This window comes from Phacochoerus africanus, chromosome 10, assembly GCF_016906955.1.
Source record: "Phacochoerus africanus isolate WHEZ1 chromosome 10, ROS_Pafr_v1, whole genome shotgun sequence".
In the NCBI taxonomy this organism is placed as follows: Eukaryota; Metazoa; Chordata; class Mammalia; order Artiodactyla; family Suidae; genus Phacochoerus; species Phacochoerus africanus.
In genome coordinates this window covers 448662-511891 of record NC_062553.1, presented here as the reverse complement: position 1 = coordinate 511891, position 63230 = coordinate 448662, and the positions used below count along the sequence as shown (strand labels likewise).

At 64.3% G+C, this 63230-nt stretch overlaps 2 protein-coding genes across 16 annotated transcripts in view; both read left to right on the top strand.

Moving 5' to 3' along the window:
• The first annotated feature begins 17722 nt into the window (after positions 1–17722).
• CTBP1 (C-terminal binding protein 1) lies at positions 17723–38508 on the top strand. Of its 15 annotated transcripts, none has more exons than XM_047799653.1 (12): positions 18233–18355; positions 23997–24075; positions 24435–24649; positions 24864–25054; positions 26783–26937; positions 33044–33188; positions 33747–33953; positions 35292–35506; positions 36167–36297; positions 36670–36797; positions 37225–37342; positions 37602–38508. In XM_047799653.1, exons 4-12 carry the CDS (start codon positions 25048–25050, stop codon positions 37786–37788), a joined length of 1293 nt encoding a protein of 430 aa, XP_047655609.1. In that variant the 5' UTR covers positions 18233–18355; positions 23997–24075; positions 24435–24649; positions 24864–25047; the 3' UTR covers positions 37789–38508. The 15 variants fall into 15 exon arrangements, with proteins under 15 accessions (XP_047655613.1, XP_047655602.1, XP_047655601.1 ...); XM_047799651.1 differs by lacking the exon at positions 18233–18355 and adding an exon at positions 23472–23896 and having other exon boundaries at positions 23997–24060; XM_047799654.1 differs by lacking the exon at positions 18233–18355 and adding an exon at positions 23472–23896 and having other exon boundaries at positions 24435–24569.
• Positions 38509–61602: 23094 nt separating this feature from the next.
• The window catches only part of LOC125137989 (spondin-2-like), a 3898-nt gene continuing 2270 nt past the window's right edge, over positions 61603–63230 (top strand). Inside the window, exons 1-3 of the mRNA XM_047799184.1 lie at positions 61603–62151; positions 62472–62697; positions 63059–63230. The exon at positions 63059–63230 is cut by the window's right edge and continues 52 nt beyond it. Of these exons, the coding sequence (XP_047655140.1) occupies positions 61825–62151; positions 62472–62697; positions 63059–63230 (725 nt within the window). The 5' untranslated portion in view covers positions 61603–61824. The remainder of the gene's footprint in view (positions 62152–62471; positions 62698–63058) is intronic.

Genomic DNA, 63230 nt, shown 5'->3' with positions numbered 1-63230 from the left:
CCCTGTGGCCTGGCAGTTCCACAAATAAGGCTTTGTCCTTCTGCTTCCGGGTCTGTGCCCAGCCTCGGAGCTGTCCCAGCACACAGAAGATGCCTAATAAGTATGTTTAAATGAATGAATGAAGGCTACACATTCCATCAAAAAATCCACTCGAGGAGTTCCCTGGTGGCCCAGCGGTTAAGGATCCTTCCTCATCACCGCAGCGGCTCGGGTCGCTGCTGTGGCTCAGGTTTGGTTCCTGTCCTAGAACTTCCGAATGCCACAGGCGTCCCCCCTCCCCCCAAAGCCAAAAGAGATAAAAGGTGCGCTGCTCACCAATGAATCTCGTTGGACAGGAATCTCATTGTCAGCAGCCTTCTCCTTTGCAACACTGAGCATGGCCAGAGCCGTGCCTCCAAATGCTGAGGCGAAGAGGACGCAGCCACACGGTCCCTCGGGAGCCAGGAGGTCCCTTGAGAGTGACTGGGAGATGGCTTAGTTCCTGGCAAACAAGCATCCCAGAAGTTTCTGCCCACGCTTTCCGCAAGAACTGCTAAAGCAAGAAGAGACCCAAATCTGGGCTCCGAGGAGCAATGGTGGCAAAGAAACTCCTGAGGTTACTCTCGGGTGGAAGGTACCCTCGTGAGCCTGGCGATTTTTCAAATAGCGTTTTTAAAGAGTCTTCTCCACTGTTAATAACCATGATTTTGATATGTGATGATCACAATGCCGTCACCACAGAAGGGCCACGTGAGCAGAGGTCGTGGGGGAACCTCTCGTTCCCCTAGAAAGCGCATAAGAGCCGTGGGCCCCGTGCGTGCACGCTGCCGCTGGGAGACGGACCCCGCTGAGCCCCGGTCAGTGCGCCTGCCGGCTCTCCAGCCCCGCGCTGCTGCCGAGCCCCCGGCAGCCCACAAGCCCTGCTGGGATCTCTGGAGGAAGAGTGTGAGCTGAGGAAGCCCAAAGGGTGTCTGACCAATCCGATCCCCGCCGGGCATCGAGGGTAGAATTGGGCTCCGCCGTAAGTGATGCTGGAGCCTAGACCCCCGAGCTTCCAGGATCTCGGAAAGTGACCCCAATTAGAGTGAGGGTCATGGCAGATACACGCAGTTAAGACGCAGTCACACTGGAACAGGGTGGGTGGTCATCCAGTGCGACCACCGTGCTGGCAGGAAGCGGGGAGAGGGCACCCTCTGAGGATGGAGCCCGGGGCGCAGCCTGCACCCCCAGCAAGGGAAGCCTGCGGGGGCCTCGTCTCAGGCTTCCGGCCTCCTAACCACAAGACAGCACACTTCTGTTGTCTCAGGCCACCTGGTCTGCGGGGACTTTGTTATGCAGCCCTAGAGTGTGGGAAGCAAACGTGAGTCCCCTCACCCCGCCCAGCCATGCCCGTCCACTGACACGGGTCATGGTGGAGGAGAGGGCAGCATTTATGGCCAGCCAAGCAGGAGAGCAGGCAGCTCGTGCTCAGAGCCCGGACTCCCCTGCCTGCTGATTTCAGGGCCGGGGTTTCGAGGGCAGGGCTGGGGGCGGGGGGTGTGCAGGGCCCGGTCAGCCCTCCGGGGCGCTGGTCGGGCGATGGGCCCGGAATCTCGGTTATGCGTTTTCAGGTTCCCGCCCGTCTGGGGTCTGGCGCTTGTGCTCGGCCCTCAGTGACCTTCCTCCCCCCGGTGGGGGTGGTGTTTCCGTGTCTGCAAAAGAGCTCGAGGCCGAGGCCGGGGCTCAGCGTGTTGTCCACAGCCCTCGAGGAGGAGCTTGAGGCCTTGTTTACTGGCCAACCCATGACCGTGTGGTCTGGCTTGACGGTTTTCCTTTATTTTTGCATTTTCTCACTACTCTGATTAAATTTGCTCTTTGGAATGGGGGGAGGCCTAGGTGGCTAAAGGTTTTCTACACATGGGGGTGTGGGGGGTGGGGTGGGGCCCCCCAGGAGTCCCTGTAGGATCCTGCTGCACTGGGACAGCAATACCCCGGTAAGTGTGGTTTTCTCTCGAGGTTCTGTTCCCTTTTTTGCTTCTTAGGGCCACACCCGCTGCCTATGGAGGTTCCCAGGCTAGGGGTCCAATCGGAGCCACAGCTGCCGGTCTACACCACAGCCACAACCACGCGCGGGGATCCTTAACCCACTGAGCGAGGTCAGGGATGGAACCCGCAATCTCTTGGTTCCCGGTCGGATTCCTTTCTGCTGCGCCAAGACGGCAACTCCTCCCAAGGTTCCTGAATCAAAGAAATGTCCCAAAATATTACGCAGGAGAGAAAGAGGGGCTTCCCTTCGTGGGTGTCCCTGCCCAGCACGGAGGCTCATGCTTGGAGCACCCGAGTCCTTTAAACCTGCTTAAATAGGATTGTTTTAAATAAAAATGAGGCAACCGTAGGATGGCGAGAAGCAGGGCAAAGTACAAAAACCGTAAAGAACACGCAGTCCACTCCCTGCCCCCTGTGTCTCATGGGCCGTCTGGTGGCGGTGCTTCCGGATGTCACTCTGAGCACACACCCAGGGAGAGGGGTGTCGGGGGAATAGGGGAATGAGGAGGGGACAGAAAACAGAGGCGATGCCTCCCAGCGCCGTCTAAGCACATGCTGTTTGGCCGAGTTCGTTTTCGTGTCCGCCAGTTTAACGGGAGCGAGAGAGAGGCCAGCGACACAGAAGGGACGGGTGGAAGCGGAAGGCAGATTCGGATTTTTGCTGTAAGAGATATTTGTTTCTAAAAAGTCCCCGTAAATGAAGAAGGAAGGTTTGAAAGCCAATCAGAGGCTGATGCCTCTCCGGCCTCCGCGTCCCTCAGTGGGGCTTGTTCTCTCGGTCTGGAGGCGAGGTCAGAGGTCAAAGGGAAGCCGGGGGAACTTCCCTGCCTCCTCCAGCTCCTGGTGTGGCCGGCAGTGGTGGCAGTCCTGGGCCTGCGGCCACATCACCCCCAGCCCCGCCTCCGTCGCCAGCGGCCCTCTCTGTGTGTCTGGGCGCACACTCGTGTCTTGTGTTGGACCGACACTCACCTGATGACCCCGTTTTAGCTCAGGGACACCTGCAGAGACCTTTCCGCGCCTGCAGGCGGGGGGCTGGGATGCTGACATGTCTGGGGACACGGTCCTTCTGGGTCTTTCTTTGAGAGGACGCTCGTGGGTGCACGCGTGTGGTGTGTGGGCGAGGCCCGGTGCTGCGCGAGCCCACGCCCTCCCTGTCTCCGTCCCCGCCACTACCCTGGGTTTGCTCTTTGCATTGTGCCGGCTTTGGGGGCCACGGCCAGAGCTGCAGCCATGACTGTGCCACACTTGGCCTTCGGGTCCGGGTTTGACGGTGTGGTTGTACCGTGCCTCCTGGGCTGAGACCCTGGACCAGCCCTGGCCTCGTATCCAAGCCTGGGCCCGTGCACCCTGAGCAGGAGAGGAGCAGCTTCCTGCCTGCTGCCTGGGCTGGGGTCCTGGGGCGCCCGTCGGGGGAAGGAGTGGGGGCGCGTGCTCTGTCGGGCCAGGCCCTGTGCTGTCATGTCACCGACCAGCCAGGCCCCACGGAGGGAGTCCACGACCCCGGCTTCGACCACCACGGAGCCCGCGATGCAGCCCCTCTTCCCGGACTCCCTGCTGAGCTGTGTGGCCGCGTCCCCTGGAGGAGGCGGTGGACTGCTGCCGAGGAGCTGGTTCTTGTTCCTGTTCCGGGGTGACCTGCACCCCGCGGGCTGGACTGTCTGGAGTCCGCTGACTGTGTTCAGAGCCGCTGTCCTGGGGCTGTCGTGGGGGCGGGGGCGGGAGGAGGGGGTGAGAGGTGACGGCGTATTTAAGGTGATATTTTTAAAAAGTCAGAATGAAGCCACTGTGATTCTGGCCTCCCAGATGGAGCCGTTGAGAACCCAAGTTTTCTCGGAACAGCACGGGCCTCGGGGACGAAACCGCCCTTCTCAGAGCGACACCTGCGAGCAGCTGCCGCCCGCAGCCTGGCCGATACGCAGATTCCTTGCAGACACCGACCCATCCTCGTGTACGAGCGCCTTGACCGCTTCAGCTCCAGCCCAGGTCTTGAGAAGCAGTTTGCAGAACGAGGCCGCTGTCTGCCTTTCCAGCCTCCCTGTCTCGCGGCCACTGGAACACAAGGCCAGAGCCTGGATTCAGTTCTAACAACCCCGGAATGAGCGCCTCTTTATTGCAAGCAGAGGAGGGGACAAGCGGCCACGGGGCTTTTGTCCCTGGACCTGGGGCTCCGGCTCTGCCCGTCTTCTCAGCACTGGGCTGCTTTGCCCTGGATGCGGCCCCATCCTGGGGTCCAGATTCGGTGTCCGATGACTAAGGAGGTACTCAGGCAGCTCCCCCTTCTCCCCGCGCCCCGCACTGGGACGGCTTTTGGGACCGGGCCCTCCCTGCTGGGTCCTGCTGGGTCACCTCAGGCCGCTTGTGCCCCCGACCCAGGGCCACAGCCCCTGGCAGGAGGGGCTTTCCAGGCAGCGCTCCCTCCAGCCTCGGCCGCCCTCCAGGTGCCCCACCACCAGCCGGCACTTTGTTCGGGCGTCAAATGTCGCTGTCGCTGAGGCCGAGGAGGCTGAGCCGGGCCACGTAGCAGGCTATATACTAACCAAAGCTCGGGGCACCCACGGACTAAAACGAGAAGGCTTCCTTCTGAGCGAGCTTCTGAGCCCCTGCTGTGTCCAGGGCAGCCGCCTGCACCCGTGGGCCAGCGCCTGTGTGGCACCAGGATCTGTGTCCCCGTTCGTCACGGCTTTTGTAACAGCATCTCCGCAGACTCAGGGAGCAGGAGCAGCGCGCGCGTCAGTGGGGCTCTGACAGTGTCTGCGGGCCGGGGGTCCTCTGGCTGAGGGTGGCCCAGGGGCGGAGTGAGGTCTCAGTCCGGCCGCCTCTCCTGGGAGGCTGGACCAGGAAGCTCCCCCCCCCAACTTCTCAGGGCCCCTGGCGGCGCCCTGGTCCTCGTGGGCGGCTGCTCTGACCTCGCTTCTACCTGGCTGGCAGCGGGCAGCCACACTTGGCACCTTCCCAAAACCAGCAAGGGAGAGAGTCGCTTGGCAAACTAGGCGCTAACATCTCAGGTGTCACAGTCGGGGACGTGACCTTCCGTGACACTGGCCCCGTTCCACGGGTTAGGCGTGAAGAGAGGACGCCTCAGGGCGTGGCCGTCAGGGGCGGGGTGGGAGTGGGGGGCAGGGGGTGTTGAGGGTCTGTGGGCCACAGTGCAGGACCACCACGTTCAACGGCCCTGGGACGCCTCGGGCAGCAGAGGGAGCTCATCCGGGTTGTGCACCAGCCGCCAGGGAGCCCAGACAGGGCTCAGGGCTCGCTGAGCAGGCCTGCCTCGTGGCTCTGCCCCAGCGCAAGGGTCCGAGGAAGCACCGCGCCCGTGGGGACGGGGGACCCAGAGCCACTTAGATGGTGGTAAAAGGCCTGGCTTCTGCCTGGCGTCTTCAAATATTATCTTTTCTAATTGTTTCGGCTTTTGATTTTAAAGATGCCTCGTCAGTCCTAATGTTAGTCTGGAAACTTTCAGTTTTCTGATAACCTCGAATTCAGTAGTTTTGCTACTTTCTTGCAATCTTCCGGACTCCACTGCTCTGGCTGGGACTCCGGGGAAAGGAAGGCACCAGTGATGACAAGCATGTTTTTGCCGTTCCTGACATTAAGCGTTTATAAAGCTTCACCTTCTTTTGTGGTTACTGGATTCAGATTTTGTGTGTGTTGAAATATACACAACATAAAATTTCCCCGTACTTTTTTTTTGGGTCTTTTTAGGGCCGCACATGCGGCATATGGAGGTTCCCAGACTAGGGGTCCCATTGGAGCTGCTACAGCTGCCGGCCTCCACTACAGCCGCAGCCACACGGGATCCGAGTCTCATCTGGGACCTTCACCACAGCTCACGGCCATGCCGGATCCTTTTTTTTTTTTTGTCTTTTTGCCTTTTCTAGGGCTGCTCCTGCGGCATATGGAGGTTCCCGGGCCAGGGGTCCAATCCACAGCCACAGCCACGCGGGATCCGAGCCTCATCTGGGACCTTCGCCACAGCTCAGGGCCACGCCGGATCCTTAACCCACTGAGCAAGGCCAGGGGTCAAACCCACAACCTCATGGTTCCCAGTCGGGCTTGTTACTGCCAAGCCATGACAGGAGCTCCCACGTGCACACTCTCAAGTGCACGGTTCCGTGGCACCAAGAACACTCACAGTTGTGTAACCGCCACACCATTGGCTGACGATGCTGACGAGGCTGAGGTGTGGTGAGAACCCTACCAAGTTGAGGGCTTTCCCTCCACTCACGGGTCTCTCTCAGGGTTTCATCAACGACCTTCGCTAAGGAGTGACGTCATTGGCGATGGAGCAAGGGTCGGTCAAAACCGATCAGAAATAACTTTATCGGCAGCATATGGAGGTTCCCAGGCTAGGAGTCGAATTGGAGCTGTAGCCGCCGGTCTACGCCGGAGCCACAGCAACGCAGGATCCGAGCCGCGTCTGCAACCCACACCACAGCTCATGGCAACGCCAGATCCTTAACCCACTGAGCAAGGCCAGGGATCGAACCCGCAACCTCATGGTTCCTAGTCGGATTTGTTAACCACTGCGCCACGATGGAAACTCCCTCAAATATTTTTCTTGTATTGATTGAACACCTAATGTGGTGCAATTATTTTTCATACATAGTGATGAACTTTGCTCGTATTTTATTTGGTAATTTTGTATTTCTGGGTCTAAACATGCTCAGTGTATATTTTAAAATTTTTCCTGTAACCTCATCTGGGTTGAGATCGAGATTGTCTGGGTGGTCTTCCTACTTAAGTATCTGGAAGACTTTTATAAGAGCTGGATCTCCTGCTCTTTAAACATTTGATATAGCTTTTCTTTAAACCATCCGCAGTTCTGGATGGGGTTAGATCTTCAAACTGGTGACTCATTTTCTTTGTGGTTGTTGGGCTATTTGGGGATCCGGGTTTTCTCTTGAGTTTTGATAGGTTTAATTTTTAACAGAACATTGTTTGTTTTATTTAAGCTTTAAATTTGTCGGCAAGACTGGTCATCCTATCTTCTTTTGATTTTAAAATCTCTGTTCTATCTGTGGTTTGCCTCACTCTTCATTTCTGACACTGTTTAGCAAATCCTGTTGCCCCATTTCTTCTTCAGTCTTGCGACATCATGCCCTCTGTGGTTTAGGTACCGGTTGTGTGGCGGACGACATCAGAACTTAGAGACTGAAAACAGCAAGTATGAATCCCCCCCGGTTCTGAGTGTGGGGAACAAGGGCGCTTCGCTTGGGGCTTCTCTCTCAGAGCCTCATGACTGCCAGCACAGGGGCGGCTGAGGCTGAGCTTTTCCGAGGGCTCCAGTGGGGTCAGGTCCGCTTGCAGGCTCACTCACGGGGATTGGCGTCTCTGCAGGCTGGCTCACCCTCAGGTAGAGAGATGGAGAGGTGGAGAGATGGAGGGATGGAGGGACGGAGGGATGGAGGGACGGAGGGATGGAGGGACGGAGAGATGGAGGGACGGAGAGATAGAGAGATGGAGAGACGGAGGGATGGAGGGACGGAGGGATGGAGGGACGGAGGGATGGAGGGACGGAGAGATGGAGGGACGGAGAGATAGAGAGATGGAGAGACGGAGGGATGGAGGGATGGAGGGACGGAGGGATGGAGGGATGGAGAGATGGAGGGATGGAGGAACGGAGAGATGGAGAGATGGAGGGACGGAGAGATGGAGAGATGGAGGGACGGAGGGACGGAGAGATGGAGGGACGGAGGGATGGAGGGACGGAGGGATGGAGGGACGGAGAGATGGAGAGACGGAGGGACGGAGAGATAGAGAGATGGAGAGACGGAGGGATGGAGGGATGGAGGGATGGAGGGACGGAGGGATGGAGGGACGGAGAGATGGAGGGACGGAGAGATGGAGAGATGGAGGGATGGAGGGACGGAGAGATGGAGGGACGGAGGGATGGAGGGACGGAGGGATGGAGGGATGGAGAGATGGAGGGACGGAGAGATGGAGAGATGGAGGGACGGAGAGATAGAGAGATGGAGAGACGGAGGGATGGAGGGATGGAGGGACGGAGGGATGGAGGGACGGAGAGATGGAGAGACGGAGGGACGGAGAGATAGAGAGATGGAGAGACGGAGGGATGGAGGGATGGAGGGATGGAGGGATGGAGGGACGGAGGAATGGAGGGACGGAGAGATGGAGGGACAGAGAGATGGAGGGACGGAGGGACGGAGAGACGGAGGGATGGAGAGATAGAGAGATGGAGAGACGGAGGGATGGAGGGACGGAGAGATGGAGGGACGGAGGGATGGGGGGACGGAGAGATGGGGGGACGGAGAGATGGAGGGACGGAGGGACGGAAAGATGGAGGGACGAGGGATGGAGGGACGGAGGGATGGAGGGACGGAGAGATGGAGGGACGGAGAGACGGAGGGACGGAGGGACGGAGAGATGGAGGGACGGAGGGATGGAGGGACGGAGGGACGGAGAGATAGAGAGATGGAGAGACGGAGGGATGGAGGGACGGAGGGATGGAGGGACGGAGGGATGGAGAGATGGAGGGATGGAGAGATGGAGGGACGAGGGATGGAGGGACGGAGGGATGGAGGGACGGAGAGATGGAGGGACGGAGAGATAGAGAGATGGAGAGACGGAGGGATGGAGGGACGGAGGGATGGAGGGACGGAGGGATGGAGGGACGGAGGGATGGAGGGAGGGAGAGATGGAGAGATGGAGGGACGGAGAGATAGAGAGATGGAGAGACGGAGGGATGGAGGGACGGAGGGATGGAGTGACGGAGGGACGGAGGGATGGAGAGATGGAGAGATGGAGGGACGGAGAGATAGAGAGACGGAGAGACGGAGGGATGGAGGGACGGAGGGATGGAGGGACGGAGGGATGGAGGGACGGAGAGATGGAGAGATGGAGGGACGGAGAGATAGAGAGATGGAGAGACGGAGGGATGGAGGGACGGAGGGATGGAGGGATGGAGGGATGGAGGGATGGAGGGATGGAGGGACGGAGGGATGGAGGGATGGAGAGATGGAGGGACGGAGGGATGGAGGGACGGAGAGATGGAGGGATGGAGGAACGGAGAGATGGAGAGATGGAGGGATGGAGGGACGGAGAGACGGAGGGACGGAGGGATGGAGGGACGAAGGGATGGAGGGATGGAGGGATGGAGAGATGGAGGGATGGAGAGATGGAGGGACGGAGGGATGGAGAGATAGAGAGATGGAGGGATGGAGGAACGGAGAGATGGAGAGATGGAGGGATGGAGAGATAGAGAGATGGAGAGATGGAGGGATGGAGGGACGGAGGGATGGAGGGACGGAGGGATGGAGGGACGGAGAGATGGAGAGATGGAGGAACAGAGAGATAGAGAGATGGAGAGACGGAGGGATGGAGGGACGGAGGGATGGAGGGACGGAGGGATGGAGGGACGGAGAGATGGAGAGATGGAGGGATGGAGAGATGGAGGGACGGAGGGATGGAGAGATGGAGAGACGGAGAGATGGAGGGACGGAGGGATGGAGGGACGGAGAGACGGAGGGACGGAGGGACGGAGAGATGGAGGGACGGAGGGACGGAGAGATGGAGGGACGGAGGGATGGAGAGATGGAGAGACGGAGAGATGGAGGGAGGGCTGCAGACGGAGCAGGAGGGAGAGGGGGGCGGGAGCAGCCACCCTCCTGGAAACCCACCCTGGAGGCAAAGGCCCATCCCTTCCGGGCTTCTGGTCTTGGGAAGGGCGGGGAGGTCCAGCTGGGTTTGGCTTTGTTACTCTTGCCTGATGTCTGCTTTCTTCTGGTCATTGTCTCACGATCATTCCTCGAATCCTGACCAGGCTGCCCTCCTGCTCCCAGGCCAACTTCTGAGTTAGGCGGCGTGGTCCTGCTCCTGTCCCCACAGGTGCAGTTTCAGAGTAGAAACTCCCTTCCAAGCACAGGTCCAGCTGCCCCAACCCCCTTTACCAACATGTTTCTTTACTGCCACGTTCCACACGTGGGAGCCCCCGTTCTGATTCACGCTTTGAACCGTTAGGGTCTGGTTTACGATTTTTCCTATTTCCATTTCCATTTGGTGCCTGTTTCTCAGCTCTACTGTCACTGAGCAGAACATGGGCAACGCAATACGGAATCGTTGGTATTTGGTGGGGATTTGGTTGTGTGGCCTCATCACGCGTCCCTCGTTGGTAAACATTCCACGCGTGCCTGAAGATAACACGTTCTTTAATTTGGGGGTGCAGGGTTTGCATATCGGGTCACGCTTGTTAACCGTGCTCTTCAATTTTTGAATCATTAATGTCGAGGTGGTCCTATCAGTCTAAGAGACACACACGATAATTTCCCTCAGGGACCATGGATCTGATGATTTGTTCTTGTCGTTCTGTCACATGTTGCTTCATGTAGCTTCAAACCGTGTTCTTGGCATATACAAAGTCTGGGTTATTAAACCTTCCTGGCAAACTTGTTATTGACCAGCGTTCTTGGTCTCCCAAATCAACAGAAATTGGTAAGAGGCCAGAGAAGAAATTCAGGCAAAGCCTTCCTGGGGCTCCTGCTGCCCCTTCCCCCTCCCCTCCCCCTCCCCCTCAGGGGGTGGGCAGGGGCGGGGGTGAAGACACACAGCAGGGGCCCTTGCTCGCCCCTCCCCGAGGGGGGCCCATGAGCTGATCCCTTAGATGTGGTAAGGGTAGGGGCGGGTCCAGGGGTCCGGCTGGAGGGGTGGCTTAGGTGGCTCAGGACGTTCCCGGGCTAGGCTTTGAACTGGAGCTGCAGCTGCCAGCCTACAGCACAGCCACAGGAATGCAGGATCTGGGCAACACCTGCGACCTACACCACAGGTTGTGGCAGAGACAGACCCTCTACCCACCGAGCGAGGCCAGGGCTCGAACCCGCATCCTCATGGATACTAGTCGGATTCTCACCCCACTGAGCCACAACGGGAACCCCTCTTCATCCACTTTGATAAATGATTTCTTAAAAAGCCGGCTGGTTGGCCCCACTTAATTTCACTGTGATCGTCGTTACGTTTCCACCTCGTTCTTTCTCTTTACTTCATCTTTGCATCTTTGTCCCGTTTCCTGACTCCAATTAGACCCGAGCATCTGTTCCCTCATGCCTCCGCCACAGATTGGAAGCTGTCGGTATTGTTTAAGTGGTTACCGTTCACCTTGAATCACCTGTATTTGAGGCGAGAGCACAGGATTAACCCACGCGTCCCTCCGCCTGCTGAGGGGCACCCGGTCTGACCCAGCTCGCTCTGATCAGCCCCACTCGCCCCAGCTCGGCAATGTCTCCGCTGAGGATTTGGCTTCTGCAGCATCTCAGCGTCTCTCCGCCTTTCCTCCTCGAGGTGTCACTGTCATGACTACCTTTGCAAGGGGCGCCCACAGGGGCTCCTGGCCTCACCCCCCTCCTTCTCAGGCCCGCTCAGTTCTCCCAAAGGACTTCCTCGAGCTGTGCCTTCAGCAAGGGTCTGCCACAGAGGAACTCCTTAGGCACGTGTGTTTGAAACGGTTCTGTTGAAGCTTTGTTAGTGCTGAGCCACGCCGGGAGCTCCTAGGCCCTCCCTCCCGAGGGATGACCTGACCAGGGACTGGCGCAGACTCCTGCGGAGGCCCCCCTGGTCCCTGGGCCTGCGGGAGAGGCTTCCCCATCCTTGCCTAGTGCCTGCCCGGTAACCTAGACAACACGGCAGGCAGGGCTCGCTCCACGAGCAGGCGCAGGTGCTTGTGGCTTCTGTCGTGCCGGAAGAGTCCCTGGCGCCAGGCTGGCTTGTGTGCTTTGGCGACCCAAGCGGCCGTGTGGAAGAAGCCCACGAGGCACGGACGGGGGGGTCCCCAGTCCAAGAGCCACAAGGAACCAGCCCCGAGCGAGCCTGGAAACAGACCCTTTCCCGGTTACACCTTCAACTGAGACACCGACCCAGGCCAACGCCGCGACTGCAGCCTGCGTGATCATCCGGCTGAGGCCCCCTCTCAGCTCGGCGGATTCCTGACCCGCAGAAACCGTGGGATACTACATGTGTTTAAGCGGTTGAGTTGCGGGGTAATTTCTTACCGCATAACAGGTAACAATGCTGCGTGTAAAAATCCCCAGTCGATAGAATTTTCTCTTGAGGCTTCGAAAAAGTAGATAATACGATTGCTTGTTTTTATCCTCATGATTGACAAGTCGGCTGTCACCATGGCTACTTTTGCGTACCGGACTGGTTTTCTTTCTTTTAGATGCATCACCCTTTGGACTCCGCGGCTTCCCTCTCGAGCGCACGCGTGCAGCTCCGTTTCTTTCTTCCCAGCTTCAGACTCGGCGGTGTTCCCGAGTCTGAAGTTTCACTTCTTTCATCCCACGGGTCGGATTTCTCCGTGCTTGTCTCTCGGAAGCTGCTTCTTTGCAGTTTGCCGGGCGGACGTCCTCCAGATGCTCCGGGCCTTGCTGCCTGTGCTCCCGCCACACGTGGTGCGGGGCCTGCGGACGCGGGCTCGCCCGGCCACGTCAGAGCTCAGCCGGGCCAGTGCCTTCCCGTGGGTGTTGTTTCCCTTCGGATGTTGCACTCGGTTCCCCTTCCAACACGCTGCTCTCCCCTGGGGGTCTGTCCCGACGTGCTCGCCCGCCCTCCGACTCCGCCAGCCCTTCCCTGTCTCTCGTGTCCTGACGCGCTGTCTGGAGAGCTGCTCGCAGCCGGGGCTCCCGGCGGTGGCCCTCTCCCGGCGTGTCCTGACCTTCGCAAACATGAGCTCGTCTCTGCTGGCAGGAATCAGCCGGGGCAGGATGGAGAGGTTCCCCCCAGCGTGGCTACCCATGTGCTTCCGTCCCAGGCCCCTGGGCAAGGCTGGCCCAGGCCCACGTTCTATGCGGCTGGTCTGCTGCAAGGGTGACGGGCCCCGGACTGGGGAACCCGAGAAAGCTCCGCACCTCTGAGCCCGCGTCGGAGCAGCCCCGGCACAGGGCCTCCTCGTCTGTGCTCCTCCCGAAGGGGCCACTCTCCTGGCCCCCGTCTCACGAGGGCCACCGTGGCCGTCAGACTCGCAGCCCGGGACCCGGGGACCAGCGCTCCCAGGGGGCAGCCACTCCACTCGTCTCCATCTTCCGGAACATCCTGACCTGCTCGCGAACTCAGGGGCTCGCCGAAAGCCTGCTGCTTCCGCCTTGTCTTCGCACGTTCCGCAGCAGGAGTTTCGAGGGCTCTGCCATCCTGGGTGATGCCAGAGGCCCCCCTTGGCTTTGTGTCTAAGATCATCGTCTGGTCCTGTCTTCGGAACAGTTGCCGTCCCCCCCTCCCCCTAACGGTTTTCTGGGGCCGCCATATCAAAGGACCACAACCTGGGCAGCTTACGTAGGCACAGAGGCTCGTTGCCGCCCAGTTCTGGAGGCCAGACGTTCAAGATCAAGGCTGCAGCACCGTGGCTGCTGGGCGTAAGGACCCCAACATAAGAACAGGCACGATTCAATCCGTTACACTCTTGCCTGAAACCCAGCGAGTTCCCTGGTTTTACTAAACTCACCATCAACACCTGTCTCAAGAGGAACTCTGGGCTGGCAGGGCATTTCCTCCCTGAATAGCCAAGGTCACGACCCTGCGCTAACTAGGAGAGCCTTCTGAGGTCAGAGGGCTGGGCACAGGGGGCCTGGCTGCCTGGGGGGGCGGGTAGGGGGCTCTGGTTCGGGGAATAAGCCGCCTTCGGGTGGCAGGCCTTGTCTCAGTCCTAGTGGGCCTGCCAAACAGGTGACTTTTTATTTCCCCTTTTCTAGGAACCCGGGACCTGGAGGGGGAAGAACAAGGAGGGGGGGCTCCGTGCGCCCCCCACCCTCCAGCCCCCGCAGCCCTCCGCCGCCCTGGGCTTCGGCACTTGGTTGCAAGCACCCTGAAGGTCCCTGCCGTCATTCTCATCTGACGGCTGGAACACCGAGTCCGACAGAGGCTCAGGGCAGCCTCAGTCTCTGGATGACAAATATTGTCGATATTTGTCCATTTCGGTTTCAAACACCCCACTGGGTCTGTCCACCTGGGGGTGGGGGTGCAGTGTGGTGGGAGGAGGGGCAGCGGGGAGGCCGCGCAGAGGAGAGCAGGGCTCAGGGGGACGGCTGGGGCTGAGTGGCCCCTATGCAATTCCTTGGCGCTGACTCTGCCACTACGAAGGGAAATTGTGAGGGACAGGGAGCCTGGAAAGGAACTTTCCTTCTGCCTGGGATGGCCCAATCCTGGGCGGCCCCCCTTGTTGGAGCCCAAAGCCTGCCTTGGAGCGTGGGCACACTCAGCACCCGGCCGCCCTCTTCCTTCCTACGCAGGGAGAAGCCGGGCAGCGACTGCTCCCTGGTAGACCTGCCGCCCTCGTCTCCCCGCGGAGGAGACGCAGCCTGACCCTCAGGTTCCACCCCAAGGCCTCCAGGCCCCACCGCCTGCAGCCACGGCCGGTCTCTCCCAGGCAGCCAAGTGCAGCACCCCATCCAGCGCTGGGAATAGAACCCAAGCCTTGGCATTGCGAGCTCCTCGTCCCTCCCCCCCGCCCCCGGGCTCGGCCCTGCATTCCTGACCTGTGCCAGGCTGCCCCTTCCCCTGGCACGACACCATCCGCATCCATCACCCTGGGCCCTCCCCTCTGCTCAGCCCACGCGGGCATAAGAGAGCACAGAGCCTCAGGCCCGCGGCTGGGTGGCCTCGAGACCGGGAAGCGTGCCCGGGGGAGGCTGGAGCCTAAGGCCGCCACTCAGCAGGTAGGAGACCACTGATCACAGGGAGCGGGCGCCTCCCGCCGCCCATGGGAGCGCCCCGAGGCCCACCCTGGCCTTGGTGTAAAATCATGCAACTTTTCGGAATGACCGAAAGACAAAGGGTCTCTTCTCGTCTGTGGAGAGGAAAGTCAAATGTTAACTTCCTGCATTAGAAAAGTTCTCTCCATCCTTCAGAAGCCCGGCTGCAGCCCTGTGACCCGCGGGGAGGCCTGGGAGCCGCCCCCTGCATCGGCAAGTCAGGGAGGCAGAGCCCAGGGGCCAGGACGGCCTGGGTCCAAACGCGGTCCTGCCAAGGGCCAAGGGCTGGGCTTCCTTCCCCCGCACTCTGGGCAGCGAGTTCCCTGGGCGAGGCCTCAGCAGGAGTGGCGGCCGAGCTGGCAGGAGGGTGCCTGCTCCGTCCCGGGGCCATCCCCCCACCCTGGGGGCTGTGCTGGGGCCAGGACTGAGCTTCTCTGGACCTCCTGCTCTGCCGCCCAGCCCCGTCTGCCGACTCGGCGTCTTTGGGGCCACGCGCAGAGGGGTGAGGAGGGAGGGGGCCCGGAGAGCATCCGTGGCCTTGGTGCCTCTGACTGGTCCTGAGGACTGAGGAGCAAGGAGGCCAGGCCTGTGGGAATGCCGCGTCAGGCCCTCCTGCCCGGTGCCCGGGGAGCAGGCTCCCGCTCAGGGCCTGAGGGGCGGAGCAGGCCTGCCCTCAGGGGGCCGGCGGCACAGTGGAACCCAGACAGGAAGGCAAGCCCTACGCCAGGTAGGGCAGAGGAGAACGCGGGCGGAAGATAGGGGAAGGCCTGCAGACAGCAGGTGCCAAGGCCTGTGGGGGTGGGAGGGAGGGAGGGGCTCCTGGAAGCAAGGGTAGCAGGGTAGCAGGAGGAGGCCTGGGGAAAAGCTGCCACACCCCTTGCAGCGCAATGACAAGCCCTACAAGGGTTTATTTTTGTTTTGTTTTCGGGTCCACACCCTCGGCATGTGGAGGTTCCTAGGCTGGGGGTCGAATCGGAGCTGCATCTGCAACCTACAACCACAGCTCACGGCAATGCTGGCTCCTTAACCTACTGAGAAGGGCCAGGGATCAAAGCCACGTCCTCTTGGATTCTAGTCAGGTTCGTTACCACTGAGCCACAACAGGAACTCCCCTACAGGGTTTAGCGTAGGGGATGATGGAATCCGCTTTATGTTACCACTCACTGTGCCTCTCATAGGGACTGAGGGACACAGGTGACCTTGGGCAGGGGCTGCGAGGTGGACGGAGTGAGCAGGCCAGGACCTGGGACCCGGGACCCGGGACCCTTTGCTGCAGAGGCTGCAAGGCTTGCACCTGGGCAGACATCTCCTCCGGCAACAAATACAAAGAAACCACAAGGGACTAAAAATACCTGTGGGCAGGCAGGTGGGGCGGATTAGGGGCAGGAAGATACAAAAAAACTAAAAGCCCCATCGCCACTTCTGACGAGAGGAGACGGAGAGCAGAGCACCGTGCGGGCCTCCTGCGCACACAGCGCCACCCAAGACGTGGGCAGGCCACTTAAACCGCCCCTCTGGCCTGAACCCTGCACCCACCCCTACCCACACCCCATGTAAGGAGTCAGCTCGCCCTCCCCCCCCGCCCCCTGGCCCCGTGGGCGAACAAGCAAGGGAACTGTGGTCTGCTGCCCACCCCGGCCTGTACCGCAGCCGGGGCGCCAGGAAAGCCTTGCCGGAGTTGGGCCACTTTCCAATTTCTATGGGTTAAGAAGGCCAAGGGCCCTGGACGGTACCAGAACAGGTATCAAGGGACACCTTGGGTCTCAGGCCGGGAGGTGCCAAGACAGGACAGGAAGAGCTGGCGGAGGCGGGCCAGACCACGTCAGGGACCCTGCCCTGGACCACGCGGAGTGAGACAACGGGCGGGGTGCGTGCCCAAGACAGGCGCCAGGTCTGGAATTCTGATCTTCCCTCCGAGACGCGTTTGGTGTCTGCGATTAGGAAAGTTCTCGAAGAGATCTGCTGAATGATCAACCACATCCTATTTTCTCATTTCCCCACATGTCCTAGTTAATCCAGTTTAGGAGGTGTCTTCATAGAGGCATAACATATCTTCAGAGAGGTTACAAGCATCTGTTTTACAGACAGACACCCAGTTCTCGTCACGCTTTCTTGCGTCCACTCACACTTCTCTGATTTATGGACTTTAAAGATGTATAGACAACAGGGTTGGTTTCAGGATGGCCCACCATGTTGCATCAACTGTACCAACACTTGAGTGCTGGTCACGGCTGTTGCCTTTTAAGGAAGTGCTTTTTGGAGTTCCCATCGTGGCTCAGTAGGTTAAGAACCCGACTAATAGCCATGAAGATGCAGGTTTGATCCCTGGCCTCGCTCCGTGGATTAAGGATCTGGCTTCCGATCAAGCTGCGGTGTAGGTCACAGATGCCGCTAGGATCCTGCGTTGCTGTGGCTATGGTGCAGGCTGGCAGCTGCAGCTCTGATTTGACTCCTAGCCTGGGAACTGCCATGTGCTTCAGGTGTGGCCCTAAAAAAAAAAAACAAAAAAAAACCAAAACTTTTTACCTGGGAGGAGAGTTATACCGCCCATCCTCATGGCCACCTGGTAGCAACGCAACTCCCAGGACAGTCTGGGTCTGGGGAGAAAGGTCTCCAGAGTCTCCTGGGCCCTGCCCCCGTAACCTCACCCGGGAGACCTGGTTAGCTCCCACCCCGAAAGCCCCCATGACCCTTGGGTGGCAGGTCCACTGTGGACTCTGGAACTAAGCCCAGGTGCTCTTTCTGGGGCTGAGGCGGTGGTCACCCTGACACCTGCTTCAGCCACATCTGGCCGCTTCCCAGGGACCCCTCCCCACCCCCACCCCAGACCTAGGCAAGAACCTGCCCCTGGCTTCGAGCAGCTGTCCTGGGGACTCCTGTCCAGGCTGCTCCGCCCAGACACGCCAAGGCCAGGGTTTCCCAGAGAAACCCTCCCGCGTTTGTGCCGCTGCCTCCCACGACCTTGCAGCCGCCAGGAGTCCAAAGGACATTCAAACCACCGGTACCCAGAAGCGCATTCGCTCGCCCAGCCGCCAGCGGGAAGGTGCGGGACCGGTGCGGCCCCGAGGGTGCGGATGAGAGCAAGTTCAGCCCATCAGTCAAGGCCCAGTGGATTACAAGCAGGTGGGGCCTGGCAGCTTCAGGGCTGGTGAACGTGGGGGCAGGTGGGATCTGGAGGGTTCGGGGCAGGTGCGTGTGCGGGCAGGCGGGGCCTTGGGGCTTCTCAGCAATTGAGTCTGCATGTGCTGGGCAGGTGCATGTGCGGGTGCGGGGCGGCGCGGCCGGCGGGGGCGGGGGAACCCGCAGGCCGGGCGCAGCGGGCGAGGCGGGCGCGGCGGGCGCGGCAGGCGGGGCGGGCGGGCGCGGCCTGCAGCCGTCCGCGTGGTCCTGCGCGGCGCCCGCGCCTGGAAACAGGAGGCCGCCGCGCCGGAAGCCCCGCCCGCGCGCGCGCCCTGTCCCCGCCCGGTGGAGCGGCTGCTGGCGCGGCGCGGCGGCTCGGCACGGCGGCGCCCGGCGCAGGCGAGCGGGTGGAGCAGCGGACGGCGCCCAGGCCGCCCCACGCGCCGGGCTCGCGGCGGAGCGCGCCGGACTCGTCGGAGCCCGCGGCCGCCCGCGCCTTTCAATGGGCAGCTCGCACTTGCTCAACAAGGGCCTGCCGCTCGGTAAGGCCGCGCGCGCGCATTTCCGGCCGCGGGGGCGGGGCGGGGCGGGGCCGCGGGGGCGGGCGGGGCGGGCGCGGGCCCGGCTTTGTGTGCGAGTGCGCGTGCGCGCCGGCGCGCCTCCGGCCGGGGGCGGGGTCCGGGAGCGCCGCGCGCGTGCGCGTGCTGCTGCGTGCGAGTGCGCGTGCGCCGCCGCCCGACCCGCCTGCGCAGGTGACACAAAGGGGCGCGGGGGCCCTGGGACCCCCGCACCCAGGGTGCAGGCCCCGCCAGGCTGGCGCAGCCCTTGCTGGTGGGGCCCTGCGGAGCGGCCTGGAGCGCCGATCGGGGACCCGGCGTCGCTCGTGGCCGGACTGCGGAGCCGAAGCGGCCCTCCGCGAATCCGCGGCGCGGGGTCTTCCCTCACGCTTTGCTCGCCCTTTCGATCTCCACCGGCTTATGAAACGTCCGAAGTGCTGCGTCTGCCGAGGCGGCGCCCTTCCCGCTCACCAGGCGGAGGTGGCAGCAGGGCGCCCGCCTCCTTCTCTGAGCCTGTCTGTTTCCACCTGAGTACCTAGACTGGTGTGACCCGCTTCTGTTTGTCCCCAGGCACCTTATGCCGCTCTTGTTTTGAGAAGTGTCAGGAGCAGGCACCATCCGTGCCCCCGGCAGCGCTGGGGCCCTGAGCCTGGGTCTGGCCGGGGAAGGCCGCGTGGGGGGCCCCCCCCCCGGGGTGGTGTTGGTTTGCTGGCCGCTGTCTACATCCCTATCCGGCCACTTCCGCCGCGTCGTGCCCACCTGTCCTGCCACCTTGCACAGTCCCTGCTCCTCCTGGCTTCCAGCAGCTGGCCTAGGGCCTCCTTGTGATTGGGGTGGCGGGAGAGGCGCCACCCTCAGCTTCTTCCATCCTCTCCTGCCGCCCAGCCACTGGAGCCTATAGATCAGGGATCACGGACCAGGTTGGGGGGGGGACTAGCATGGCCCCTGAGCTTTGGGCGGAGCTTTCTCTGGCTGGTGCCAACCTGCAGGCTAGGGAAGGCGCGCCCCTGCGCTTGCAGAGGGAGGGCCTTAAGCAGGCAGCCGGAACTTGGCTGGGGCAGCCCCCTTTCTGGTGATGCTCTTCTCTGTGATTGGTTAGGAGCCATCACCCTCGAGAAGCGGGATGGGATGGGTTCGCTTCCGGGTGCTCTGAGTTGAGGAGACAGAGGTGAGCCCCTCATCCAGCTCCTGCTTCTCTCTTCTCGGGGTGGCTGGAGAGTCGGGTTGCAGATGGGGCCCCAGAGCCTGGACCACCGTCACATCCATGGAGGCGTCCCCCCCCAGCTCCCTCCTTCTCCCTCTGCACAGGTCGCAGTTTCATTTGCCTGAAAACATATGCAGGCAAACACTAAGGAGGAAGCCGCTTCTCAGCAGCGTGAACGTTTGGGGGCGCCCTGTGGGTCAGTGCAGCCTGTCCACTCTTGTGAGCCTCTGGAGGAGTGACCACAGCAGGCAGGAGCACAGACCTGCCTCCGGGGGCCCTGGCTGAGCCCTGGTGACCGGGGCATAATCTTGGGTCCTTTATGGGACCGTCTGTACGTATCTGTAAAGTGGGCCGGCAGTGTGAGACGTGGGGTCACATGAGTGAGCCCATGCCAGGGGCAGGGCCCGTGCCAGGGGCAGGGCCGGTTCTGGGGACTGGGGGGCAGGGAGGGACAGGGCTGGGGGAAGGGCCAGGGGCCAAGGACAGGGCTGGGACCAGGCCCATGGAGCAGAGGACAGGGCAGGGCCGGGGGCAGCGCCTCTGCTGTAGCTGCGTGGGCTCGGCGTCGTTGTCCTTCCTGTCCCAGAATGTCAGCTGTGTGGGTCCTGCTGGCCCTCGTCGCGGTGGCGTCTCTGGCTGGGGCCGCCTTGGTCTGGGGCTGCCCTTCCTGCAGGCGGTCTGTCTGTCCACAGGCTGGGTTTTACCGTGGTCTCTGGGCGTGCACGTGTTTTGGTTGGGGCGTCACTGCTTGGGAAGGCTGGGCTGTGTCTGTCCCCGGGCAGGCACATGCACCCTTCATTCTCCTGCTCCAGGGAGCAGGGGCGGCTGGGCCGCGGTGTCTGGGCAGCTGGACCTTCCTCCCTCCCAGCTGCGTGCGGGGTTCCCCTCCCCGCCTCTTCAGCCTCAGGACACTCAGGAGGGGGTGCCTGGTTCTGTGGGCAGCCCCCACCCAGCCCCTGGTCCGAGAGGCTGGAGCCACCCCTGTGCCCGCAGCGGGGAGGGTGATTTTCTGGTGAGCGGCTGCATGGAGGCCCCGGCCGAGCTGAGCTCCTCTCCGCCCCAGCAGGGCCCTTGGGGTCGGCCAGCAGCAGCTGTCGCTTGGCGGGGGCATCTTTGGGCAGCTGGCCGCGTGAAGGCACTGGGGCCACGATGGGGCTTTTCTCTCTGATGGTTTGCCCCCTCCCCTGGCCATCCTGTGTCAGCGCCCTGGGGCCTTGCCTGCTGTGGGACTGAGAGATTTGCCCCCAGAGCCCCTTCCCAGGAGAGCCTAGTGCTGGTCCCTGGCTCCAGGCAGAGGCAGCTGTGCCTGAGGCTTTTTGTCCTGTGGCAACGCTCCTTCTAGAGGACTCCTAATTTCCCCCGCTGGTGGCGTGGACGCAGGGCTCAGAACCCGGGGGGCACGTCCACCGGGTGGGGGGCGATCCACACTGTGCTTCCCTCTGCCCCCGGGGGGGCCCAACGCCGCAGACTGTGTCCTCCCGAGGCTCAGCCGCAGGCCGCTCGCTGGCATGGCCCTCGTGCCCGCTGCTTGGTTTCCACCCGTGCTGCCCTGGCAGGTGGTCTCTCCTGCCCCCCGACAGCCCCGGAGCCTGGGGTGGCTCAGAAGAAATCCCACCGGGGCCAGCTGGGGGGTGAGGTGGGGCCCGGCACTGCCACCCTGAAGGGGGCCCTGTGGGCCCTCCTCGGGCTCCGGCGGGCTGGCCGTGGCTGCCCAGGTCTTTCTGAGCCTGCGACTTCTGAGCTGAGCAGCGCCCCTGGGCCCTGGAGGGGGTGCCCCCCGTGAGTCTCGCTGCAGCTGCTGTGAAACGTGACTCGTGGAAGGCAGGAAGGTGACGGTCCCTAAGTCCCAGGTCAAGCCGTGATAAGTGTGCGTCCTCTCCACAAGGACGAAGTTCTCATTTCCGGGCTGCTGGGCATCCCAGCAGGACCCCGCCGCACACATGTGCACGGGTGAGAACGGGGCCAGGGGTGAACAGGCCTGGGGAAGAGCCTTGGTGACACGTCCACACCTTTTTCACAGGTTTTATCCCCCACGGGTCAGGGCACCCTTGGTTTCTGACGCGTGCAGGACCCTGGCAGGTGCGAGGCCAAGTGGGGGGCGGTCCTGCCGCAGGTTCTTCCCTGTGCTCCGCCCAGGGGCCCCCGCAACGCCCACCAGAGCTCCCTGGCTTTTGCCGCAGGGGCTCAGCACCCGCCCAGCCAGAGCCTGCCCTGTGCTGGGGGTCGAGCTGGGGAGGTGTGGTTGCTGTTGGTTCTTTAGGCAGGTGACAGGTTCAGAGCCAGCTGGGGTGCGGGTCCCCAGGGACACGGGGCAGGTGGATGGGGCGCCCCCAGGTTGTCGGAGCCCTGCCTTGGGGGTGGCTTTCGGGAGGGCTTGACTGGCGGTCAGGTGAAGGACTCATCCCTGCCAAGGGGCCTGCCCCGCGTAGAAGGAGGGACAGGCCGCAGGGGCAGAGGGTGCCGAGGGCTGTGTGTGCGCTGGGCTTCCGCTACAGGGACCAGGGCTGCAGGGTGCGGGCCGAGGCTGGTGGAGTGAGGGGCACGTGGGTCCAGGGAGATGGGCTGTTGAACTGGACGGAGGGTGAGAGACCCTCTCGGTGGCTGTCCCGTCGGGGTGTGGGTTGGGGGCAGTAACTGGGGCTGGAGGGAAGCGGGTTGTGCGCGAGCCGGGTGCCTTGAGTTTGAGATGCTCATCGGTAGCGCTGCAAGTGGAGGCGTGAGCCGGTCGGGGACGCTCAGGGCGCGGCGTGGCCCAGGGCCGGGGTCTCGGGACCCCTGGGCCTCCTGCAGACCTGGGTGCCAGGAACCTCCCGGGACTGGTCTAAGGCCTCAGCGACTCAGGGGACCCCAGAGTGTGCCAGCTGCAGCCCCTGGGCCCTCCAAGAGCAGCCACATGCTGGGGTGCTGTGGGTGGGGCCGCCAGGCAGGGGGACCGCGGGGCTCGGAGGGGAGTGGGTGTGCTCCGGCTCTGGGCACCCAGGGGAGGCTGTCCTCTGGGGCCGCGGTCCCTCCCCACCCCCCTTCTGTGAAGGAAGGGATTATTTCAGGCCGGGTCCGGACTCTCGGAAGATCATGCAGATGGCGCGAGAGTGTCCGCGCCCAGACCCAGCTCGCCTTGCTGGCATCTTCCCTCGGTGTGATGTCCCGTCACAGCTCAAGTCCTCCCCTTTGGTCCCCTCCTGCTCCTCTGTCCTCTTAGCACCTCCTATCTCCTCTGTCCCTTGTCTCCTTTGTCCCCTTCCGTCCCTCCCATCCCCCTCTGTCCCTCTATCTCTCCTTCCCCACCCCGTCTTGTCCCTTCCTGTCTCCTCTGCCCCCGTTCCCTCCTGTCCCCTTCTGTCCCCGCTTGTCTCCTCTGTTCCCCCCCCCATTCCCGCTGCTCTTTGCTGTGCTTGAGGGCACCAGCACCCGTCCTGGAGTTCTGGGCAGGGCCCTGGGGCGGCTGCCTGCTGGATGTGCCTTGAGCGCCCACCTTACGGTGCCGCTGGGACACGGAGCCTGGGCCCTGGGGGTGCAGGGACGTGTTGTGGACGTCAGGTGTGTTGCGGGTGTGCAGGTGCTCCGCTGATGGGCGGGAGCACAGGTGACCGTGGAAGGCCCAGCTGGGAACACCTCCCTAGTTCTCGGCCGCACCCCACCCTGGTTGCTCCAGGATTTAGGGAGAAAACTGAAGAAAGCCTCGTCGCCAGACACCTGGTTATGACACCCCCTGAGTGTCTGGCACCTGCACACACTGACCCCTCCCCACCCCGGGTGTCCAGCACCTGCACACACTGCCCACCCCCCCGAGTGTCTGGCACCTGCACACACTGACCCCTCCCCACCCCGGGTGTCCGGCACCTGCACACACTGCCCACCCCCCCGAGTGTTCGACACCTGCACACACCGACCCCCCCCCGCCCCGAGTGTCCCGCACCTGCACACACTGCCCCTCCCCCCAAGCGTCTGGCACCTGCACACACTGAATCCTCGTGCAGGAAGCTGGACTCACTGTCCAACTTGGAATAAGTTTGTGACTGACTTTGAAAGCAGGGCTGAGACAGCGGGGTTGTCTGTTTTTGGGGCCCTGTCCGCGGCGCTCTCCTGCCTCTGTCCAGTCTGCCATGGGTCGGAGCCCACTTGCAGCGCCCCCACCCACCTGGCTGTACTGCGATCCGTGACCAAGGCCTGGGAAGCAGGAGAGGCTGGCCCCAGGGGAGCCGTGCCCAGCCAGCCGAGGCCCTGGGCAAGGCCAGTGTGCTGGCAGCTGGCATGCTCTCTGGCCCGGGGACCCCCCCCACGCACCGCTGTGCCCACACCCTCTGGTGAAGAGCAGGGCAGAGGTGAGGCGGGCTGCCAGGACAGCCCCCAAGGCTCCCTGGAGGGTCTGGGGGGTGCAGGGTGGCACCCGCTGTTCTGTGACTCGGGGCGTTCTTTCTTCAGGGACTGCTTGACCCCCAGGAGCACCTGCTGTCTGCGGTGTGGGCCCGTCGTGACTTCCCGCGTTGTGCGTTTCCTGAGGGTGCGGCCGCCCTTGGGACGAGGAGCCCCCAGCGAGGGTTGTGTGGGTTCGGGGGGCCTGCGCCATGGGGGTTGTGAGGCCGCCCTGTGAGGACGAAGGCAGCAACGCAGCCCTGGGGAGCGGGGGCTGGAAACCCAGGCCGGGCTGTCAGGAGGCGGCGTAGGCCCTGGGCTCGCGGTGGTGCGGGGCCGGTCCGTGGGGCCCCCAGGGTTGGGGTCGGGCTCGGCCCGTGGGGGGCTCAGGCTGAGACGGCGCAGGGGCCTTCGGAGGCCAGGACGCGCTCCCTGTGCGCACTCCGGCCCCGAGCCCCTCATCCCGTGTCCCTGCCGGCCGTGTGACCTACGCATGTGCCCTGTCAGGCCGCAGGCCACGCTGGTGGGAGGACTGTGCGCACGTCGGGCCTGCGGGGGATGCAGGAGGCAGTGTCCGCATCAGCCCTCGTGGGAAGCCCGCTCCCCAGACCCCATCTCAGGGCCCAGGAAGCGACCGGCCGCGTGAGATAGAAGCCTCTGGAACTGGCCACAGACCCGCTCCCTGCGCCCACCTCTCCGCACGCCTCCTAGCACAGCAGCTCGTGCGCACTGGGGCTTCGGGGTGGGGGCCTGGGCGCAGGGAGGTGACCCTCAGGGTGAGCCTCTGGCGTCCGCATCGCTCCCACGCTGGCCGGCCCCGTTCCAGGTGGGATCGAGGGTGCAGGGCAGGCTCCCCGCCCCGAGGACCTCCTGCAGCTCGTGCGTGCCAGCCGACGCTCCGTGGAGTTTAACGTGTCTCTTGTGTTTAATTTGTAGTCAGACTTTGACCCGGCGCAGGCTCGGTGGCCGCTGTGGACAGGAGCCTAGGAGCTTTGGTTCGAGACAATTAAAGACGCGGGATGAGCATCCAGTGACAGGACGCGGTTCTGCAGGGGATTCTGAAGATAGACGCTTTGAAAAGCGGAATTCATGGTCGAGGAAGCCGAGCCTGTATTAAGAGATGTCAGGTTGGTGGGGGCTCTGGAGCGCCAAGCCGCCCGCGGCCGGCCGGTGCCCCGCGCGGGTCAGGACAGGGTCGCCCCGCCGTGGGGCCCGCTGCTGCGTTTCTGGAGGCGCCTGGGGGCAGGCAGCTGGGGTTTGTTTCTGTGGAGCATCCCCCGGGGGGGCCGCAGCTCGGCCAGGCCGCAGGCACGGGCTTTCTTCTGGACGGTCCTGCGGCCTCACTGTGGGTCAGGCTGTCGTTGCTGAGACCCAAGAGCTGGCCCGGCCCCAGCCGTGGGGTCCCAAGGCCTGACACCACGTCAGGGGCGGCCCCGTCGGTCACGGGGTCCTCCCTCGGGGGTTCCCGTCTGCCCGCACCCGGCCCCCCTCCGCGGTGGTTTCGGCACACGGCTCTGCAACCACGTCACGGCTGAGAACCCGTCGTGGATGCTCAGGGCTTGGTTCTCGTGATCGCGGATCCCTGTGCTAAGAGGAAAGCTGAGCGAGGCTGGGAGCAGGTGTTTACCACACCTCAAGATAAGTAGCATTTTAAGGGAAAGGTGGGGAGTTCCCTGGTGGCTCAGGGGGCTGAGGATCCACTATCGTCACAGCTATGGTAAGAGTTGGATCCCTGGCCCGGGAACTTCTGTACTCTTGTGGGCATAGCCAAAAAAAAAACAATAAAATGTGGAGCTCCCACGGTGGCTCAGCAGGTTAAGAACCTGCCACAACGTCCTTGAGAATGAAAGTTCAGCCCCTGGCCTGGAAACTTCCATATGCTGCAGGTGTGGCCCCAAAACGAAAAAACTAAGGTAAAATAAATTTTTTTTAAAAGCTAAATAAAAACAATTAAAAAGATAAAAAAAAAAATAAGTAAAAAGCCGTTGTTGTTCAAGTGAGGCTGGAGAGAGAGGCGCCGTCGCATGACTCCTGGCTGTGAGCGCGTGTCGCACAGTGGAGAGGGCCTGGGCGCGGCTCGCCGTGGCAGGGAGGCGCCGAGAGCCTGCCGGGGGGGGGGGGGAGCGGGGAAGGCCCTGGCACCTTCGCCCTCTGCGGGCAGGGTGAGCAGCCCCCCTTGGGGGCAGCGGCTGCTGCAGGCGGCTGGGGGCCGTGCAGCGTCGCGGCGACCGCTCCCGCTTCTCATCCTGCACCCCGTGTGCCGCCGTGATGGTCGCGGTCAGCCCCCTGGGTGCGCCCCGCGGGGTCGTGGTCTGGCCGACGTGGCCGCTGCTGTCCTGTGTGTCACCTGTGGAGTCTCGGGTCTCGACCCGGGCCCCGGCCGGGGCTCGCGTGGAAGGAGTGGGTGTTAATACGTCTTGCCCATCTCGCCCGGGGGCGCCGAGGGCTGCTGGCCGCTCCCCAGTGTGTGAACCTCTTCTGCCTTTGTGCTGCTGTCTCTTGCCCTCAAATCTCCAATGGGAGACGGTGCTGGCCCGGGGTCCCTACCCGCGCCCGGGCTGCCCCTCTGCAGCACCGCGTCCCCCAAGCCCCTCACGTCCCAGTCTGCCTGCTGCGGTGCCGGGACGCTGGCTGGAGCGTGGGGCTGCCTGGGGCTCTGTCCCTGAGGCCTGCCTGTGGGGGCACGGTCACCACTGCCCCCTCCACGCAGGCAGCAGGGAGCTGTAGTGGACGCAAGCTCGTTTGTCCCCTTGGCTTTTAACTTACTTGGACGAAGCGCGGGGTGGCTGGGCACGTGGACTTGGAGGCCCTCGGCGCTGCCGCGGGAGGCTGAGCGTCTGGCCCTGTCGTTGCAGGCGTCCGACCTCCGATCATGAACGGGCCCATGCACCCCCGGCCCCTGGTGGCGCTGCTGGACGGCCGGGACTGCACGGTGGAGATGCCCATCCTCAAGGACGTGGCCACGGTGGCCTTCTGTGACGCCCAGTCCACGCAGGAGATCCATGAGAAGGTACGGGGCGGGGGGGGCGGGGGGCAGCGCCCGCGCCAGCAGGAGGCAGGCGGCCCCGGGCTCCCGTCTGAGCGGACAGGCGCGGCTGCGTCCTCGCACCTGCCCTGGCGGGAGGCGGGGCAGGGCCACCTCCACTGTAACCAGTTCTCTCCCAGAAAGGGGCCCCGGGGGACGTGGCGGCGGGGACGGTGCTGGCGGTGTGCAGCAGCCCCCCCCCGGCCCACCGTGGGCACAGGACGCCCTGCGCCTGTGCCACGCAGCTCTCAGGACGCGTGTCCTCAGACCTCAGGAGCCCCCCGACGGGAAGCGCGTGGAGCTGGTTCCTCTTCGAGGTCACGCCGACTGAGCCCTTCGGGACCGCCTCTGCCCCGAGTCTCTGAGGACACAGAGGGGACCGGCCTTGCCCGTCGGGGCCGGAGGGGGGTCTGCCGGGCTGGAAGAGGCGGCTTCAGGGCCGAGGTTGGAGCCCCGCTGGACCCTGGGCGGGGTCCCTGGAGAAAGGAGAGCCTGGGGCCAGACGCTCCCTCACGTGTGTCCCATCCAGCCAGTGACGTCTGCGGGAAGCCTTGCTCTTGGGCTGCAGGCCACCTGTCGCCCTGCTTCCGGGCGGCTGGCAGAAACCAGGAGGCCTTGTCGACAGGAAGAGGCCCCAGGCTGGGCCTCCGGTTGTTTTGTGGAAACGGTCTCCTAGTATAGCGTCCGTCACTCGCCGAAGACAGCCAGGCGGTGGGGCTGAGGACTGAGCGAAAACCGGCAGAGACAGTGCTGCTGGGGACCCACGGGAGCTGGTGGGGTGCCTGCTGGCACAACCGTGGCCTGAAAAAGCACGTGAGAACCTCACGAAGAACGGGCAGCAGGAAGGGGCAGCAGACTCGGGGAGGATTTGAGAAGATCTGAAACAGCACCGCTGAGAGCGACAGCAGCCCGGCCCGCGCACCAGCCCGTCGGGAGTCTGTGGGCGGGAGGGGCATCCAGAGCCGGGACCCAGGACAGAGGCAGGGCTGAGGACTGGGGCTGCGGCGGGGAGCCAGGCCCTGGCGGAAAGCTCGGGGGGGCCGGGGGTGTGGGATGGGCTGGGGGCAAAGCCTGTGAGCTGAAGGCTGACGTGGGCCGAAGCCAGTGGAAGAGATGGTTGGTAGGTAAGAAGACTGTGGCAGCGTGCGTGCTGGGAACGCTGGCCCGGCGCATGCAGAGCCCTGGCCACACGCGGCCAGCTCTTCCTCGTGGACGGCCTCCCGGGGACACTGAAGAGTCCTGCTCGGGTGAAGCTGGTGAGGGCAGCGCATCTCAGGGGCACCCATATGGCATCATCCTGTCCCGCCTCCAGGGCGGGGCGGGGAGGGGCAGGGACAGCCCGTCTCGCGGTAGCTGGGTTGGGGACGCCGGGACCCTCTCTGTGGGCAACTTCTCACGAATCTTAAACTGGTTCAAACTAGAAAGATACTTAAAAAATCAGTATGTGGAACGAAAAAGACAGAAATTTTTAAAAATCACAAGCAACATGAAAACAAGTTTTGCCAGTAAATTTGACAACTAAGACGGCAACACGTTTTCTTCTGAAAGCGTAACTGACTAAAACTCCTGCGACAAGTTAATGTAAAACCCAGATAAGCCAGTAAGGAGACGCCTGGGGGAGGAGCAGCATGGGGCCCTCGGCGATGGCATCTTCGCCCTGCCGGGCAGGTGGGTGGCACCCCCAGCCCTTGCCCCCCCATCTCCCCGGAAGCCACAGCTGAGGCCTCACCCGCCAGGTAGGAAAAGCGTCCTGGGGATGGAATTCTCCCCTTCAGACAGAAGAAGGGGGTGGGAGCTGTGAAACTAGCGTCCTTAGTCCTGAAGTGCCACCTGGTCACGTGCTCAGCAGGACGCAGCAAGAAAGAAACCACGCGAGAGCTACAAAGAGCTTTCAGGCATTAAGAATGGGAGAGAAAACGGCAATTTGAGTAGGCTGCGTGGAGGGTGCGGTCAAGAGAAAGAAGTGCCGCGGAAAGCGGAGCGACGCAGACCCCTGCCCAGGGTGTGTGCCCAGCGGGCCAGGGCAGCCACGGCCCTCGGGACCTCCATCCTGCACAAGCACTTCCTTCTGTGCTTCCGGCTGTGGCCACGTGACTTAGGTCCACCCAGGGAGAGGGAAGTGGGCTTCGTACACAGAGCCGCCTTCCCTCTTTCTTCTGGCCGGAAACCAGGTGTGATGGCTGGAGCCTGGGCAGCCGCCTGGACCATGAGAGGAAGATGCCATCTGTTGGAAGTGACAGGACAGCAAGACAGGAACCCAGGACCCTGTGGCTGTGGAGCTGACGCGGGGACCCTGGACCACCTGGCTACGGGCTTTGTCGCACGGGTCACACGTGACCAGGGAAGTCTGCCTCCTCACAGCTTGTTGGATGTCACACGTTCTCTAAGTACTGAGGAGGAGAGACTCACTTTATCAACACGACGTGAAAGAGACTTCCTGAGCTGAGCGGAAGCTCCTGCTCTCCTGCCCAGAACCCAGGACAGGTGCTGGGGGCCACGAGATGGTCTGCGTCCAGGTTCTGGATTTCACCAACAACGGGGCTGGAGAACAGCAAGCAGACCAGCCCGTGCTGGGCGCTCCGAAGCTTCTGGGGAAAGGGGTTTCCGAGCGGGACTGCCCACCTGCCACCCGTGGCCTGTGGAGGGCCTTCTGCCCTCAGCGGTGAAGCTGCTTAGAGAAAGTCCGCTGCCCAGGGGGTGGACGCAGCCGCGGAAAGGGACCTGGGATCCAGAAACGCTGGTTCTGAGAGAAGCCGGCCCAGTTGGGGGGCGCTGCGGGGGGAGACAGCCCTCCGCCCTGGTCCCGGGGGAGGGGCGCCGTGGGACGGGAAGGCCGCGAGGGGACGCGAAACGGGGCCTGGGCGGAGGGAAGCGCCCGGTCCAGGAGGGAGGGGCTGAGTTCAGGGAAGAAATAAAAGGAAAAATTAGAAATGAAAGCAGATCCCAGGAAAGCGCAGAACAGGCGCTGCCGCGAGCGGTGGGTGGGGTGGCCGCCAGCCCGCTCCAGGGGCCCTGAGGACACAGGAAGCGGCCGAGGGCCGGGAGCCACGCGGCCTGGGGACGCTGGACCCGCTGTCGCACACAGGGCCCTCAGCGAGCCCTGGAGCCTCCGCAGGGAACCCGCCGTGAGCAGTTCTGCAGGGAGCACGTGGCGAGGGGGTCGCCGGATTACAGAGCATCGGAAGCAGCCTCACAGCAGAAGCATTAATGCAGGGAAAACTGCTGAGCGCGGGCAGATCGGAGGCAAACTTGACTCCTCCACCGTGTCCCGGCTGGAGTGGGCGAGGCACGGCAGCGCCACGCCACCGGCAGTCGCAGGGGACACGGTCCCCGCCCCCAGGCCTCACAGACAGCAGGGTGCAGCGGGCCTTGGGGAACCCCTGGGGCCGTGGTGGGCTGTCCCGGCAGCAGGGCCTCTGGTGGTTTTCTGGGAACACGCCCACCTGGAAAGATAGGAAGCCGAGAGCCTGTGAGCACCCATGGGACCTGTTTGACGCAGGTGACGGGGAGGGGAGCCTCGGGCCAGGAGGGCCCCCCAGCAGCAACTCCCTGGCCTGCCCGCCCAGTGCTGCCAGGGGCGTGCCCCTTGGGCCGCTGCTCTGAGCGCCCAGTTGGGCAGGCCTGGTTACCCCTGTGCACTTGAGGCCACCCAGTCAGTCACTAGCTGGCCATGCAGCTGGTGGGGGGTGATGGGAGTGGCCTCTGGGAGGCTGATGCCACGCCTGGGGACATCGCAGCCACTTTGCAACCAGGGAGGGAACGGGAGGAACCAGCACGGCCCGGGGCCCTGGAGGCCGGCCCGCAGCAGTGGCGGCCTGTGGCTGTTCCAGGGTGGCCGCTGGTCTCTGGGAGGCTCGCGTTCCTGGGAGGAGAGACGCTCAGTAGAACAGGGACCAGGCATGAGCAGTCACTGACCCAGGAAAGCTCGCTGGCAGGTCACGCCGAGAAGTGCAAGCAGAAGCCAAGGTGGCACAGGCGTGTGAGGTCAGGGTCGCCTGGTGCCGGGGGGTCAGTGCCACTGGGCGGACCGCGCTGGGCAAGCGGCAGCAGGACCGGAGCCTGAGGGCTCACCTCCCACCCAGAGGAAGTGAATATAAGTGCTCTGCGGGCAGCCGTGCGGAGCAGCAGGAGCCCCCCTGCTCGGGAGACGGGCTGTGGACCCTCGGCACTGGGACACAGCCTGAACGCTAAAGACGGCGCTGGGGTGGAAGGCCCAGGAGAAGCTGCCCCGTTGCAGCCAGGGGCCTGCACACCTCCAGCTGCCCTTCCCGAGGCCCGGGTCCACGTCCAGCACCCCCCCCCCCGCCCCCAATCCATCTGCCCCAGAGTCAGGGCCACCCCTCCCCACACTGGCTCAGACATGGACACCAGCAGATCTGTCTACACCCAGCTCTCCCCCAGCTCCCTGCCCACCTGCCTAGCAGCCCTCCCCTCCCCTCCCCTCCCACCGCGGCCCTCACCGCGCCCACAGCCGACCTCCAGCGCCTTCTCTGCCTCCTGCCCTCGCGCCCCATCTGCTCCTGTGAGTCCCTCTGCCTCTGCTGGGCACCCACGCTGGCCCTCCAGGTCCACCCCGGCCCATCCAGTCCAGAGAGCCCTCAGGACGGGGGGGGGGGATCCAGGCGCTCACACGCGCCCCTACCCCGGGGGCCGAGATCAGGCCTTCAGAGCAGGAACCAGAGCCACTGTCCCTGCCTTGGTCCTTTCTGTGTGGCCACTGCGGCCACATCCACCAGCAGGGGCATCCTGGGCCCAAATGTCCAGGCAGGACGAGGCGGAGCTGCTGTGGACGGGGGAACCGGGGCAGGCCCTCTCACCGCAGGCTGCGTCTCCGGTTCAGTGTCCTACGTGACACCCCCCCCCCCCACATCAGCCACAGTCCGCGCGGCTTCCTTGGCTCACACATGGGCCCTTGTGTCCAGCAGCCACTCTTGCGGGGAGCCCAGGGTCAGCAGAGGAAGCTCGGGCCGGAGGGGAGGGCGGCAGGTATGTCAGCCACGGGTTCCTGGGTCTCACGTATCAAGAGACGTCCCTGATTATACTGTCCTGTCAGGGGAGAGTAAACTGGGACCTGTCCTGGGTCACAGGAGTGTCTGGTTGGGTGGCCCGGGCTCCACGGCCCTTGCCCTTGGGCCCAGAGGTCAGGTTACCCTGCACCCTTGGCTGTTGGCCCGGGGAGGCCTGGCGGACCCCGTGGGCTCTGCTTGCAGCCCTGGGGTATGGCCTCCACCCTCCTGCACCTGCACCACCCTCATCCGTCCCACGTGGAGCTGGGCATGCCCCTGGGGACTAGGGGTGCCACACACGGGCAGGCTGGCACTGGCTCTGGGCTGCACTGAGGGGGGACCTCTTCCCTGTGCCAGCCAGACTCTTGGGGGCCCAGTGGGCTCCACATGGAGTGGCCCCCCAAGACCACAGCACCCTGCCTGGGCAGGTGCCCCGGAGCCCTGCACTGGCCGTGGATTCCGTCAGACCTGGAGCCCCGGCCATGCTCGAGGGACGCAGAGACAGCCGGGCCTCACTGGGGTCACAGCTGGCAAGGTCTGCCTCTTGGGCCTGGGTGCACAGAGTCCAGCCCCACTCGGGAACCCTCCTCTCAGGAGGTGCACGGGAGGCAACCCCCCAGGTCCGTGGCGCGGTGGGTGGTGCGCAGGGGCCGTGGCAGCTCCTCACTCCTCCCAGAGGAGTGACCTGCCACCCTGGGCCGCCCCGCGCCGTCTGGAGGCCAGGCTTCCTGCACGGTCACCGCAAGGCCACACTGCCCACCCCACACAGGGAAAGGGGTGACTCCTGTCACCCTCCTTCTGGAAGCAGCTCTTGAGGTGCTGCCCGCCTTTCGGGTCTGCGGTCTTGCTGCCCGGGGCCCCCATGCTCCCCGCTCCCACCCGCTCTGGCCTGGAGTCCGGTGGCCGAGGAGAGGGCAGCATGCTGAGCGCTGCCTGTGCCGATGGACCCTCCGTGTCCTTGAGAAGCCTGTGCCGAGTCAGGGCCGTCCCTGTGGGGGCCCCACGGGCCTCTCGAGGGGGCTCTGGGCGGCCTCTCCCGGGGGGCCTCCCCGGCGGCCTCGGCTCAGCGCGCTGTCCCTGTGCAGGTGCTGAACGAGGCCGTGGGCGCGCTCATGTACCACACCATCACCCTGACCCGGGAGGACCTGGAGAAGTTCAAGGCCCTTCGCATCATCGTCCGCATCGGCAGCGGCTTCGACAACATCGACATCAAGTCGGCCGGGGACCTGGGTAGGACGGCCCCGGACCCTGGCCTCCGCGGCCGTGGGCTCTGCCCTCACCGAGACCGCGTCACCTTCCGTCTTATCCGTCGGTTTTGCCGGGAGGAGGCGGATCCGGCTGCAGCCTGCCTGGTTGGAGGCGGCCCGCGGGCCCCACGCCCGCCCCGTCGGGTGGCGCTGGTATCCCTCAGGCCGAGCTGTGTGGGCGGTGCACCCCGTCTGCACTGCCCACCTCCCTGGGGCGGAGGAGACGGGGGTTGGGTCGGGCAAAGGAGGTACGTCGTAACCTGGGACACGCGAGCGTCTTCGTGCCTGGGGTGCACTCGGCCCCGTCTCCGTCCCCGTCTCCGTGACGTTCTGGTCCAGTCACGGCCTTGGCGGGCGAGGACACGCTGGGCGCTGCCAGGGTCCTAGAGCCTCCATCAGGGTGGCCCTGCTGCCATGGCGACGTGTGCGGTCCCGCCTCCTGTCCCCCAGCCTGTCCGCCCGCGGGACCCCAGGCGGTGCGGACAGGGGCTTGCCGGGGACGTGGCCTCCAGTGACGCCCCCGCGTGTCTCGCGTCCCCAGGCATCGCGGTGTGCAACGTGCCAGCCGCGTCCGTGGAGGAGACCGCCGACTCGACCATGTGCCACATCCTCAACCTGTACCGCAGGACCACGTGGCTGCACCAGGCGCTGCGGGAGGGCACGCGGGTCCAGAGCGTCGAGCAGATCCGAGAAGTGGCTTCCGGGGCCGCCAGGATCCGCGGGGAGACCTTGGGCATCATCGGATTAGGTGCGCCCCCCCCCCTCGCGCCCAGTGTGTGGCTCCCCCGTGGCAGAGGCCGGGGCTCGGCTGTGCGGCCGGGTGCCCCCGCCCCAGATAGTTCCCAGATGGGGCAGCGTGGGCGGGCGGGTCTGACCTGGAAGCGCAGGCGTGGCCACGTGCACGCAGATGTTGAAGGGGCACCGGCCCGGCCCTGGGCCAGCCCAGGCCCCCTGCCAGGCAGCACACCGGGGGGGTGGGGACGTGCTGGGGGCAGAGGTGCCGGGTGGTGAGGGTCAGTGTGGAGGGAGGGGCCTGCGGCCTGAGGGGCTGGAGCGCCTGCGCTTGAGGCCACGTGGCACCGTCCACCCTCTTCTGTGCCACCTCCGCGCAGATCCCGGGCGCCCATCCTCCTGGTTCCCCACAGGCTCCAGCCCTCCACCACGGCACCGCCTTCCGTGGCCAAGGGGAGCGTGGGGGGCAGAGGCGCCTGCGCTGGTGCAGGGGTCAGGGCCCTGGCTGCCTGTGGGCCGCGGTGTCGCTCCCCAGCGCTGCTCCCTGATGCACCAGGCGTGCGCACGCGGACGCCGGGGCTGGTCCGAGCCCCAAAGCCCTGCCACCTCTAAGCCCTGTGAGGTCTGAGAGCAGGGACAGCCCGGCCCACGTGGCATGTTGGGGGACGGTTTGCCTGGACAGGTGGCTTTGGGCCACATCACCCCCAGGCGGTGTTGCTCAGGGGTCTCGGTGCCCGGTCCAAAGGTGACCAGCCGCAGGAGTTCCCTCGTGGGCAGCAGGTTCAGAATCCAGCGTTGTCATGGCAGCATCTTGGGTCACTCCTGTGGGCGTGGCCATAAAGAGAGAAAAAACGAAAAATAAAGGTGACCAGCCAGCCGAGTGGGAGGTCCCGGAGGCCGTGCTAAACTAGCGCTGGGCACCGCAGCCCCAGCCTCTGCTCCGGCCCGCGCCCCACCCCTCCCAGGACGCCCAGTGCCTGCGTCCAGGTGCCCTGCTGCCCAGAGCAGAGCGGTCCCCTGAGGGCTGCTGTGGCCCGAGAGGCAGCGCGTCCTCCAGGAGCAGAGCCCTGGCGTGGCACCCCTCCCGGCTCCTGGCCTGCCCGGGTCTCCTGCTTTGCCTCCACTGTAGCAGCCCGTGGTCACCAGGGCAGAGTCCCTTCTGGAGGAGGGACTCTGAGCCCCTGTGTCCTTCTCAGCAGCTGAGGTCAGGGGCTCGGGCTCCAGGGCGCAGGGCGGGTCCTGAGCCTGCAGCCCCCGGCCCGCCTCGGTGGTCCTCTGCATCTGGGAGTGGAGCCCCTGCCCTGGGGAGCCGGGACAGCTGAGGCGGGGCTGCGGTGACACCCTGTCCCCCCAGGTCGCGTGGGGCAGGCGGTGGCGCTGCGGGCCAAGGCCTTCGGCTTCAACGTGCTCTTCTACGACCCCTACCTGGCGGACGGCACGGAGCGGGCGCTGGGGCTGCAGCGGGTCAGCACCCTGCAGGACCTGCTCTTCCACAGCGACTGCGTGACCCTGCACTGCGGCCTCAACGAGCACAACCACCACCTCATCAACGACTTCACCGTCAAGCAGGTCTCGGGGCGGCGGCCACGGGGCGCGGGTGCCGCGAGGGTGCAGCCCGGGCGCACGAGGTCAGGGGCAGACGGGCTTCTGGTGGCCGGTCTGCTGGTGCCACCGCCCCCGCCGGGCCCCCCGAATCCTGGGGCCTCCTTCTCTGACCCGATGGCCCCGGGCCTTCCAGGTGGCTGTATGCACAGCGCGTCTGCAGGCACAGCGCACCTGCGTGCGGTGGAGAAGTTGGGGTGACGACTCCCACCCACGTGTGTGTGCACATGTCCCGTGTTTACGTGTGAGCGCGCATGTGGCCGTGCGTGTACACTGTTCACGCGCCGGCAGCTCTGTGCGTGTACGTTGTGCAGATGTTGGCGTGTGCTGGGGTCTTGCCTGGTGCAGGTGTGCTTACAGACACTTGTGCGCACGTGTGTGGGGGGGGACGGGTGTGTGTGCTGTCTGCCCGTGGACAGTGGGGCCAGTGACTAGGGCCAGGCAGCCGCTGGGGCCTTGGGGGGACAGCAGCGGGGGCCGTGGCTTGAGGCCAGGACGGGCAGGAGCTCACAGGGACGAGAAGAGCCACCTGAACCGAGGGGCAGCAGCCGAGCCCTGCAGCAGCTGGTCTGGGGGTGAAGTTGGGTCTGGGGAGGGTCCTCAGGTCACACGGTCTCTGTCTTCCAGATGAGACAAGGGGCCTTCCTGGTGAACACGGCCCGGGGCGGCCTGGTGGACGAGAAGGCGCTGGCCCAGGCGCTGAAGGAGGGGCGGATCCGCGGCGCGGCCCTTGACGTGCACGAGTCAGAGCCCTTCAGGTGCCTCCCGCGACGCCCTGGCGTCGCCGAGATCCCCCCTGCCCCGGCTCGCACCCCATGCTGGCCACAGAGCTGCTTGGCGCCGGGGGTGGGGGGGGGGCCGGCCCCACTGCCCATGCATGGTCTCCAGTCCTGGCCTCGGGCCGCCGAGGGTCCGAGGGCCCGGGAGGACTCAGGCCTCGCCCCCAGCCTGAGGTCCCGTGTCAGGCAGACCTTCCTCCCAGGGCCCGGCCGGGTCTCGGGGGCTGCAGGGCCAGGACGCTCGCGTCCCTGCGCCTGATGGGGGCTGGGGAGACGGAGGGTAGCTCCAGCTCTGGGCGGGGTGGGCACCCTCTGCCCGCCTGGGCGCTCTGACTGCCCCGTGCTGTGTAGCTTTAGCCAGGGCCCCCTGAAGGACGCACCCAACCTGATCTGCACCCCGCACGCAGCCTGGTACAGCGAGCAGGCCTCCATCGAGATGCGGGAGGAGGCGGCCCGCGAGATCCGGAGAGCCATCACAGGTGGGCGGTGGCCGGCGGCGGGTGGGCCCGAGGCCCCCGTGGGGGACCCCTGCACGCGCACAGCCCCACGTGCTGGTGTCACACTCGTGACACCCATTGTCCCGCAGGGCTTTCTGCACGTGTGTCTTTTCTCCGCCTTTTAAAAAGCAGTTTGTGCTTGTGAACCTCTTGGGCTGGGCCCTGCCAGCTTCTCCGTGAGATGCCCGGGCCCGTCAGAGGGACTCGGAGACCCTGATGAGCTGAGGGGCCCCGGGCCACAAGGGTGACGCTGCCCAGACAGGCAGGATCCCAGCGTGCCTCAGGAGTGCTCCTCGGGGCCCCTGTGGCTCCTAGGGGGCTGGCCCATGCCGCCGACGAGCCCCCACGCTCCTGGGGGCCCCCTGGGGGCAGCTGACGTGGGCACTGTCCCTGTCTGTGCCGCCTCCAGGCCGGATCCCTGACAGCCTGAAGAACTGTGTGAACAAGGACCACCTGGCAGCAGCCACCCACTGGGCCAGCGTGGACCCAGCCGTGGTGCACCCCGAGCTCAACGGGGCCGCCTACAGGTGAGCCCCCGGTGGGCGAGGGCCTGGACTTGGACAGTTGGGGCAACACGCGTGGGGGCAGCCTTCGGGGCCTGGTGGCCACAAGACCAACTCCCTGGGGGGGCGTTCCCCGGGGGGGTGTGGAGGGGTCAGGGCGGGGGTGCCTTCAAGGCCGCCACCTGCCTCTGCCGCCGTCTCCGCTGGGCCCGCAGCCTGGGGTCCCTGCCCCCCCCCCCCCCCCCCCCCCCCCCGGCCTCACCTGCGGCCCTTCCTCTCCCAGCAGGTACCCCCCGGGCGTGGTGGGCGTGGCCCCCAGTGGCATCCCAGCCGCAGTCGAAGGCATTGTCCCCAGCGCCATGTCCCTGTCCCACGGCCTGCCCCCTGTATCCCACCCGCCCCACGCGCCTTCTCCAGGCCAAACCGTCAAGCCCGAGGCGGATAGAGACCACGCGAGCGACCAGTTGTAACCCGGGCAGAGCTCCGAAGCCTCGCCGCCGCCGCCGCAAGCGCCGAAGGGGCCACGCCCTCGGACAGGCGTGTGCAGGGGCAGCGCCGACGGGCGGCCGCGGCCTCCAGAGATGGCCCGGGCTCCAGGCGGTGAGAGGTGGCGCCGGCCTCCTCGCGTCACTGTAGTTGTCCCGTCCCGAGGGCCAGCCGCTGCCCCGTGTCCTTCGCGTCCTTGTTAAGCAAAAGCAGTTAGTAGTTAATTCTGTCATGAATGTTCCCGTCTGTGCACAGTCTCTAGAACATTACAAGGATTTGTTTGCTTAGCTGTCGGCAGAGATGCCCGCGGGAGCGCCGGCGTCCGCCCAGGCCGCCCCGTGAGTGCCGCGCGCCCCGGACCAGGCAGTTGGCAAACTTCTCAGGACAATGAATCCCTCCGGTTTTCTTTTTACGCCACACAGTGCATTGTTTTTTCTACCTGCTTGTCTTATTTTTAGGATAATTTAGAAAAGCAACACCCAGGCTGTCTTTCCTCATTTTGGCATGAACCCCCTTGTTCCAAACGAAGGCGGCGCCGCCAGGCGGGCAGAGCGTGCGCCTCTGCCCCGGGGGCCAGGGCCCCGCGCCCGCCGAGCGGAGCCGTCCTGCTGATGTGGTAGGCTAGCAATATTTTGGTTAAAATCATGTTTGTGACTGTAACCATTTGTATGAATTATTTTAAAGAAATAAAAATCCCAGAAAGAGCCGGCACGCCCAGCGTCTGTGTTCACGGCTTTGTTTCCCGGGTCCCTGGTGGGTCTCCGTCCCGTCCGTGGTGGCCCTGGGCCTGCAGTGGGGAGCCCGGGGGGCTGTGACCCTGCGGCTGCAGAAGACGCAGGCAGTGCGCCCTCGGGCAGCCTGGGACCTGGGACCCGACCCCACCCCCACCCCCCCCCGGGGCGGCAGAGGCCACTGGCTCTGCAGCTCGCGGGACGCCTGTCCCGACGCTCCGGCTGCACCAGCTGGTCCTCCTCGCACCACCTCCCGTCCTCAGGGGCTACCCCGTCCCCCGCGTGTCCCCTCCGCCACCAGCACGGCTGCAGCTGGTCCTCCGCCTCCACTGCCCTCGGATCCTGCACCAGGGCCGCGTCCTTGGGGGTCCTGCCAGGCGGCCGTCTACAGACCCCTGCCGGTGGGAAGGTTCTGGAGGGCACCCTCGGTCCGGCCACGCCCTGACGGGTGAGCTCCCCTCGTGGCACGCCGCCTGTCCCCGGGCTCTGCTCTGCACCTCGGCCCTGCTTCTGTGGTCCTTTCCGCTGGGAGGGCACGGCTCTGCCCTCCGTCATCCCTGGGGTGCAGGGAGAGTTAATTCTGCAGAGGCCCGCTGGCCTCCAGGGAATCGTCAACAGCGGGGAAAGGACGGCATGACGAGCTGGGAGCTGGTAAAGCAGAGGCTGAGGGCTTCAGGACCCGCTTCAGGAGCGAACAGAAGCCGAGATCCAGACACACGCGTCCGTGTTGCAAAAGCAGCCGGAAGAAGAGGGGCAGGATCAGGCTGTGAATTTCGGGGGTGAATAAATAATGGACGTCAACTTGCAATGAATCCTAGAAGGCACTGTAGAGAGTGTCAAGTTCAACAGCACTTCGGTAGGTGGTAAAATAAATAAGACAAGTGCAGCGAGTGTCCGAAGAGAGAAGGAGGGCGTCCGGTTCCCGAGGTCAGGGGGATGACGCGGGGCGGGGCCCAACTGGCCAGAGAAAGTTTAGAAGAGGTGGAAAGCACACTTGAGCTAAGACCAAGGAAGGGATCTGAAGGGCTCTATAACTTGGGGAGATTGAACTCAAGGGGTTCCCATTGTGGCTCAGCATTAACGAACCGGACGAGGAACCATGAGGTGCAGGTTCGATCCCTGGCCTCGCTCTGTGGGTTAAGGATCCAGCGTTGCCAGGAGCTGTGGTGTTGGTGGCAAATGTGGCTCAGATCCCACGTTGCTGTGGCTCTGGCGTAGCTCTGATTGGACCCCTAGCCTGGGAACCTCCATATGCCACATGTGCGGCCCTAAAAAGCAGAAAAAAAAAAAAGAAAGAAAGAAAAGAAAAGAAATCGAACTTAAGGTGTTCCCTCATGGCGCAGCCGTTAAGAACCCAGCATTGTCACTGCAGCGGCTCAGGTCACAACTGTGGGGCGGGTTTGATCCCTGCCCAGGAATTTCCACGTGCCACCGGCACAGCCAAGAAAGAAAAAGTGGAACCTGAAAAAAACCAAAAACACTTCCTCAGAGATTATAAATGGCTTCAGTGGTCAATCCTAACAAACATTTAAAGAAGAAACACCTCTGATGTCTCACTGACCGCCTCTTCTAGTCATTTTGGGAAATGGCATTAACTCTGATTAAAAATTCCAGAAAGAAAAAGACAGTCCAGACTCATCTTGAGCCGTGCCCGGGGCGTGACCTGCACAGCCAGTCGAGGTGACGCACGGGGCCCTGGGCGTGGGTCGGGTGGGGGCCGGGCCCCTGGGGGATGGAGAGGCTTTCTGTCCCCCAGTCTCTCTCCCGCCTGCCCAGCCCCCCACAGGTCCCCACTGCCCCCGGCAGAGGCGTCCTCCCTGTCTCAGCCCCCGTGCCTCTTTCCCCAGACTTCAGGGTGGCCGTTTGCCCTGCGACCTCGGCTCTGGGGTGGATCCAGGAACCCTGTCGATTATTCCATCCTCGGGACAGGACTCACCGCTGCTGCTGACCTCTTTATGCTTCAGAGCTGAAGCCCTGTTTACAGTCGAACACGAGCCTTTTTTCATCTGACTGCCTTTGCAGAAGCGTGAGCTTCAGGAGGGCAGCGTGTGGTCTGTTTTGTCCTCCACCAGATGCCCAGGACGAGGTGGGAGCAGGGGGAAGAGGCGGGAATACTGGAAGGGCAGCGAGAAGCTGCCCACGTGTGCCAGCGGCACCTGCACAGAAAGCGCCACTGGACCCGCGAAGCACACGAAGCAGGTAGGAGGGGAGGACGGGGCTGTTCGCAGGGGCAGCTCAAGGTCACCCCGGGACGTGGAAGGCCGTGCACACGGCAGAGCCCTCCCCCACTTTGCTTGTTTTCTGAAGACCCGGAGTGGCCACCGCGCGACTCCAGCAGCCTGGGAGCCAGCAAGGCGCCGGCGGGACAACCACCCGTCGGTGCTGGTGGCTGGGGGAAGGGTAACACGTGAAGCGCACATGCTCTGACCCCGTCAAAACTGCAGCTCTTGTGTCAGCAAGTTCTTCTCTCCCAGTGAAAGTGGACGAAGGGGGGGGGGTGTCTGTGAGTTGGGGGCTGTGAAACCCAGGCACGAGGGAAATCAGACAGAGCCCGGGGACAGAGGCGGGCACCCCAGGGAAGAGACACCGAGGACAGCTGGCTCGGTGTGCTTGCGCGCTTGCCTGCAACCGCGCAACTGAGCGGGGCGGCCGGAGCCGAGGGGAAAGGACTGGCCCCTTTGTGGAGGGCGCGCCTCGGGGTGGCAGTGGGGGCGCAAGGGCTGGTTAACCCGCAGGACTGCTGAGGCATAGACCACGAAGGAGAAATCGCGTGCCCCGCGTGGCCCCGCGGGGCCTCCATCCCAGGAGGGGCTGGGTCGGGAGGACGGCACACCCCCTGCTGCTCCCACCCGCATCAAGTCTGCCGCTGCCGTGGTCCTTGGTCAGGGGCTCAGGGCCATGGGGACGGCAGTGGACGCCCGTCGCCAGGATCTGCGGATGTGCTGGGCTCTGCGTGGGAGTCTGGGGACTTTTCTCCTGGGGTGGCCTGAGCAGGGAGGCGGGCTCTCTCCTTGCGGCCTCTGGGTCTCCACCAGCCAGGCCCCTCCGCTGCTGCCCCCACCAGCTTTGGGCCCGGAGGAGGCAGGAAGAGGCATCAAGCCTGCATCTGCCAGAGCACCGGCCGCTTGGCCCCAGCTGCTCCGGGCCGGCGCCCAGCTGGATTTGCAGGATGGATTTTCCAGCAAAAAACAACATCAGGGAGAAGCACGGAGATGAGGCCAGCTGCAAGGCTCTTCCGGACTCCTGCCCCGGTGAAGAAAACCATCTGGTCCTCTGGGCCGGCGCCCAGCTCCCGGGAGCTCCCCCCACCCACCAGGGACCCGCCTCCCCCCCCCCAACCCCGGGACCAGCACCCGCCCCCCTGTCCCCGTAGCACCCCCCCCGGCTGCCCCAAGGGCCTCTCCCCTGGCCCATGGTGTCCAGGCCAGCCTGGGTCACGGCACGGAGCCCAGCAGCCCTGGTGGGGACGTGCCACCCCAGGCAGTGTCCCCGACCCTCTGCTCAGACCTGAAGCACCGAGGCCCAAGCGCCAGTCCATCCCTGACCCAGAGTCTCCTGCTGCCTCCAGGCCACCTCCAACAGCAGCTCGAGGGCTCCCTCACAGGATAAAAGATGGCTGGGGACGGCCTCCGAGAGGCCAAGAGAGGCAGCGGTGAGGGCGCACTGCCCGGCCTGAGAGCCTGGGGCCGTCGCGTTCCAGGTCCCTCCCAGCCCTCCCCGGGGCGCAGCCCTGCGCTTCGGCCTTGCCAGTGACCTTGGTAATGGCTGCGTGACTCCACCTGCAGATGAGTCACCCTTGGCTTACCCAGCCCCCCTGCCCGCGCTTGTCCTGTGGGTCCGTGTCCCCAGCGAACAGATCCGCAGGGCGGAAGACTTAGTCCAAGATACGCGCCTGTGTCATCTGGGGACATGGTCCCCAACGGGCCAGTCGACACTCCCAGCCGCTAGGAGGGCACCACTTCCCCACAGCCGCACAGTCAGCAGGTTCCCAAACATCACGGGTCCTGTGGTTGAGGCCACAGGGAGAAATGGCCCCCCTGCTTGTGCTTGTCGCCCGGTACCAGTGAAACTGCCCACGGTCCGTGTCTTGCTGGCCTGGGCCTTGTCTTCATCTATTTTCTCTTTGGCACAGTATGGCCAGCCCTTTTCTCATTGGTTTGTAGGAGCTCTTTGTATATTAAGGAAATTAGACTTTACCTACAGCCTCTGTTGTACATCCAGTGTCCTCATTCGCCGTTTATTTGTTTATACACTTACTGACTTTGCACCTGGCGGTTGGTCTCAGGAGGGCCAGGGGCATTTTGGCTGCTCAGACACTGTGTCCCTTCGCCCAGGTTTCCGTCCCCCACACACACTGCCTCCAGGAGCCCACCCCAGCCAGATCCTGGGCCCAGATTCAGATGAGACTCTCCCTGCCTGGGGCCAGGAGCGCAGGACGATTGCCGGGGCGGGGCGGGGCGGGGCAGGGACCAGGCAGAGAGGCTGGGTTGCGCCTCAGGGGTCAGGAAGAAAGCACCCCCCCCCCACCCCCCGCCTCAAGAGGCCTCCCCAGGCAGGGCAGACTCCTCCTGCCACTCGGAAAGGCCAGGGCCTGGGTCCAGGGCTGCTGATGCCTGCTAGTCCTAACCGGGCCCAGACGCCAGGGTTTCCCTTGGGGGAAAGCGACCTCGGGTCAGCCGCTGGTTGGCGCTGGTGTGGTCCCCGGAGCCCAGAGCCCCTGCATCCTGGCCGTGGGGATGGGACAGAACCCCCTCCTTCCTGTCCTTGAGGGCAAAAGGCCCTGTCCTCTGCTAATGTCCCACCCCTGCCATGTATCTCCTGGCTGTCCCAGGGGGTCCTCCCCTCACACGCAGCCCTGCCCACCTGTCCTGGCCAGTCTCCCCGGCCTGCTCCAGGAGGTAGCCCTTCCCAGCCCCTCCTCCCTGTCCGCCTCAGGCCGCAGCCGCGGCCGCGGCTGACCTCGGCGCATCCCGCAGAATGTGTGCAGTGCTGCACGGGGTTGCGGCCAGATGCAGGGCTGGTCCTGCACCCTCCCACCCAGGCCCTGGGAAGAGGCGGGGCGGGGTCGGGGAGAGGCAGGGGCAGGCGGAGGAGGTGCCCGTGGTGGGGGCCAGGCCAGCCCTGGGGGCAGCGAGGCTGGGGATAGAGGAGCCCTCTTCATCCGGGCTCCAGCTCTGTGTCCTCGTCTGAGCAGCATGTGGTCACGGCCCCCAGGGCCGCACTGTCCCCGGGGGGCCTGGTAACCAGCTGGGAAGGCCCAGGGTAGCAGCCCAAGCACAGGGCCAGGGGCCAGCTTTCCAGGGCAAGTGGTGAGTGTTCTGGCAAATGGGCCCCTGGACGTTGCCAAGGAAAAGGCTGCTCCTTGGTCCCACGGAGACTGGCCTGGAGCCCATGGGGGAGAAGCCGCCCAAGGCTCCCTGGGCGGACGGGAGAAGACGGGGCAGGCTGGACGCCGCGTGGGAGCTCGGACGGCCCTGGAGCGACCGGGCCAGCCCTGCCGGGGCCACGCATGGCCACTGGCTTTCTTTGCAACGGAATCCCCGCAGCCCCGGGACTCCTCCAGGGGAGCTGGGAGAGGGGCCCGTCCAGCCGCACCCACGGCCCTGGGCCCGCTCACCTCGCTGTTCCCAGGCCCCGTCGGGGGGCAGGGGGCAGGAACAGTGCAGTCTGTCCACCCAGTTGTGCCTGCAGCTCGCGGCCGGCAACACGGACCCTAGAGACCTTCACGCCCCCCACTCTGTGACCCTCTCTCCCTAGCTGCCCCCTCCCCTCCCTCCTCCCCTCCTGCTCACCTCTCCCCTCCGCTGCCCTCCTCCTGGAGCATAGCCACGGAGCACTGGGGCCGTGAGGAGGGGCCGAGCGGGTGCCCCGCCTCAGCCACAATGACGGGTGTGCCCGCCCCCCCCCCGGCCAGGAGCCCCAGAAAGAACCTGGACACACACAGACCCCGCTTCGACCTCGAGCAGGCTTGGGAATGACCCGAAACAGAAGCCACAGGCGAATTCAGAAGGGCGGCTGTTGAGAAACCAAAGCAGCTTCTGCTTGGAAGAGGGATGAGGGGAGCGCGCTGATGACAGCCGCCGTAGGTGGTCTCAGCTCAAACGTCGCGCTGGAGGAAGCCCGCAAGGTGACGGCGGAGGTCGGGGGGCAAGGGGTGGCGCCCCCGCCCCCCGACCTCGATGACACGTGCGCAGCTAAGGCTCTGCTGCTGGAAGAGCAGGTGAGGCCCGCCCTGCCCTTCCCGCATGTGACACAGGTCCAACAACGCCAGGCCACCCCCCATAGGGTCTTCCCCCGCCGAGGCCCCTCACGTTCTTGGGGCGCCCTTCAAGCTGGGTTCAAGAGGCCATATGGCCGTTTCTGGCCACAGACAGCGCTCCCTCCAGGTGCAGCGGTTATAAAAGTGCCGTACTGACCCTGCAGGTCCACGGTCAACAGGGAGAGGGCTGAGCCGGCCGGCTGAGGACTTGCACACGGGCTCCTAGAAATTCACAGGGACGGGCCCCCGCCTGGGACAGCTGGCATCAGCAGTCACCATGGAGAGCAGATCAGAGTGAGACAGGTGACCAGTGCTGGCGCGAGAGCGGCACGGGGGGCAGGGGCGCACTTCAGACAGAGCGGCCACGCAGTCCAGCGGCTCCGCTCCTTGGCACGAACCCCGAGCGTCCGAACACCTGCACCGAAACCTGCCCCCAGACGTCGCAGCAGCTGCGAGGTGGCAGGAGGTGAAGCGTGGTCACAACGCGACCCCTCCGCCCGCCGGGGACATGCAGCCTGAGGAGCAAGCCGGTGACAGCAGCACCAACAGGCGTGAGACCTGCCACGTCTGTCCCTGCCAACGCCCAGCTCCGGCAGAGGCCCAGGAGGGCGGACTCCGGGCGGCCGGGGCCCCGGGGGCGACGGCTGGCGGGTCCGGGATTTCTCTGCGGGGTGAGGGACACGTCCTGGAGTTGGACAGACGCGACGGTTGCACAACCCCGTGAATAAATTGTACGCTTGAGTCCGGAGACGCTATCACGTGAATGACCCCTCGGCAAAGCTGCTGCCTTGAGAAAAGCCATCGTGCTTCCTCCGTCTGGCTCGGGGGCGACAGGGCCGGTGCTGAGATGGCAGCGCCTGCAGAGTGGCAGCTGCACCGGGTCCGAGTGTGGCCGCCCCCCCCGCCCCCCCCACCGTGACGATGGTGTGGACGGGCTGCCCTGAGGCTCAGGAACCCTCTGCCCCCTTCCTGGAAGGGCGCCTCCTCTTGTCCCTTCGGGCCTCCGTCCTCCCATATGGGGGAGTCAGCAGCCCCACACGCAGGGGGGAGGGGGGAGGGCAGGCCTCCCCCCAGAGAGTAGCTTCCACCGGGGGAGCAGGGGAGGAGGTGAGCAGGAGGAGGAAAGGGGGCGTGCGGTGGGGGTGGGTTGCGGGGGGAGCCTTGCCCCCCCACTCCCCCTCCCTCTCCCCTCCCCCTCCTTCTCCCCCTCCCCCTTCCTCCTGCTCACCCTCCTTCCCCCTCCCTGTTCACCCACTTCCCCCTCCCTGTTCACCCCCTCCCTGCTCCCCTCCCCCTCCCCTCCCTCCCTCTCCCCCTCCCTGTTCTCTCCCTCCCTGTTCACCCCCTCCCCGCTCCCCTCCCCTTCCCTCTCCCCTCCCCTCCCTACTCCCCCGTCCTGTTCACCCTCGCCCTGCTCCCCTCCCCCTCCCCTCCCTCCCTCTCCCCCTCCCTGCTCTCCCCCTCCCTCCTCCCCTCCCTCTCCCCCCTCCCCCCACCCCCGCTCTGCCTGGGCCCTGTGTCCTCCCCCAGGGCTGCCCTTTGGGGCCAGTCCCCGCAGAGGCGGTGAGGGGAGGGTGTCCACACCTGGGCGGCAGCTGCGGAGCCTCGGGCTTCCTGCTGAACCACGCTGGGGGGCAGCCAGCACCAGGCGGGCAGCGCCGCCCTGATGGGGAACATGTGCCAACCACGGGCCGCCAGCGGAAACCGCATTCCGTGAGCAGTTAGCTCATGGTTTACCCTCTGTGCAGACGGATGATAAGTCATGGGAAGCCGGACGGGGCCCCGGGGCTGAGCCAACCCGCCCGCCCAGAACCTCCGCTCGAGGACTGGGCTCCGCGCCTCGGCCCCCGGGGGCTGGCTGCTCTGAGGCCAGACCCCTCACGGAGGCCGCGGCCCCCCCGTCCTGGGCAGGGTCCCCGTCATCGCCTCGGCCCCAGGCAGCCTAGCTGAGCCATAGCTGGTCGCTGGGTGACCCCTCCTGGTTCCTCGCCCGGATGTTATTTATCGACGACTCAGCCCAACCTCCCTCCCCACCGACTTGATGTCTATTGGCTGTGTTGTTGGGGAGCTGCTCGCACATTCCAGAATCCAAGCCTGGGTTCCCTTGGGGGCACCGGGCGACTCGCCCTCTCCGTCCCTAACGGATGGCACGTCCGTGCTTTCAGGTTCGCTCTGCGTTGCGCAAGCACCGCGCCACGAGGAGCTGATACGTGTCACCAGCTCCCTGGGGGCCACCTGCTCCTGCAGGCACCGCTCGCTCGCTGGCTCCCCAGCCCCCACTTGGCCACAGGATCCAAGGTTCTGGGAGGCTGGAGGACTGTGGCTGGCCGTCTGGGCCCGGGCGCTGCCCCACAGGCCCTTCCCTCCACACGCTCCACACGTGCCCTCCACGGGGGCTGCTCGTCTCCATCGGGCAGGAAAGCGGGATTCTGCTGGAAGGCTGTGCACCTGAGGCGGCCCCGAGCTGAGAGCTCTCCCAGGGTTCAGGTCCCGTTGGCTCCGCTCCGGGCACGTGCGGTTCTGCTCACGCGGCTTGGTTGTCGTGGGGACACGGCTGCTCACACGCTCCGTCCCCTCTGTGACCTGTGTCCTCACCGTGCACCTGGCAAGGCTGGGCCCGGGCCCCCGGCAGCCAGGGAGGCCTGCCCGGGAGAGAACCACGGGAACCAGACCGGCTCACGGGGGCCACCTCCAAAGCAGCTGCTGCCTCCCCTTCTCCCCCCGGGAGGGCTGGGCCCTGCAGCCGGGATGCCGCCCTGGTGAGAGGCGAGTTGGGGGGCGCCGGCAGGACCCTGGGCCCCGGGAGCGGAGCGGCAAATGCCTTTGGCCTTCACGGCACGTTACCACGGGTCTGCCCGCCCGCAGCTCTTGCCGTGAACGGCCTCCTCGTTTGAGAGGCCGCTGGGTTTCGTATCCGCGTCGGGTCACTCTCTCACTCACGTTGATTTTTTACACTAGGTGTGGGGGAGTCTCCGGATTGACACTCGTGTCACCAACACCAAGAGCGTTACTATTTTTTATAACGTTGGTACCATTGATTTGATTTTCTTACCTTATCGCATGTGCCAGACCCTCCGAGAGAACGTTGAGCAGCAGGGGAGAAGGCAGAGGACCGCTGCCCTGGCCCGCGTGTGGGGGAGAGTCCATGGTTTCCAAGGAGCGTCATCTTGGCCTCGGCTCGGGGCAGTCTTTGCTTTCTTTTTCCATTGGAATCAGTGTTATGCTTAATAACGATTGCCGAATTGGGTTAGATTTCCCTTCAGTGTTTATAGATTTTGTTTTATGAATTCTCTGTGCTCATCCGTCCATGAAGTCACTGAAATGAGTCACTGAGCCACCCCTGGGAGCCTGGTCCAGACCAGTCATGCCATTCAGCAGACTTTTTAGGGGGTTCCCTTTGCTGCTCCTTTCTTTAGACGTTTTTCTCGTCTTCATCTCTAAGGGATATCTGTCTATGCTTTCCTCTCTCTTTTTCGTACTGCATCACGTTGGTGCATGCTGGTTTCATGAGAAGAATTACAGCATCTTCCATCTTCGTGTGTGTCTTGGAAACGTGAAAATACCCCTGAAATCACGTGTTGGTTGCCGCGTTTAGGCCCCTCTTGGCTGTGAGCGCCTGTCCTCGGCCCTGTCCCATCCATTCCCTTCGGAACACCTTTCCAGGTTCTGTGTTCATCTGCTCGTGTTTTCCCCACCTTAAGTTATTTTGGTGGTTCGTATTCACTAGAAAATTACCGGTTTGCTTCAGGTTTCTAAACAGCTGCCCCATGTTGGCAGCCGTGGTGCCGTTCTGTCCTCGGGTCTCCTTTCTCCTTCCTAATTATAGGCAAGTTTCTAAATTTCTCACCCAGACTCCACATGGAGACACCCTCCTCAGCCAGGCTCTCGGGCAGGGCAGGGCTGTCGGGGGAGGCGCCATTCCCATTGCTCTTTCCCTTGGAAGAAACGCTTTCTCGCGTTTCCTTTTTGATTATCTGTTCGCTACGGAACCCATTTCTGGCTTTATCTTCCTCGTTCCTTTCTTCGGCTTTTCAGCTATGCCTCACTGTCCCCTAGTCTCCAGGACAGGCGCAGCCTCTCTCCCTGCCGCTCTTCCCTCGGTCGGCCGAGCCCCCAGCCTTAGCCGAGGTGTGGTCACAGGGTCACGGCGCCGCCAAGAGCCCACGTGTTTGGAGTTCACTTCCCGCTGTACCGAGGGGCGGCCGAGGAGTGTCCTTCTTCGTTTCTGAGGAATCAGGGTCGGGGTCTCTGCCTCTTCGGTTTGAAGTTTTGCCGGGTTCGTCGAGCCCCTGCTCACTCACCGAGGCTGCCTTTGTGGACGCGCCCACGGCGCAGCCTCGTAGAAAGGTCGAGGTCTTCCGAGGCCCGAGGCTCCGTATCCACACCCGCAGCTGCGTGTGCTCTTCCGCTGCCTCGACCCGAGTACCAAGAGCTCCAGGGCGCAGTGCCGGGCCTGCGGGCGCCTGGCTGCCGCCTTCGGCCCCGTGGTGTCCGGCCCGTGTGTTTGCAGCCTCCCAGGCACGGCTCGCTTCGAATCCTGCGTCAGGGTGAACCGCGCCTCCGCCCGCCTCCTCGCCCGTCCGTGTCCTGTCCCCTCTGTCCCCTTGCACGCCATCTTTGGCCTCTGTTCTGAGTCATGGTCAGTGCTGGCCCTTTTCTGGAATTCTCCTTGGCTGGCGCGCGGGGATGGCCGGCTCACAGGGACCACCCCAGCCTGGGGCGCTGCCCGGCTCGCCGATGACGCCTCCCTGCCCTCTGCTTCCAGGCTGCCGATGAGACGGCCAGGCCTCCTCACTCTTCTCTCCCTTGAAGTAACACGTCCCTGGGGTCAGCCGACGGCACCGTCCCCGCCCGTGGAGAGTGCGGCCCCGGCGGGGATCACGCCGCCGCCTCCCCGAGCCCGGCTGGGCCCTGCGGGGCCGCCTCGCGCTCCTCTGTGTCCTTGGCTGGACACCCTAGTGTTTGCCCAGGACCGCAGCAGAGATGGGAGGTAGAGACGGAGCCCCGTCCAAGCCCTGGGCTCCGGTCGGCAGAGGCCAGAGCCGCCTGGAGGGCGCAGGCCGGCCTGGCCAGCGAAGGGTCTGCTCCCCAGCCTCTCCAGCCCCCAGGCTCGGCTGACTCCGGGGGCAGCTTCAAGGCCCACGGGGAAGGGAAGGCAGAGGACATGGGTGAAGGGCAGTGGGGCCGCTGGGCGGGGGCGGCTTCCAGCCTCCATGCGCGTCCTAAGAGGCCAGGGCGCCAGGAGCTCCCCTGACGCTGTCCCTTCTTGCATTAGTCACGGGGCCTTGGTTCAGATCTCACGGCCCAGGGACGCTCTCTCCTCTCCACGAGCGGAGGGGTGGGCAGGCCGCTGACACGGGGGCGCAGCCACAGCCCTCTCCCCTTGTCGCCCTCCTGGGCCCACGGGCCGCCCAGCGATGCTGGCTGGGAGTCCAGCACATCCGGGGTCCGGCTGACAGCCCCTCCCCCACAGAGGGCAGGGCCCCCAGAATGAGGAGCAGCCAGGAGAAAGGAGAACCCGGGAACCTGGCCAGAGCCACGGGGGTCCCCCAAATCCACCCGCACCTGCTGGGCCTGTGCCCAACCGGTGTCTGACCCGCCCTGGGCCCAGGTGACCGACCTCGGGGCCTTGGCGTCAGGCCTGCGCGCACCCCTGACCTGACCCATGTGGGGGAGGCCCCCCACTGCCCCTGTGGGGTTTCCCCCAGACCAGCCGCATTCCAGCCCAGGATCAGCAGACAGACCCAAGCGTGGACACCGAGCTGCACGGCCGATCGGCACCCTTCCAACCGCCCGGGACTCATGGGTCCACAAGGCAACGCAGGGCCTACAGCCTGGCTGGCGACCTGTGCCGGCGCTGACGTCCTGGTTCTGACCACGGTTAGCGGCGTGGAGGGGACAGGCAACTGGACTATTTCTTGCAACTTTTTTGTTAAGTCTGAAATTATTCCAGAAACAAACTTTTTTAAACAATTGCCCTGGAGGCAGCATGGGTGTTGGGCGTGGGTTTGCAACGCGCCTGCAGGAGCCCTGTGCCCATGGCCCCCCCCCCCCAGGCCACCCCTGCTCTACCCAGAGGGCACTGGACCCCTCAGCTCACAGGAAGGTGGACATGCACCCACCGTCCCCATCATGAGGGCTCCGGGGTCAGAGGGGCTGGTGCCGCAGCTGCCCCCACACTCACCACGTGGTCGGCGGGGAGCCGAGGGGCCGAGCCCTCCTTTAAATCACTGAGAACAAGGCTCACTGTCTCTGGTCTGAGATGCCCTCAGGACGTTCCAGAGGAGGCCGGGGACATTCCACGAGTGCATGTGACCTTCTGAGCCCACCTCCAGCTCTGCTTCCCATGGTCTGCAAGGCCGCGGGGGCAGCAGGCTGGGCACCCGCCCAAATGCAGGTACACCTGCAGCTACCTGGGGGACTGCGCCCCAAGGCAGCTCAGGGGGCTGAGGACTCCATGAGATGCCCGCGGGCGTAGCGGCGCCCCCTGGCTCGCACTGGCACCCAGGCTCCGGTGCCCCAGGGGAGAAGTGGGCCTGGGAGGGGCTGCGCCTGCCTCTGGTGACACACATCAGCCAGACCCGCTCTGACCCCTGGCAGTAGGGAGGGACCCAGGAAGGTGGAGGGGGAGCAGCGTGCTCGGGGGGGGGGGCAGCGGCTGTGGGGCTGGGGCCCGGCCAGGCCTCCCGGGCCGCATGGCCTGCTTTTCCTTCCACCGGCTCTGGCCCCTGGCCAGGCGAGCAGATGTCGACCCACTGTGCCCGGGCGGAGAGCCGGCCCCCGCGAGGCTGGAGCCGGGGCGTCCAGCCGCAAGACCGTGGGCTCAGAATTTCCAGGCCGGAAAGTGGGCCGGCGGGGGGAGGAGCAGCCCCCACTCTGGTCCTCTGGAACGCTGGCCTGGCGGCTGCAGGGGTAGAACACACAGCCTGGCACTTCTTCCGTCCCCGCCGCCTGGCAGCCCCTCCTCACTGGGGCTGGTCTGGGACCCCCTCCTGGGTTGGCTCCTGTGACACTGCTGCCCACATGTCTGAAAGCGGCCCCTCGACTGGGGGCTCCTAGGTTGGACCTGCCACACTGACTGAACGGGAGAGGCCTGGACACTACGCCACAGACACCAGAGGAACCACTCAGCCTCTCGGGGAAGAGGATGGAGGGAGGCCAAGGGCCCAGGAGGGCAGGCTCCTTGTCTGCGGGCAGACCCTGCCTGCGGGGCTCAAGGTGCCGGCCTCTGCCCCCAGGCCCCCCAGGAGGTGGTGGTAGACCCCTCCCCAGCAGGGCTCCGGGCACAGAAGAGTGGTCCAGCCACCGGGGGTGCCGCAGCCTCGCTGAGCCCCAAGGTGGGGGCTGACGGCAGGGCGGCCCTCCCCACTGGACAGACAGATGGACACACCTCAGAAGAGCTGCCCAGGGCAGGGGGCTGGCAGAGCCAGGCAGACCCGGGCTGGGGCCCCTGGTCCACGGAGTCCCTGCCCCACCGCCCCCACCCCAGCCGTGGAGAACCGCAGAGTCAGCCTCGTGCTCAGGCCGCGAGGGCGGGGTTGGGTGCGGGGAGCACGTGGCCTGTGTGCGTGGGGCATGTACACATGTGCCACCCCGCGCCAGGGTGCGGTGGCAACCGAGCGGAGCCCGCAGCCACCCTGGCCCTTGCCAGACGCTGAGGCCCGGCAGCCTGCAGCTTCTCCACCAGGGCACCTCTGCCCGGGGCCTCCCTCCTCTGTGCCGGCCCGGCTCTGCCTCCCTGGAGAAGCCAAGCCTGAGAGTTAGGATCTGGCTGTCCCCTGGACGGTGGCCTTGACCAGCCCCTCCCCCACGCCTCGGCCTCCCTGCGAATGGAATCAGTGGGTGATGTGGCCCCTGCGAGTCCACAGGACCAGCTAGGGCTGCAAACGGGAGCTGGCAGGCAAACGCGCTGGGGCGTGGGGTGGGGGGGGCAGACGACAAGGAAGAGTCCAGGCCTCCAGCTCAGGCCAGCGGAGCTCCACCTGCGTGTCTGTGACCAGGCAGGTGAGGGAGGAGTGGAGGGAGGTGCTCTCTGCTCTTGCCGGGGGGTGAGGCGTCTCCTGGGGTCCGGGTTTGCCTGAGGCCACACCCCCTCTGTGGGGAGCACCTGCCCTGCGGGGAGCACCCCCTCCGCCCGGAGCACCCCCCCTGCGGGGAGCACCCCCCCTGCGGGCTCTCTCCACAGTTGCCCCTCTGACAACCGTCTGCCCTTCCTTTTGGACAGAGGCTTTTCCTGTGCAGACTCAGCCGCTCAGAACTTGGCATCCAGCTTCAGAGACGGTGGCTTGAAGCACCACGGAGACTGAGAGAAGAAAATTCACCGAGGGGAAGCAAATGCGAGAATTCAAGCCTAAACCCAAGCCCTCCCAGGACCCACGGCCAGCCTGGCCGCCAGCGAGAGCTGCTGACTCGGGGCTCAGACAGCTCTGTCGGAGCACAGCCGCTGGGCTGGCCTGTGGGGTCATGAGGAGGGGGCCACCTCTGTGGGAAAGTGCGTGGGGGGGGGGCCTGGAGGGCCATCGGGGAGCTGGTCACGTGCCACACTTGAGAGACGCCAAGGGTGACTCTGGCTCAGGGACCCCTCGGCACAGCCCCCTGACTGGGCGCTGAGTCACGGCTGCCCCATCAGCGCCCAGAAGCCCGGGGACCTGCGGGCGGGGGCGCAAGACCAGAGGTAGCGGCTGGGGTCCCGGGCCCCGCACCCCCACCCGCCCTTGGGTTTCAGAGCGGCTCCTGAGGCCAAGATCTGCTGCACAGGGTACCAGAGGGGATGTGGGGCGGGGGTGGGGGGTGGGCTTCAGGCCCCTGGGAGGGAGCACTGAGTGAGAGCCGTGAAGACCCTTCCGCCCCGCCCCCGCCCCCACAGACCCCTCGGCTTTGCCGGCACTGATGGCTGAGAACCAGAACAGATGGGGAAGCAAAGCCTCAACCCACCCCACATCCTGCCGAGTGGAGCCGAGATGGGGCCGGGGACAGGGTGAGCAGCTGGTACTGGGGCGCCTTCGTCATGGGGCCTGGACGTGAGGGAGCCCCGGGTGGGGTCCCAGCCCTGGTCTCTACTGCAGCCCCACCCGCTTTGCCGGTTCTCTGGGCACCTGACCTTTGGCTGGGCTGCAGCTGGCATTTGGCAGCTCGTTATGAGGCGTCACTTTGGGGACCATCTCTGACGGGTGGATTGCATTGGAACCGGGGGCTGAATAAACCCAGGACACTGGAACCCCTTCAACGCTTTGGCCCCTGGGGGAGGTCACCCCCTTGGCCAGCACGCAGGGACGGGAGGGACCTGAAGCCTCGAGAGGTGTGAGCGGCAGCGGAGGCCCAGGGGCAGCTCGGCTGTCCCCGGAGGCCCACAAACCCTCCAGCCCATGCCTTCTAGAACCATGGCAGCCCCCGTGAGAGATGGGGTCTGCCCCCCTTCCCATGACCTGGGGATGGTCCCCAAGACCCTTGAGGGTAGGTTAGAAGCACCCACGGCGCTTCCTCCTGGCTTGTGCTCTCAGGACACCCTGGAGGCAGCACAGGCCATGCCAAGGCCGCACACAGGGGCTCCAGGCCCCGCTAAGGCCCCAGCCCCGCGTGGCCCCCTGGCAGTGAGTGACAAGCTTTTGGATGGTTTTGGTCATGGCCAAAAGGTGCAGCGAGCAGGTGCCCACCGAGCCCTGCCTGAGTGCAGGTTGGTGATCAAAGCAGACATGGGGGCGGTTTTAAGGCATCAGGTCCTGGGGGCGTTGGTTACGCATGAGTCAGTAACCCGAGCAGACCCCACACGGGGCCCTGGGTGCTGCCTGCCAGGCCCTGCGGCTCCTTCCAGGCCCTTCTGGGGCTGAGCAGTCCCTGCAGCCCTGGCAGTCTGAGGGCTCCCGGAGCCCAGAAGACTTCCTTCCCCAAGTCCAAAGCCCCAGGGAAGCCTCCGGAGGGCTGGCCTTTCCCGGGCTGGCTGCCCGTGGGTCTGCTGGGTTCTTCCCTCGGAGCCACGTGTTTCCCCCGAGACGTTCCGCCTCTCGGTCACCGGCCCCTGGTTGTCCCCAGCTGGCAGCACTTCGTGAATCTGCAGCGTCAGAAGCGCCCTCGGCGAGGGAGCGGCTCCTTCCAAGGGCACGTCTGAGGCGTGTCACCCACGGTTCCCCGTGACCCCGGCCGCCAACCTCATTGCCTTTGCGTCATTCCTCTTTCGCATCTTGACGCCAAGTCCGGGCTCTGCCCCCGACACGTCCAGCGCCCGGGGAGCGCCGCCGGGCGCACGGGATCCCGGGTCGCGGTGACCGTCTTTTCCTCTTGACGGGGCCCTTTGAAGCACAGAAGGTTTTCGGCTGAAGGATTTCTTTTTCCTTTGGTTGTCTGTGTTTTGGGTGTTGGACCTGGGAACTCCTTGCCTAAGTCTGGTCACAACACTCACACCCAAGATTTCTCTTCAAGGTTCACAGCGTCGGCTTTTCCATTTTTGTTGCTGTTTGTTTTCTCGAGGGCTGCGCCAGGCTAGGGGTTGCTGGATGCTGCGGCTGCCGGCCTGCCCCACAGCCACGGCCACGGCAGCGCAGGATCCGAGCCGCACCTGGTGGCCACACCGGATCCTTAGCCCACTGCACGAGGCCAGGGAGTGAACCTGCGTCCTCACGGATGCTAACTGGGTTCTCAACCCGCTGAGCCACAAGGAGAACTCCTGCTTTTACATTTAGGTCTTTGATCTATTTTGACTTATTTTCTCTACAGTGTGAGATGGGAGCCAGCCTCACTGTCACCTGCGGAGGGAGGCCGTGTGCCTCAAAGCCACCTGCTGAAGAGAACATGCCTCCTCTACTCAATGGTCTCGGCACCCCTGTCAAAACTCAATTGACGGGGAGCTCCCTGGAGGCTCAGCCGATTAAGGATCCAGTGTTGTCCCTGCTGTGGCTCAGCTTTGATCCTCGTCCTGGAATTTCTGCATGCCTCGGGTAAGGCCAAAAAAGAAAAAAAAAAAAAATTCACGATAACGGTAAGAGTTTATTTCTGAAATATCAGTACGATTCCATTAGTCTCCCCATTTTTATGCCAGTGCTACACTGTCTTGATTTCTGTAGCTTTGTATGAATGTTTGAAATTTTGAAGTGTGAGTCCTCCCACCTGGTTCTTGGTTTATGAGGTTGTTTGGGCGGATCTGGGGCCCCTGGCAATTCAGGATCAGACTTCCCATTTCTGGAGGGAAGAAGAGCAGAGGGAACACTGACAGGGACAGTCACGAAGCCCTACATCAGTTTGCGGAGCGCTTCCTTCCTCAGGACAGTAACGCTTCCGACCCGTGAACGTGGGGTTTCGTTCCGCTTAGTCGCGTCGTCTTTAATTCCTTCCAACAACATTCCGTATTTCTCAGTGTGTAACTCTTGCACTTCCCTGCTTAAATTTATTCCTAAGTATTTTTTCCTTTTCTCTTTTTTTTTTTGGAGGGGGTGCTCCCTGCTGCTTAGGGACGTTCCTGGGCCAGGGCCAGGGATCAGATCGGAGCTGCAGCTGCAGCAATGCCGGATCCTTTAACCCACTGTGCCAGGCCAGGGGTCGAACCCACACCTGGCGCTGCAGAGACGCTGCCGTTCCCATTGCACCATAGCAGGAACTCCTAAGTATTATTTTAAATTATTTATTTGGTTTTGGCCGCACCCAAGCATGGACAGGTCCCCGGGCCAGGGATCACACCCACGCCACAGCAGTGACAACCCCAGATCCTTAACCGCTAGGACACCAGGGTTGTACCATTCATTGTACCCTTTTCGTGCTATCATGAATGGAATTGTTTTCTTAACTTCATTTTCAGATCGTTATTGCTGGTGTATAGAAATACAACTGACTTTCTGCGGATTGATCTTCTACCTGTGGTCTCTCTACCCTGCGAGCCGAACCGGACGAAGTCATGGCCAGAAAAGAAGACCACGGCACGGTCCCCCAAAGGAGGGGGCGGACAAGCATGCCTGCTGCTGGTGCTTCTATTCAGGGCTGTGTTAGAGGGTCTAGCTGGGAACGTAGCCAAGAAAGGGAAAGCAAAGGCAGCCAAGGTGACCTGCAGAGGCCACGATCTTGTTCGCAAAGTTAGAAGAAATGCGTACAAAAAACACCGGAGCTGATGAGATGGGAACTCCTCAAGCACTTTTTAAGTTTATCGAGACAGTTAACCACCCGGTCTACTCTGCAGGACTCCCGTGTGCACTGGGGACGCTGCCGTGGGTGGCGTGTCCCAGAGCCGCCTGCAGGGTCCCGTGGGTCACGCGAGTTGCTCAAGTCTCCTACCTCCCCCTGACCTGCTGTCTCGCTGCTTCATCCATGTGGAAATCAGGCTACTGACAGCTGAAAGTCTCCAGTTATTACGGTTGCACGGTCCATCTCACCTTTCCCCTGTGCTTCTGCCTCCCAAACGCCGGGACTCTGGGGTCAGGTTCAGGTGTGTTTGTAACGGTTACGTCCTCCGCAAGGTTTACGCTTCCACCGTCGCAAAGTGTCCCTCTGTCTCTGGCCTAACACTTGCCCTGAAGTCTACTTTGCCTCCCGTCGCTGGACACACCCCCTCTGTTGTTGGCCGGTCCTTCCGCCCCAACCTGCTTGCGTCTTTGAACGCAGCGTCTGTCTTTAGCCGACAGCACATAGTAAGATCATGTTTTACTTCGTCTCGTCTGCCATTCACTGCCTTTTCTTTTTTTTTCCCTTCGAGGGCTGCGCCTGCAGCCTGTGGACATTCTCGGGCTAGTTCTCAGCATATGGAATTGCAGATGCAGCTGAGCAAGGCCAGGGATTGAACCTGCCTCCTCATGGATACTCGTTGGGTTTGTAACCTGCTGAGCTGTACGGGAACTCCTGGGCTGTTCATTTTCAAGGTCACCGCAGAACTGGAGAGTGGTGGGTGGGCCCAGGGCACCTCAAGCCCCTCAGAGTGTGGAGGGGGCGGAGAGACTGGCACACTTGCCCAATGATAACGGGAAGGTAAGATGGTGCAGCAGCCATGGAGCACAGTTCCTCAAAGTGCTGAAAATATTTGACCTACCACGCGACCCAGTAATTCTACTTCTGGGTCTGAACCCCAAGGAATGGCAAGCAGGGCCCTGAAGAGCTCTCGATGCCCCGTGTTCACGGCCGCCCTGTTCACGGCCGCTAAGACGGGAAAGCAACCCGCACATCCACAGCCAGGAGGACGAACAAGCAGACTCCATGGAGGGCGATTCGGCCTTAAAACGGAAGGGAGTCTGAGGCTGCGAACGGGGACCCCGGGGACACGGTGGCAGTGAAGAAGCCAGTCGCAAAGACAGACACCGCGTGATCCCGCTCATACCTGCTTCTAGAGTCGCCAAAGTGACAGAGACAAACGTGCAGCGGGGTTTCCAGGGCTGAGTGGAGGGGACAGCGAGTTCCTGGTGCAAAGGTTCAGAGTTTCAGCTTCAGGAGTTCAGACGAGTTCTGCGGACGGAGGCGGTGACGGCTGCACAACAGTGGGGCGTACTTCATGCCACTGGGCTGTCACTTGGCTGGTGACGACGGTAAAAACAAGACCTCACAGCTGTTCCTACCGAGATTCGGCTAATTTTCTTGACTGAAGAACAAAACACACAAACCAGCTCTCCAAAGACTGCCACAAGCGTGGGGTTAATTTCCAGAGTACTGAAAAAGTCCGTTCCGACAATTTTTGCCTGTTGTCTCATGTTTTCAGAGGTCCTTGCTCCGCTGTTTTTGCTGGGGTCCTGGCAGGCCCCCTGGGCGGAGGATGCGTGGCAGATTCCGCACAGACAGGCCTGTGTTTCCCCCGGCCCAGCGGAGGGAAGATCCGCGTGCGTGGCCGGCCGGAGGCCCGGCTCCTCCCAGACCTGCGGTTGGCAGCCGGTGGCCTCCTCGGTAAAGCAGGGCTGCAGGCCTGGCCGGGGGTCGCTCAGGGCCCCCAGTCCTCGGGCCCACTCGCGCGCCAGGCTCCAACGCAGGGGTGACCCTCGTGGAGGGTCAGCCGGGCATCTCTGCAGGAGCGATGGGAACCGGGTGCTGGGGGTGGGGGTTCAGCGTGCCAGCACCCCCTCCAGTGCTTTCCTGGACCACAGAGGCCACAATCGCTGGACCGTGAGCTCCGTGACCCGATTCAGGCCCACAACCCCAAGTGCTCAAAGAGGAGCTCCCGCTGTGGCATAACAGGATGGCACAGCATCTGGGGAGCGCTGGGACGCAGGTTTGATGCCCAGCCCAGCACAGTGGGTTAAGAATCCGGTGTGGACGCAGCTGCAGCTTAGGTCGCAACTGCGGCTCAGATCCGATTCCTGGCCCGGGAGCCCCGGTGCTGCGGGATGTCCAAGAAGAAACGCAGAAGACGAAAAGCTGCTGGGGGAGACCCGAGGCCAGAAGGGGGTGAGGCCAGACGGAGGCTCGTCCAGGCAGCAGGACCGCGGGCTCCTGAGGCCCCTCCCTGTCCCTGCAGGCGCCGGACTGTAAGCCGGCTGCTGACCAGGCCCCGGGGACCCCCTCGGGTAGAGGGAGCTGCAGGGGGAGCCACTCCCGGGGGCGGAGGAGCGGAGCGGGTGGCGGCTGGGAGGTCCAGCCTCAGGGGTGGAAAGCGTGTGTGAGCCGCTGCGGCATCTGGCAGGAACCGGGCCCTTGGTCAGCGTCTGGTGAGCGGACAGACCAGCAAACAAATGCGTGCCTGTTGTCCCCCAGGCCCCAGGGGAGCCAGACTCCCGGCCTGTGTGCGTCCGAGGAGCCAGCGTGTCCCCGGGGCGCCGGGTGGGCCTGTCCTGGGCCAGCCCTGAAAGAGCCCTTGTCTCCGGCCCCGCTGCCGGAGCGCCACAGCCCTGGGCACAGGGTGACAGCATCGCGTGGATGCCTGCAGGCTCCACGCCCACTGAGGCCGGTGTGGGCAGCACAGACCCACCCGCAGCCAGCCGAGACTTAAAGGCACCCTTTAAAATGCAAACGCCTGGCAGGGCCCGGTGGCGGTGGGCAGGCGTTCATCCTGTGCTGTCTGCTGTCGCTAATTTGAGCTCCAGAGGCTCTGAGGTGGGGCGAGGGCTCGGGGGGCCGCTGCAGCCGTTAGAGTCACGGGGGTCTGGGAGATTCAGACCTTGGGGAGCAGGGTGTACCCAGGACTCTGCCACTCGGAGGCGAGGGGGGAGGTGGCTGAGTCGGGGCAGGGCGGGGGTCTGCGGAGGCTGGGCCACAGCCTCAGCCCCGAGCCTGGTCCCCCTGGAGCCCCCTGGGGTGACTGACCCCGGAGCGACTTACAGGAGTCACTCACAGCGACCCCGGAGTGACTGGCCTGAGGGTCACCGAACAACCAAGCCCACATAAGAACACAGCCTGCAAAACGCTTCCGGTCTGCAGAGCCCACGGCCCCGGAGCAGGAGCACTGCCTCTGGGTCACTCCTGTGTCCCCAGGGCCGGGCCCCAGGAGGTGTTAACGAATGGACGGACTTACGGGGGCGGGGGGGGGGCGCCTTGTGTGCAGAGGAGCCTTCTGTTTGCAGGGAGTAGGTGCTCCCCAAATGCTGCTCCACCCGAGCCCGAGTGGGAGACAGGCGGGAGCGTCCGGGTCAGCATAAGAGGCTGAGGGCCAGAACGGCCGGCAGGGAGCCCAGAACCAGTGTGAGCCCACCCCTCCTGGCCAGGCTCCCCGCGAAGGTCCCCTGGTCCCAAGTCTCCCTCTGTGCCCGCTCTGAGCAGAGCCAAACACTGGCCCCCTCACCACGCCCCATGTGCCCCGAGTGTCCTCTCAGGCATGCTCTAGGCAGACACACCGCCACCAAAGGACGTGCCCCTGGCCACCCTCCTCCCGGCCCCGCCCGGGTCCCAGCCTTCAGTCTCCACCGGCCGCACACGGAGGTGGAGCCCCCGGGGTGGTCGGAGGGGAGCCTCCTGTAATGTGGGGCCAGCCCCGAGGCCCCCCCTGTTGAGGCTGCGCCTGAGCCAGCAGGGGGTGGGGGGGGTCCAGGCCCACCTCCCACTTCTCTCCAAGGACAGGTCGTGAGCAGACACTCGGCCCTTTCCGCTCGTGCCCTCTCCAGGGTGTAGAGACTCCCCAGGGGCCCCGAGGCACAGCCTGGCGTCCAGCCAGCGTCCCTCCTGCCACGTCGGCCCAAGGCGGGCCTTTCTGCGGGTCGCCCACCAGCGCCTCCGGCCGGGTCCCCCAGGCAGACAGACAGACAGACAGACAGACAGACGGCCGCCCGAGCCGCTTCCTCGCAGAGGCTCTTTTGAAAAAGATGGTTGTTTCTGTAAATCTCTTCTGTTTATGCTGCTGCGTAATCAGTTTATTTTCACTCTAAAGTGAGTCAGTAAAAGCGTCCTGAGTGTTTCCATGAGGGTCCCCAACAGGGCGAGGTCGGCTGATGTCACCCCCCCACACAGGCGCTCCTGGGGTCTGTGATTTTTCGGAGCGTAAGGGGTCCCACCAGGCTGGGGAACCACCGAGGCGGACTCTGCCGGCGGCCTGAGGCCCGGGTTTGCAGCCCCTTTCCCACAGGCACGTCATTTCCTTGAAACACGGTTCGATCATTTGCTTTTGTTTGCATTCTATTCTTGTTGATTCTGTTTCTTTTCTCTCTTTGGGGGAGCATGTAAACCATTACCATGGCTTCAGAATTCAGAGCGCTTTCTTCCAAGCTTTAAAGCTCCCTGGGAGGCTCCCGCGAGCGAGACCACTCACCGCCTTGGCTTTCGAGCTCCCGACCCCGTGACCAGGGTCTGGGAGAATTTTCCAGATTCTGCCACGGCCCCTGCCGCCTCCCTGCGTCCCTGGGGCTCTCCCCCAAGGAGGACGCCGGGGGCCTGGGGTGGGGGCGGGCAGCTGCGGGGTTCTGACGCCCCTCGGAGGGACAGCACGGCCACTCCGCACCGCCCTGTGAACCGGAAGGAGGCAGCAGGGCTTGCTGAACCCAAAGCCCAGGGCCAGACGCCTCCCCTGCTGCCCCCCAGCTGGGACCGCATCTGCCAAGGGGCCCCCTCGTCCCACCCCATCCTGAGGGCGGCACGCGCTGGCTGCGCAGCCCGGCTCTCCCTGCTGGCTCTGGCACCACCTCTAGGGAGACACTAGGAAGGGCCTGATGGGAAGGAGGGGACTGGGGGGAGGGGAGGGCCAGGGGAAGACAAAGGAAGGGGTGCGGCGAGTGGCCCCCGCCCAGGGGAGGAGTGACCTCAGCCCGAGCGGCATCTGTTCGGCGTCAGAGGCCGGCGGGCGGCCAGGCGCTCAGGCACCCAGCCCCTTCCTCTCCCTCTCCCCGTGTCCCATCCAGCGCTCTCCGCGGTGGAGGCCCTGGGGCCTCATTGGCCGCCCGGGCGCTGACCGCGGCATAAATTGGAGCTCTGGGCGCCTGCGGGGACCTTTGGCTGCCCACAGCCCGGCTGCCGGCCCCTCCCGTCGGTCCTGCTGGGTGAGTACTGCATGTGCGTGTGCCGCCCTCCCAGCTCTGTCCCCCAGCCCAGAAACCCGCAGCACCCCAGGAGGGGCCTGCGTGTGCCACCGCGTCAGGGCGCAGCAGTCCCCAGGCTCCCTCAGATGCCAGATGCAGAGGCGTGTGGCCGGGGAAAGCCGCCGGGCGCCGAGCCGCTCTGAGCTGCCGTGCCAGGCGTGACCTGCCAACACCGGCTTTCCAGCCTCGGGGTCAGGAGCCCAGACGGGAGCACGGGGGTGTGCCCGGCACCCCGGTGTGTCAGGACCGTGGCGCAGCGAGGGCCCTCCTTCTCCCTGCAGGTGATGGGAACCGTGAGTGCGGTCGCCCCCCGGGCCCACGCCCTCTGGGCCCTCCTCCTGGCCTCTCTTGGCGCCGCCGCCGGGCAGCCGCTGGGAGGAGAGTCCGTGTGCACGGCCCAGCCCCTGGCCAAGTATGGCATCACCTTCACGGGCAAGTGGAGCCAGGCGGCCTTCCCCAAGCAGTACCCGCTGTTCCGCCCGCCCGCGCAGTGGTCTGCCCTCCTGGGTGAGTGCCGCCCCACCTCCGCATGTCCTGCAGGAGGGACTGTCACCCGACGGGCGCCCTGCACTTCACAGTTTTGAGGGCACGCTCATCCAATACACCTCGATGCGAGAAATACCTGCTAAGCGCCTACTGTGTGCCGGCAGCAGTGTCCTGGGCTTTGGGGATGTGGCGGGGCAGCACGGCCAGGGTCACGGGAAGGGCCCACTGGACGCTGGTCACGCGGCCAAGGCGCCGGGCAGGGTGAGGCCGCCGGCAAGGCGTCCGCCCGCGCGCGTGACAGGTGGCCGTGCTCGGGCCCAGCGGAGGAGGGTCAGCGTCCCGGCCTGGGCAGCGGCTCCGGCTCACACGGCCGCGTCCCCAGGGGCAGCGCACAGCTCTGACTACAGCCTGTGGAGGAAGGACCAGTACGTCAGCAACGGGCTGAGGGACTTCGTGGAGCGGGGCGAGGCCTGGGCCCTGATGAGGGAGATGGAGGCGGCCGGGGAGAAGCTGCAGAGCGTGCACGGCGTGTTCTCCGCCCCCGCCGTGCCCAG

What these genes read in the sequence shown, in the direction of transcription:
- CTBP1 (XM_047799644.1), top strand. Translation starts at nt 18,316, where the DNA reads ATGGGCAGCTCGCACTTGCTCAACAAGGGCCTGCCGCTCG. An exon ending in CGCAGGAGATCCATGAGAAG is followed by an intron (nt 26,938 to 33,043) that starts GTACGGGGCGGG and finishes GTCCCTGTGCAG; the next exon opens with GTGCTGAACGAGGCCGTGGG. An exon ending in GATCCGGAGAGCCATCACAG is followed by an intron (nt 36,798 to 37,224) that starts GTGGGCGGTGGC and finishes TGCCGCCTCCAG; the next exon opens with GCCGGATCCCTGACAGCCTG.